Raw genomic sequence first — 72089 nt, forward strand, 5'->3', positions numbered from 1 at the left:
AATTTCATCATTACATAGATTAAATTTGAATTTCTTATTACCGTTACGTTTAGAAAAAATTACAATTTTTGTCTTTGAGACATTGACCTTAAGTTTCCAAGTATTACAATATTGTTCAAATATATTTAAAGTATTTTGTAAATCTTCAGCAGTATCTGCAAAGATAACTGTATCATCTGCATATAGTAAAATGAACATTTTCAAATAAATACCTATGCTATGTATACATTCTGAATCTAGGTATTCTAAACCATGGCCCAAATGTTGACTTAAAAAGTCTTCTAAATCATTCAAGTATAAGGCAAAAAGAAATGGAGATAATTTTTCTCCTTGTCTAACACCCGTTTCACATGGAAAAAATGCAGTTTTCAAATTATCAAGTTTAACACAAGACTTAATATCTGTGTACATATTCTGTATCAACGTAAACATTTTCCCTCTGATGTTATTTTTTATAAGTTTTTGGAAAAGTCCGGCCCTCCAAACGGTATCAAACGCCCGTTTAAAATCCACAAATGCACAGAACAATTTCTTTCCGGCAGATAAATATAATGTAATAATAGAATGTAAAACAAACATGTTATCTTGGACAGAGTATCCCTTGCGGAATCCACCTTGTGAGTCCGAAATGATCCCTATTTCATCAGACAATTTATTAAGTCTTGTGTTTAAAATAGATGTAAACACCTTGCCCAAATTTGAAGTCAAGCAAAGCGCTCGATAATTATCGAGATCATTTTTATCTCCTTTATTTTTAAATACAGGTTTTATAATACCAATTAACCATGCATCAGGAATAATCCCAGTATCTAATACAGTATTAAATATTTTCATATATATAGGCAAAAATTTGTCAACAGTACTTTTCAAAAATTCATTTACAATTTCATCATCACCTGGTGCTTTATCATTATTTAAACTTTGTATAGCTTTACATATTTCTTCACCAGTTATCTCACAATCTAATATATCAATAATAACCTGATTATCTAAGTTATGAACACTTTCATTAAGATGATCTGAATCATCATCTTCACAATCATTTTTATTTAGAGACCTGAAATATTCATACAACTGTTCTATAGTTATATCAACATTTTCCAGAATTTCTTGCTGTCTCGTTTTGATGTATTTCTCAAATCTTGTTCACAGTTATGTGTCTTTATATTTAATGCCGAATTCGATTAATGATTTCATCAACTTACAAAATCAATTATTCATTTATCCAAAATTAATTGCTATAGATAGATAGATAGATAAATTTTTATTTCCAATAGAGGACCCATTATAGGCATAATCAGTACATTGATTTTTTTTATCACACAATTGCAATAGTCAATACACAAGAAAATAAAAAATAGAAATACAACTGACAAAAAACATGAAATATAAATTGAGTTAATAATACATGTAGTCACATAAACCAGTACGTTTAGTGCACCAGAAGCAGCATCACATCCATTATAGAAAAAGCTTTTGAGTTAAGTCCTTCCTCGTGGCTGATGCATATAAACAAATAGTATTGTTGTTCATATGCAGGAGTCACCAAGGGCAGGTGCTTAAAGGACACTCAAGCCAATACACAGAAATATGAAAACTTAAACACTTTACAACACAAGCATAAACTAATACTCAAAAAGAATTACTATATTATAGTCCTCCTTGTGGCTAATTCACATAAATAAGATTAATATGTAGTTATCCAAATGCAGGAGCCACCAAGGGCAGGTGCTTAAAGGACATAGTAATATATTGTGTAAAATTTCTGTATAAAAATATTTGGATTTGGACGCAGCCTCTAGCACAACTTGTCCCAATGCTCTGAGAGAAAAAAAGAAAATACACAAAAAACACAAACAATGGTATGAATTATGAGTATTTTTCATTCTGTTTTATGAAAGCACACATTTCATACAAGATATCCTTGTTTTCATTACTCATTAACCAAATAAACTGATCTTTAATTGTCAACATATCAAAATTAGCACAATATTTACTAGCACAAAGTATTAATTTACTTCTCTCATTATTTAATGAGGTACAATTAAGAAGAACTTCATAACTTGAGCATCTGGGACAAGTTCTATCGTGTCGAGGAATACCCTGATACCTTCCCTTTTCAATCTTTATGGAGTGTGCTGAAACACGCAGCCTTGTCAGATTTTTTCTAATATCAACATTGTGGATTACAGATAAATATTTTTCACAGACAAAATTATTTTTATAAAGTACATAAGAGAATAGTTTACTACCAGCGTGTATTTGTAATGTCTGCTCCCATTCTTGTAAAAAACAGTTCTTAATAAACTTACTATTTACATTTAGTAAGTTTTGATTGTTCATTAGGTTAGCAGACTTAATAATTTTTAATATCACATTTAAACTACCATACCATGAAGGTTTTTTTGCATCAGATAAAAATATTGATTCATGAAAAGCACTATCTAGCAGTGGAGATATGAACTGATTTCTTATTAACCTGTTATAGTATTTAACCATAGCTTTTACAATATTGTAATATAAAGGAAGTCTGTCCAATTCAGATAAAACAGCTATATTTGTTGCTTTTGAGTGAACACCAAGAATATTTACAGAATTTTAAATGCAGTTTTTCTGCATGACATTTATCATAAATTTGATGAAAGGTTAACAAGCCATTCCTAAATTTAGATGTGAACGGATTAAACATTCCCCACAACTCACAACCATATAATAGAATTGGTTTAATTGTATGATCAAAAACATGCACACTAGTTTTAACAGAAGGATTCAGTGACAATAAATCTTTTGATAATTTGAAGTATGCTTTTAAGGCTTTTTATAGAGTTCTTCTTATGCAAAGGAAAATGATCCTGATGCACAGAAGTGAATACCAAGATATTTGTATCTATTTACACATTCAAGCAACACATTTTTAATCTTAATTATATGATGGATATGTTTGCCTGCCTTGTTGAATATCAATACTTTTGTTTTTTTGGTATTTACAGTAACACACCAATCATTACAATATTGATCAAGTAAATCAAGTTTCTTTTGAAGACCTTCCGGAGAACTAGATAGTAAAATAATGTCGTCTGCATACATTAAACAATGAACCGAACGGTTGTTCAAGGTTATAGTATCATCAATAGTCTGCAGGTATTTTGGTAAATCATTAATAAAAATATTAAAAAGATTAGGACTTAGGTTATCGCCTTGTTTAACACCAAGCTTGACACCATAACTTTCTGTTAAGTTATTATTTATCTTTATGCATGATTTACTCAATGCATACATATTCTTTACAATGTTATAGAATAGAGATCCGACACCTATTTCCAAGAGTTTCAATTTAATACCAGTGTGAATAACAGTATCATATGCTTTTTGAAAATCAACAAAGCAGGCATACAGTCTTCCATTACCTGAACTACAATACTTATCAATAATGGTTTTCAAAACAAACATATGGTCAGAAGTTCTTGCTTTCTTTTTAAAACCAATTTGACACTCATCTATGATATTAAATTTAATTAAAAATTTGTCAAGACGTGAATTTAAAACACAATTAAATAATTTGTCTATCGAGCTTGTAATTGTCAATCCACGATAGTTGTTCGGATCATGAATATCATGTGCTTTATGTAATGGTGTTATGTAACCCTCTGCCCAGCTTGCTGGGTATATTCCTGAGCTTAAACAGGCATTAAATAGCTTCTTAAAACATTTTAAGAGAGCTGACTGACTACATTTTATCATGTTATTTGTGATTTTATCCAAACCTGGAGATTTGTTATAATAAAAAAGTGTTAACAGTGGAAAAAGGGACGAAATTTGATTTTGAGATTTTTTTCGGACATTTTATAAAAGAATATAAAACATGTGCTAATTTTTCTATAATCCGTTAATTGTATTTGTCACTCTCTTAGAGAAATATTTGTCAAGTCTATTCAATTAAAATACACCGTTGACGTAAATCTATTGTTCAAACTCTCCATTATTTTTTTTACGAATGGAGAGTTATTTTCTACGTATAGGTAAGATAATACTTGGTCATATTTTATGAATATTTAAAGCCCGAGGCGTAATTGATGATTTTGAAAACTAAGTAAAACGGCTGATACTCTTGAGTTTTTTTTAGGTGGGATCGTAGATATACAATGAACACCAAAAATCTCATTATTAACAAATACCTTTAACTTGCGAGTCGTAATTGCATCGTATGAAATGTAGTATCGCATTCAATAAGATAAGATTCATCAATAATATCCGCAGTTTGTTTTCCGATGCACATCTTGACTGAATTTCTGTCACAGATATTATCCATTGCGTGCCATTCCTCTTCTGTGCATCTGTAAAATATTAACTCTGTTTACTCAGTTGAATTATTTTGTAATATTGAAAACATTAACATTATTCAACAAAGAAAATTAGAGAAAAAATATATTTCACTTTAAGATTTGCTTTTAATTTTGTCGTTTGAAATTTAAAATGTTGTATTTTGATTTTGTACGGCAAAAATCGTTTGTTGCATTTTAATATATACATTAAAAACAGAAGAGTTGCGCGGAGAGTTTTTACAATAATATTGTAGTTTAATAGAATAAATAGTTCAAGAAACTAAAATGGTTAAAATGGCGTAAAAAAAATGTTCGGTTTATTATTTAAATGTTCGTTGTTATAATTTGAATATATAGCATTAATGAATAGAAATTGAGGAGGTATGAATAAAATTTGAATAAGGCTTATGTTTAGTATTGGGCGTGGTTTATATTCAATTTTCGACAGAAACGCGTGACATTATCAAATTCATTCACTGTTCTTGTTATATGTCCAATGGCAAATATTACAGTTACGGCAGTGCAAATGACGGACTTAACCTTGAAATGTCTAGTTGTACCGTTTCATTTTTCGAAGATCACATCAAATTTCATTTGTTGCAAGAGTTATTCCACAGAGTCAGAGTCGGTGCAGACTCGTCGTATAGTTCATAATGTGTGTGTGTGGTTGCAGGCCAACACGCATAACCCAGTCACAAGATACATGCACCCAGTTTCTATTTGTGACATTTGGTGTTTGGATAATTGTTACTAAGCCAGTCTTATCCTATATTTCAAACTGTAAACTTGTGTAACTAAATCTGCAGTGTATATTAAAACAGTCTTGCGTGTAAAGAGTCAAAGTGCTAATTACAGACCAAACAGACTTTAATGTAGCCCAAAAATTTACGGGGTTAATTATAAAATTGTCAAAAAAGCGAAATATTAGATCGAAGGGCAATAACTGATGTTAGATTTGATAACTGACTAATGAATTTAAAAAAAACTTCATCAAATATACCAGGCTTATTGTGACTTTGAGATGAAGGACAGCAATAAAATCGCTGTTCCTTGCTTATTGTGTGTTTTTTTTTCTGTGCATGTACTGATTTTGTGTCATGGATGGATACTCCATATCCTTGTTTTTCTATTATATATTTTACGCCAGACGCGCGTTTCGTCTACAAAAGACTCATCAGGGATGATCGAATAAAAAAAAAAAACGCAAAAGGCTAAATAAAGAACGTAGTAAAAGACCCAAAATTCCGAAAGGTTATGGCAAATACAGCTAAGAGGTAGAAACTCCTTAGTATTACGAACAATTGAAAGTTGTTTACAGAGTTACTCAGTAATTTAGAAATAAGTTTACACAGTCTGTTTATGTGTTTTCCAATTCTTTTCTAAACATGTAATTGTCTTGCTTAAATCCGCTTCATTTGGACACCGTTTGGATAGTTTTCTTATTGGCAACCATACCCGTGTCATCTCCTTTTTTAAGATTGTAGCCTTTAATATACAAATATTCAAAACATGTGAGTTGAAGTTTTATCTAAAATCAATATTGTAGCTCCTAGTACTTTGATATTATCTTCACATGCATGATATAGAATAACCATTTAAATCAAAAACAATATTTTTATCATGTGTTTGGGGTTTTTTTGACAACAGAGATAGTTCGAAATTTCTCTGAGTTGGTCTGAATCTTATTTACAGAAAACCAATGTATTAAAAAATTGCGATCTTCTTCAAGAGCAGAAATCTTGTGAGGAATTGCCAGACTTTGGTCATTTGATCTCTGGTGGAGAGTGGTCTCATTGACAATCATATCACATCTTCTTGTTTTTAATTTTGATATACTTATAAGTCAGTCAATCCTGCAGCACATACAACTACATGGTATGACTCCACACCGCCAATGTTTTGAATAGGCAATATTATATTCATCGTTCGTATTTTGCTAAACCAACTCCGAGATTTCCGCTAAAATTTGAATTGATTGAAGCCATTATCTTTAGAGGGCAAAATGTGTTCGACTGTAATTGGTACAATTTGGTTAAATAGCAACTAAAATATTCGACCAAAGAGACGATTTCAACTATGCAATTACACATTTACCTTTTCTCAATGGGGATGTATATCTTTTCGCATCCTATAGGAGTGTACGTTTCACAACTGTTTTCTAGAATATGTACTAATGAGTTTCTTTAATGAGTGCATGTAACCTTGCATGCATTAACAAAACATATAATTTAACAGGATTAGAAATACTAAAAACTTTAGAAAACAGTCGGTATCAACCTGTTATAAGATGGTGTTTCTCATTTCATTTTATATAAAAATGCCATAAATAGAACTTAAAAGTTGAGAAAAAAAACATATTTTTACCCGAACAATGATTTCTTTCATCTTTCAACAATGGACACTATCCAATACTGAGTACTAGAAACGAATTCATGACAAAAATCTCTTTTTTGTTTATCTTGTATTGCTGATATTTTTTCTGTTTACAGTTTCTCTCTAGCTTCCTTAGTTTTATCCAAAACCCCATTGAAAAGTGTAAACTTTTTCTCATTTAAGGGCAATCACTTTTATAAAGAGTCTATAAACAATCTCGGCAAAATTTGAATCATTTGAAAATCTTGTCTTCCTGGTAAATTTTACTGTTTAAAGTGTCTATTTATTTTTTATAGTTTCCAAGATAATTGACAAAAACGTAAATTGGTAAAAATCGTCAATATTAAAGGGTCGACTAACGATTTCGGCTTTGTTGACTTATTTGTAGATCTAGTCTTGCTGATCATTTCTTGCTATTTAAAGTGGCTATCTATCACTAATAACTTTCAAGATAAGAGACAGAACACTAAAAAATTAAAGAACAGTATCTCCAATAAGGAGTGACCTTGACTATTTCAGCCAGTAGATTTATTTGTATGTCTTGCTGCTAATTTTTGCTTATTTAAGTTTCTATCTATCTAGCTATCTATTATAGTTTTTTTTCAAATATATGACAAAAACGCAAAATATTAAAAAGGATAAATCTACATTACTACTTTGGGGTGTTTCACGACCTTGACTACTCATGAGGGTCTCGCACGGTCGGTAATCTGCATTTAAGGGCAATAACTTCAATAAGGAGCCATCAGACGATTTCAACAATGAAAATTATTTGTAGATCTTATCTTGCTGTTCATTTTTGTTCATGTATGTTTTTATCTATCTATTATAGTTTTTCAGGTATAAGGCAAAATCGCCAAAAACGGATGAACATCGTCATTAAAGGGCAATAACTCCAATAAAGAGTCCTCGAGCGATTTTGATCATTTGACTTACTAGTATTTATTGATCTTGTCTTCTGGTAATTTTTGCTATGTAAAGTTTTCTCTTTATCATTGACCTATTATGATTTTCAAGATCATAGGCAAAAATTTTAAAAAATCTAAATTTCGTCATTCAAAGGCAATAACTCCTAGTAGAAGTGTACCGTCCGACAAAGCAGCCAGCAATGTGGTGGTGGTATGACGTAAATACTACACGGAAGTCCTAAAGAATGAAATTATACATTCAACTACATTCAAGGCCGTATGCTCCATAGAGAGTCAAAACGTAAATATCATGTCACTTCCACAGCTCAGCAAAAGGCCTCCTCTGAACATTATAAGGCTCCCCTATGTATTGGTTACATAAACTACACAAAAGAAACCGTAAAATGTCGTTTCAACTCGGCCTCTAAAAGTGTTATACTACTAATCTTTCAGTGCTTTTAACTAATTCCGTACCTACTATCAAATAACTTATCTTTAACTTTTGTAATAAAACATATGCAAATAGTGGAATTAACCGTTATTTTGGAGTGTAAAAAATCTTTGGATGTTTAAGATAACGCACGTACTTTAAATGGTCCTTTTGATTCGGTTGACAGTTTTGACATTTTCACTCTTTATACTACACTTCCACACGATCGTATCAAAGAAAATTTAACCTATTTGATTAAATGGTCGTTTGGCAAACCTGATAGAAAATTTATTTGCTGCAACTTATATAAATATAAAAATAAGAAGATGTGGTATGGTTGCCAATGAGACAAAGCCACACGAGACCAAATGACACAGAAATTAACAATTGTAGGTCACCGTACGGCCTTCAACAATGAGTAAAACCCAAACCGCATAGTCAGCTATAAAAGGCCCCGAAATGACAAATGTAAAACAATTCAAACGAGAAGACTAACGGCCTTTTTCTCTAATGACAAAAGCAAATATGCTAGATATACTTACTGGGGGTGCGATGAGACCAATCGCGCCCCTTCAAAGGCTTTAATAGCAGACTTGTTCCTGTACTGTTATGTGGCCAAACTCAGTAAAGACCCGTCTAAATTCCACTCAATTGATAAATTCGCAACACTTACCGTTATCTTGATGATATTTTTTCGTTAAATAATCAAGAATTCTCTAAATATACTGCCGAAATTTACCCAAAAGGAACTCACTTTAGACAAATCAAATATTAACAGCAAAAACTGTCCTTTCCTAGATTTAGATATTTTAGTTTTACACGAAAACTCTACACAAAAAATCACGACGAAAGGGACGATTTTTCTTTCCCTATTTTTAATTTTCTTTTTTTTGACGGTTGTTTTCCTCTGGCACCGCGTCTTACGGTGTTTATATATCCCAATTCGTTCGCTATGCATGTGTCTGTGGTGGCGTTCTAGATTTCAATGGTCTTACACCCCAGTTCTATTGATATACTTCATAGTTTCTATTTCTGAAACAAGTGTAAATTGAATAGATCTATTGTTACGAATAACAATGGATTTTGACCACAGGGTGTGACGAGCGGGGATTCTGGAAACCCCTGCTTCTACATCCCGACAACACAGTCCATTGTTATTCATAACAATAGAAATTGATTATTTAATTTTTTTAAATAGCATGAACATAAAAAATTACTTCTTCTACTTCTACCATATAGTGACCGCCTTCAACAAATTGAAGATTATGTCACAGGAGGAAACTTACAACAAGACATAGATTTATATATACAGAAAAATAAAAAATACAGGAAAAAATGAAAATTTTTATGTATAATGAGTTTGATGTAATGGTTAATATTGATGCTTTGAAATTGAGGATTTGAAAGAGTCTACTGATGTGGAATTTATAATGGTATCATATAGTTTGTTCCAATCGGTTATAGTTCTTGGGAAAAAAGATTCTTTTCTGTATTGTGTTTTGCATGATGGAATTTGGAAAATACTAATAGTGTTCACTACAACTTGTTTCAAGATATCAAAAAAACACATTTTAGGAAATTCCAATAGCGAAAAAAATATTAAGCATCTATTTTGAATAAAAAATAAATCCTTTAAATACTTCTTTGCTTGAACGTAAAACTTTTGATCCCCAGAGGCGGATCCAGCCATTTTTAAAAGGGGGGTTCCCAACCCAGGATAAAGGGGTGGGAGGTTCCAACCATATGTCCCCGTTCAAATGCATTGATCGTCCCACAAAAAGGGGGGGGGGGGGGGTTCCAACCCCCGGAACCTCTCCCCCCCCCCCTTCCTGGATCCGACACTAATCCTAGTCATATGTCTCTATTCTAAAGCATTGATCTTTAAAAAACGGGGATTCTAACTCCCGGACCTCCCACCACTGGATTGCCCCCAGAAAAGGAGTTCCTAAATATTCAATCTGTATTTTTGTATGTTGAGCGTGTCCGGTCGTCGGGTTTCTAATCCAGACACAACTATCCTCAGGCTCAGTATGTCCGAATATGATTGTTTGTTTATATTTGAGAAGAAAAGGGGGTTATAAAACCGTAACATATAAAATACATTTATGATTACCTTCATTAAACTGATACAGGTAAGTACTTTGGGTAATAATATTGCCTTTATCTTTAGTCTCTTCTACCAAATCCATGTGCAACGCTTGACTCAAAATGTCGTCCGTCTTATACCCGTCCATATTGACATTTGCATACAAGGAGTTTGATGTATTTTTATTTAAATAAGAATGCACGAAACGGTCAACCTTGACCTGCTGATCCATATTAGCACATGGATTTAACGGGAATATGCAAAACAGCAACTTTGACATTTGTTAAATCTACTCACTTGTCAAAGTTTGAACGAAGATAGCCAAATTAAGGTTACTAATGGGGTTTCATGTAAAAAAAATTCTTATAAATTATGGTTTGATATTGTAAATAAATATGCTATCCATTTTTTTTCATTTAGTAATTAATGTTAAGAAATATAGGGTTTAGCATGGGGTGTAAGTTAGTTATACACCTCGGGATACGGTGTGTCTGGATTAGAAACCACTCCGGCCTCCGGCCGTCGGGGTTTCTTCTCCAGACACACCTATCCCTCGATGTATAACTATTACATAATCTATGTATTACTGGTAAGTCAGGGATTTCGTTTCCACAAATTACTTCAAACCTTTACTAAATTCTTCCATAGATACAAATATTTCAAACGGAATAGTACATCCTAATTTTTACGGTGATGTTGTTTACCGAGTTCGGGAATTTAGATACGATCCGGGTAAACCTATCAATCCTTTTAAATAATATTATTCTACAAGGTTATCAGTTCAACACTGTAATAAGAACTTTGAATATTGTTTTATTGGTTATAGGTATTGATTTTGTTATCAGTAAATCAAAACCATACTAAATATTATTGTTATATACAGATGCTCATTCACGGTACTACAATCTGTCGATACCCGTAGTTTGGCATACCATAGTTAGGTCGTGTTTTCTTTGATTGTAAGTGTTAATGACGTCTTTACACTAAATCCATTGGATGTTGGATGTGTACTGATTGATATTTTAGTCTTAGATACACGATTTATTTAATGGTTGTTATTGGCTTTGAACTAACTGTAAGTAACTGAGGGTACTCTTAGATCTCTGCATGGTGTCTTCTTTTTTTGCTTTTAAGGATGCATAAATACCCTGTGTTGTGTAAGATATTTTTCTGCTTTGTATCGATACAGGGGCGGATCCAGCCATTTTTAAAAGGGGGGGGGTTCCCAACCCAGGATAAAGGGGGGGTTCCAACTATATGTCCCCATTCAAATGCATTAATCGTCCAAAAAAAAGGGGGGTTCCAACCCCCGGAAACCCCCTCCTGATCCTCCACTGCGATCTGATGAGTTAAGCCCTTTTCAACTGATTGTTATAGATTGTTCTCATGTTGTACTGTTACACTACAGTCCCGGGTTATGGGAGGGTTGAGCTCTCACAAACATGTTTAACCCCGTCACATTATATATGTGCCTGTTCCAAGTCAGAAGCATGTAGTTCAGTGGTTGTCGTTGGTTCATGTCTGTCATATTTGTTTTTCGTAAATTGTTTTATTTATAAATTAGGCGTTAGATTTCTCAATTGAATTGTTTCACAACCATGGACCTCTGTTCTATAGACCAAAGGTGGTTCTAAATTTCTAAATACATGTCCTTTTATGATTACTCACTGGGACTATTATACTAATTGCATACCAATTACTTAGTAGTTTTTTTTATATTTTATCATAAAAAATGTAATTTGAAGCACTGATATGCATTTCCACATTTTCTATTCCTTTTTGAGAACTACAGTACTAGTTTGCTTGCAATGCATATCGATGAATAATCAAGTTATAAATATGTACGTTCAGTCTATCTAAAATTTTAGTAATCGCGCGCGCCATATATATTTTAGGTTTATCTCCCCTTGTTTACATATCAACTTCCTTTTTAAAACCCGTCAAAATGGTGAGCGTGTAAAGTTCTAATAAGTCAAACGAATCTAGACCCATCCAATGCACATGATAACTAATTCTCCTTTTTTGTGACATATACATTAAACTTGACTCTTATTTTTATTTTAGGGTATCGACATTACCCATAGGTTTGACAGAAAAACTGGAAGAAAGGAGCCCAAAAGTCAGGATATCTATCTTCGACTCCTTGTAAAAGTATGTATCAAGAAACGACCGTGTTAACCATATACATTGTCATGGCTTTTGCATGATACGTTTACAAATGCATTGAAAATTATTGCAATATTAACGTATTTGGATAGTGCGATCTCGATATCGGATTTATCTGTTCAGTGTTCACATGTGAAAAGAGCTTAACACCTTTCAATCTCCATTAATACTTGTGTACTGTACGAAGCCATTGGATTTAATCAAAGACTAGTATATCACACACAAGTAAAAAATAAATTTGAAGGTTGTGAAATGGGATATTTTAGCATAGACTTGAGACTTGGCCGCGTCTAGGTTCATGTCATGATCATCACCTTTTCAAGGCTTTTGGCAAATAGATGTATGCCATGTTGACACCTCAAAATTTTATCTTGATTGAAGACCAAGTTTAGTCAAATAATTACGATGTCTTGAAAGACTCTTTTATTTATTGCTGTGACTTTCCAACGCAGCCTTGTAGCCTTTACAGATTTCATAATTATTTGGACTAGTCCAACCTGTGCACCTATTTGTATTACTGCTAAAAAGTTTTAAACATGATCAGACAAAGATGTATAAAAAGTGGAATGCATTTTGATTGTATGTATGTACGTAGATCCTTCTGTTATTCGGAGAAATAAATTCAGAAAATTATCCCCCCTAAAACACCCAAAACAACAATTAATCTTGGATCAGTGTTTTAACTGGGTATACCAATATATTAACAATTTTCTCCCACTCTGTAGTAAGATATACATGCTGTTTATAATTAGTTGTGCAAGATTTTTATAAAGCCTTCCCTCTCTGGTTTACCTGATTCAGGTGTTTAAGTCTGTTCTCATCATGCTTGGTTTGCAGTCTGAGGTGAAAGACATCTGATCCACTACAACTGTTTGTAAATGGATATCAACATGTCATGAAGACGACATTCTAAACTGAAAATGCCATAATTGTTTATTAACTATGAAATTAATTTAGGAATCATGACATAAAATTTCAAGATTATCAAATGATAGATAATATTGATGTATTTACTTTTACACAATTTGATTGATTATTATTGTACTGTTTTTATTTGGCATGGAATTCTGTACATGTTATGTTTTATGATTAAGAGTCAAATCTTGTACTCATTTGAAGAGAGCAATAAGGTAATGCAGTTAATCATCTGAACTTTGAACTTTGTGTCTCCTGTCAGGTTTGTGTACCTGTACAGCAATCATAAGTCTAATATCCTTCTGGCCCTAGGGCCCAGGGCATTAAAACAGAATTTAGGAGGACAATTTAGATTTTTATACAAGGGGGGTCCCGGTTGTGCAATTAGTCTTGATTCTAACTGCTAACAAAAATGCAGTGGCTAGCAAAAAAATTTTGACCAGCTTTCAACCATGGAGGAGTTTATTTGAAGATGGCAGAGCACCATTATAAAACAGGTAAAGAAGAATCCTTCAGATATTCAGGTCCTTTCCTGGTATAGATCACAGTTTTAGTATGTCCTAGAACATTCAGGGTTTCTTCCAAGTTAAGAAAAAAAAAACACACAAGTTCTGGTTTGTTAGTCAATGGATAATGCCCTTTGCTATTGGCTTAAAGTAGAATCATTGATATAACTGCAGACTCTATTTAATACACTGTAAAATTTTTGTTCACTTGAGTTAAGTCAGAATATGCTAACATTATCATTTTTATTATAGCTTTACAGATTTCTGGCAAGACGTACAAATGCCAAGTTCAACAAGATAGTTTTAAAACGTTTGTTCATGAGCAAGACAAACAGGCCTCCTTTGTCATTGGCCAGATTGGTTAGTATATGTACATAAGAATGAGATGTGAATTTTGGGTTTCATGACTATTCATCTAATGACAATATTTTTCGACTGCAGGTGTGCAGTAGTCTGCTGCTGTAGGAAAGGTCTATGGAGTTAATGCACGTCAAGTTTCGCACATTTTTTAGGTGGTCTGTTCCCCAAAATTGTTCAGGCAATCTTATTCAGTAATTTGAAACTACATGTACATGTAGTATAACCTAAATTTACATAATAAAATCAGGTGGATAAAAGTTCTTTGTTCTGTCACATTTGTGACTGGTCAGATAAAACTGAAAACAGTAGTTTTATTTATACTTTTAAGATTAAGTTGTTAAATATAATTTCTGCATACATGTACCGGTCTTTCTGTGAATATTTTGATTAAAAGATGCAGTCTGTGAAGTGATCAATGTTGTTTGATAAGTTCACATTTTAGTATTATTTATAATGCTGTAGGTTCGTCTTATGAAGAAGAAAGGACGTGACAACAAGACAGCTGTAGTTGTAGGAACTATTACTGATGATGTTCGTATAATGGAGATACCCAAAATAAAGGTATATTATTCTTTCTCCCTTATATATATTTTGTCAGGACATGTGGTATCCCTTTGTATACTAGAATGTGCATCAAACATGTTCGTCAATGCAAATTATACATTACACATACAAGTTGAAGTGGAAAGTAGCTGAACTAATTGCTTCATGCCATTTGTAGGTGCACCGGTTATTCATCTTTTCCATATAAAAATGTTATGTTTTTGTTATACTTGTAGTAAAACTTTTATCTTGAAGACTTGCAACATAAAATCAATGGTCAATAATGCAGGCGACACATTTCAGTGTGTGCACTTGTGTTAATTTTCGGCCCTGTTTTCAATTTGGTCCACATGAAGGTTCAAAGGGTCCAAAATGAACCTTTGTTTGATTTCATCAAAAATTAAATTCTTGGGGTTCTTTGATATGCTGAATCTAAACATGTCTTTAAATTTTTGATTTTAGGACCCGTTTCAAGTTGGCACCAATTGGGGTCCAAAATTAAAGTTTGTTTGATTTCAACAAAAATTGAATATATGGGGTTCTTTGATATGCTGAATCTAACCATGCACATTTATTTAGATTTTGGAAATTGGACCATAATAGGTAAATGTCCATTTTCATATTTTTATACGGCGGTTTACAGGACGTATTATGGTATACCATTGACCGTCTGTCGTCCGTCGTCAACATGTCGGACATTAATTCAAAAACGCTTTAACCAATATGCATGAAACTTTGGTGAATTGTTTATATCTATTGACGTGAGCTCCCTTTCGTTTTTTATAAATTTCAGATTTATCATTCCCGAGTTTTGGGGTTTTATTCATTAAAAAAGGGGGGATTTTCCAGTTTTCGGACAATACATGTAACTCAAAAAAAATTTCACCAATTTGCAAGAAACTTTTGTGAATTGTTCATATCTATTTCGGATTTACCGTTTCCGAGTTTTGGGGTTTTATTCATTAAAAAAGGGGTGATTTTCCAGTTTTCAGACAATAACTCAAAAACAATTTCACAAATTTGCAAGAAACTTTGGTGAATTGTTTATTTCTATGGACCCGAGCTCCCTTTTGATTTTTATAAATTTCAGACAATACTTTTCTGATTTATGGGATTTTATTCATTACAAAAAGGGGGATTTTCCAGTTTTCGGACAATAACTCAAAAATGCTTTCAAAAATGCTTTCAGCATTTTTTATGAAACTTTGGTAAATTGTCTATATCTATTTTTGTAAGCTCCCATTTGATTTTTAAAATTAGATTTTATGTTTCGGAGTTTTAAGATTTTATTTGATTATAGTCTGACAACAGATTTACTAAGTATTAAGCTACAGCACAGTGTATTGCACAACAGCAAGAAATCTTTCATATAACCAATTTCAAGTTCTTTAACTATATTTATTCAGAAACCTATAATATATCAATTATTTAATTACAATCCAAATTCAGATCTGTATCAAGCTTGAATATTGTGTCCATTTTTGCCCCAACTGTTCAGGGTTGGACCTCTGCGGGCGTATCCAGCTGCGCTCAGCGAAGCAGTTTATTAAGTTCTTACAACACGTTCTTTCTGTGTAAGAAACCTATGCTGTGTCAAATATTTCATCACGATCAAAATTCAGAGCTGTATTAAGCTTGAATGTTGTGTCCATACTTGCCCCAACTGTGCAGGGTTTCGGCCTCTGCGGTCGTATTAAACTGCACCCTGTGGAACATTTTATTACCATGATGTATGACCAAGAAATTTATATACAACATTCACTGCGTTCTTTTTGTACACATTTTTGTTCCTTTTTTCGATAACCAACATGCAATTCCAAAAGTTAAAAGATGTGTATTTATGGGTTCTGAAAAAAGATCTAGGAATGCACATCTTTATTTTCTTCACATACCGGAATTCCTGAAAATTTCGTGTCCTCGCCAAATCTGGAACTGATATTATACTTCCTGTCAACTTCTGGGAGTTTATTGAGAGAAAAAAATGCCTGCATTCTTCATCTTTTTCTGCCATTAGAATATTTAGAATAATGCTTCTGTCCTTCATCTGATTCTAATGAAAAAATTGCATGAGAACTTGAGAATTGATATTGCATACTGTAAATTCAGAAATTAATACTCCTTAGTATTGCAATAATAAGAACTCGTATTTTGATATATAATACATATTATGATACATATGTATATATGAAGCTTTTCCTAAAATTGCAATCATTAAACTCCCATTTTTGTTAATTCCTCAAAAATCGCAATGATAAATGCACGCAATAATTTCTGAATTTACAGTAGATTGAACAAGCCTTCAAATATGTATTTTTTTATGCTGAGTCTTTTACTTTTACATGCATGTACCATGCATATACCAGTTTGTTCTCTAACAATTGCTCATATAATAATGAACTGCCAAAGGTCTTGTATTCAGTACCAATTTTTGTCATTAAATATTTTAGGGATATTTGTAAAATTGTATTGTGTGCATATTTATGGTCCCAAACACATTATTGAAATAGAGGTTTTTGGATTTCAGGTATGTGCCCTTAGAGTAACAGAGAGAGCAAGAGCAAGAATTCTGAAGGCTGGTGGAGAAATCATCACATTTGATCAGCTGGCCCTCAGGTCACCTAGAGGAAAGAATACTGTTATTGTTCAAGGTAAGATCTATATCAATGGCAGTTTTATACACTTCTAAACATAGAAAAATGCACAACAGTATAAGACCTTGGAAATTAAAATTAATTGAAAACTTTAGATTTGATACAAAAACATTTTTTGATTATTTTTGTATGAGCCTTTGCATTCATTTATGATGGAGGATGATTGAATAATGAAGTTTTTTAAAAATAATTTTAGGTAGAAGGAAAGCCAGGGAATCTTACCGTTACTTTGGTGCTGCTACAGGTGTTCCACACAGTCATACAGCGTAAGCTCTTTAATTCAAATACATTTCACAATTTTAATTGAATTAACCAAGAGAAGCAATTTCCACAAAATTACTGTCCGATTTCTTTTGGTTAGAACAGTAATTTCTTTGTTTCTATTTAGCATTTCACTTCAGTCCTAATTTTGTGTCATTAGAAGTTGAAAGTTGACCCTAGGTTAAAAAAAAACGATCATTTTGGTGTACATATAATTACACTACCTTTAGTCCTTTAGATGATGAACAGGTTTTAGATCAGTAAAAAATAAAATTTGCAGTTTTTTTAAGCCCCCGCCGTAGCGAAGGGGGCATTTAGTTTTACCCTTGTCTGTCCGTGGGTCCCAAAATTGGTTTCCGTTCTCTAACTTTAGTTTGCTGTAACCAAATGTTATGAAACTTTAATATACACAATGTTCATTACCACAAAACACAGATCAAGTTTGAATTTGGTTGAGTCACTTTTACTTTTCTAGAGTTATGCCCCTTTGCAAATGGAAAAATTGCTGAATTTTTCATTTCCGTTCTCTGACTTAAGTTTGCCTCAACCAAACATTATGAATCTTATACACAATGCTTATTACCACAAAACACAGATCAAGTTTGAATTAAGGTGTTACTTTTACCATTCTAGAGTTATGCCCCTTTACAAATGGAAAAATTGCTGAATTTTTTGTTTCCGTTGTCCGACTTAAGTTTGCCTCTATCAAATGTTATGAAACTCATACACAATGCTTATAACAGCAAAACTCAAATCAAGTACGAAGCTGGGTAGGGTCACTTTTATCTTTCTTGAGTTATAATCCTTTATAACGTTATATGCAAGCGTGGTATCATCCTTGGACACATTCCCCATTTATTTTTTCTTGTTTTCACATTTGTTATATGTTATAGTGATAAATATTTTTTCTACTTTTTAGACCATTGGTTCGCTCAAAGGGAAGGAAATTTGAGAGAGCTAGAGGACGTAGGAAGAGCAGAGGATACAAGGCCTAAGCAGAAATTAATGTGTATAGACATTAAAAGAGATGATGAAGAATTATTTATTTTTATCTTTTGCCTGTTATATTTGTGTTGGAGAATGAAGTAGGAAAAATTCATTAGTCAAGTTTTTTTACTTCTACATATCTTCTGATACATGATGGAATTGTGTTCAGAAGGATTTGCCTGGTAAAAACCAGGCTTTGCCATCTCTTTAATATCATCAGTTAATATGTTATTAAGAGCAAGCCAAGCAGTGACATACAAAAATTTGGGGGTGACAAAATTTTACACTTACACTGGTAAATACCGGGGGTGGTAAATACCGCCCAACCTTGCTTAAGTCAAGATTGATTGCTTCTGTTTCATATATGTACAGTTAATAAATACATCTCCTTTTTAGCTCACCTGGCCCAAAAGGGCCAAGTGAGCTTTTCTCATCACTTGGCATCTGTCGTCTTCCTTTAACTTTTACAAAAATCTTCTCTGAAACTACTGGGCCAAATTAAACCAAACTTGGCCTAAATCATCCTTAAGGTATCTAGTTTAAAAAAATGTATCCTATGATCCTGCCCATCAACCAAAATAGCCGACATGGCTATAAATAGAACATGGGGGTCAAATGCAGTATTTGGCTTGTATCTCTGAAACTAAAGCATTTAGAGCAAATCTGACGGGGAAAAATGTTAATAAGGTCAAGATCTATCTGCCCTGAAATTTTCAGATGCATCAGACAACCTGTTGTTGGGTTGCTGCCCCTGAATTGGTAAATGTTAAGGAAATTTTGCAGTTTTTGGTTATCATGAATATTATAAAAGATAGAGATAAACTGTAAACAGCAAAATTGTTCAGCAAAGTAAGATCTACAAATAAGTCAACATGACCAACATTGTCAATTGACCCCATAAGGAGTTATTGCCCTTTAAAGTAAATTTTTCACAATTTTTCGTAAATTTTTGTAATCTTTTACAAAAATCTTCTCTGAAACTACTGGGCCAAATTAAACCAAACTTAGCCTTCATCATCCTTAGGGTATCTTGTTTAAAAAAAATGTATCCGATGAGCCCGCCCATCACCCAAGATGGCTGCCATGGCTAAAAATAAAACATAGGGGTTTACTATAGAAGTCTGTGGGAAAATTTCAAATGGTCACAACTTGAAAACTAATTTAAATAATAAGGGGTCTTCAGTAACTATTGTAAAACTACAATGGGATGACCTGCTTTTAATTTAACTACTTGGCCAAATTAAACCAAACTTGGTCTCAATCATTATTGGAGTATCTAATACTATTTATTATGATTTAAACCTTATTTTACATGATTTCCAAAACCACAGTAGATACAGGTGAGTGACACAGGCTCTTGAGAGCCTCTAGTATTAATTTCCATTATATGAAAAGATCCAAACACCTGTATCAGTTTTAAACCAAACTTTTTCCTCCTTTTGAAATTATGCCAGATGACCTAACAGAATGACCATCATAATTGTCATTTTGTCAAAGACACAGAAATGCAAATTCCCCTACAGTGTTTTGGTTTGTGAATCGTTGGAAGAATCTGATCATCTGAGCTTGACATTCTTTTAATGGTTTGTTTATTATCATTGTTTTTTGTCAAGCCTTCGTCTTTTGTCGAAAAAGCGAGACATAGCGATCCTACATTCCGTCGGCGGCGTCCACAAATATTCACTCTGTGGTTAAAGTTTTTGAAATTTTTATAACTTTCTTAAACTATCCTGGATTTCTACCAAACTTGGACAGAAGCTTGTTCATGATCATAAGATAGTATCCAGAGGTAAACTTGGACAGAAGCTTCTTACAATAAAAAAATTGTATCGAGAGGAATATTTTTATTAAATTTTTTCCTTCTCTCATTTTTGTTGAGCCTGCGATTAATAGCAAAAGTAGGCGAGACACTGAGTTCCGCGGAACCCTTACGAATTTTTTGTTAAGTGTGATCTTTTCAGTTGCTATGAGTAATGGCGTAACTATTTGGTTTATAAAATCCTTGGCTAGGTGGGCATGTCCCTAGATGATGGTTCAATGGTCAACATTGAGTCTTTGACACCTGTATTATTAGTACATGTATGGTTTGTCAAAGTTTGGTCACTGCTCTCAATTGACAACACTAATTTCAAACAATTTTTGTAGATATATGCAAATGTAAAGATGTTTTGATTACTGAAGATATGCTCGCAACCTTCTAGATAGATAAATGGGATACATAGGTGTAAATGTCCTAAAACCTAAAATGTCATGATTTAAAGTCGAGCGAGTTTCTTGTAATTTTAATGTTATCGAAATTATTGAACTCATGCATTTAGATATACTTACTGGAGGTGTGATGAGATGATTAAAGCCATACATTATCTCTTTTACAACATCAATGTACGTTTCAGCAATAAAGTTTATTGACATGTAGGTATTCCTATTGGCACCAATTGTGCCCCTATAATAGCAGACTTGTTCCTTTACTGTTATGAATCAGTTTATTGCCAAACTCGGTAAAGAACTGTCTAAATTCCTTTTAATTGATAAATTCAACAACACTAAGTTATCTTGATGATATTTTTTCGTTAAGTTATCAAGAATTCTCTAAATATACTGCTGAAATTTCCCCAAAGGAACTTACTTTAAACAAATCAAATATTAACAGCAATAACTGGCCTTTCCAAGATTTAGATATTTCAGTGTTACAGCAGAAATTCTAAAAAATATAAGAAGAAAGGGATGATTTTTGTCAAGCCTATATTATTGCACAAGGAATTCGACACCTAAAACCTAATTACTTGTTTCCCTAACCACTGATGGAAAGAAAGGAAAATTAACACGGCAGAAATTCTAAAAAATATAAGACGAAAGGGATGATTTTTGTCGAGCCTATATTATTGCACAAGGAATTCGACACCTAAAACCTAATTACTTGTTTCCCTAACCACTCTGATGGAAAGAAAGGAAAATTAGTCGCAAAAGCAAGACATAGCGATCCTACATTCCGTCATCGTGGGCGGCGTCCACAAATATTCACTCTGTGGTTAAAGTTTTTATACGACCGCAAAAAAAATTTTGCAGTCGTATATTGGTATGACGTCATCGTCCAAAAACACGTTGGTTTTGGCACTTTGACTTTAGTTTAAGTGAATGGATCTCTATGAAATTTTACCATAAGGTTCAATACCACAAAAGGAAGGTTGGGATTGATTTTGGGGGTTATGGTACCAACAGTTAAGGAATTAGGGGCCAAAAATAAGCATTTTTATACGACCGCAAAAAAAATTTTTGTGGTCGTATATTGGTATGACGTTGGCGTCGTCGCCGGCATCGTCCGAAGACACATTGGTTTTCACACTCTAACTTTAGTTTAAGTGAATGGATCTCTATGAAATTTTACCACAAGGTTCAATACCACAAAAGGAAGGTTGGGATTGATTTTGGGGGTTATGGTACCAACAGTAAAGGAATTAGGGGCCCAAAAGGGGCCAAAAATAAGCATTTTTGTAACTTCCAGACATAACTTGTGTGTTAGTGTATGGATCTCTCTGACATTGTACCACAAGGTTCCATATCACAAAAGGAATGCTGGGATTGATTTTGGGGGTAATTGCCTCAAAATTTTAGGAATTAGGGGCCAAAAAAGGGGCAAAAAACAAGCATTTTTCTAGTTTCATGACAATAACTTGTGTGTTAGTGTATGGATCTTTCTGAAATTGTACTACAAGGTTCCATATCACAAAGGGAAAGCTGGAATTGAGTTTGGGGGTAATTGCCCTAAACGTTTAGGAATTGGGGGCCAAAAATAAGCATTTTTCTAGTTTCCACACAATAACTTGTGTTCAAGTGTATGGATCTCTCTGAAATTGTACTGCAAGGTACCATACCACAAAGGGAAGGCTGGGATTGATGATGGGGGTAATTGCCTCAATATTTTAGGAATAAGGGGCCAAAAAGGGGCAAAAAACAAGCATTTTTCTAGTTTCAGGACAATAACTTGTGTGTAAGTGTATGGATCTTTCTGAAATTGTACTACAAGGTTCCATATCACAAAGGGAAAGCTGGGTTTGAGTTTGGGGATAATTGCCCTAAACGTTTAGGAATTTGGGGCCAAAAAGGGGCCAAAAAACACATTTTTCTAGTTTCCAGACAATAACTTGTGTTCAAGTGTATGGATCTCTCTGAAATTGTACTGCAAGGTACCATACCACAAAGGGAAGGCTGGGATTGAGTTTGGGTGTGATGAATCATAAGGGGGTTCAAAAAATTTGAGGGGGGGGGGGGATTTTTTTTTTTTTTCCTTTTTTTTCTTTCTTTCCTATTTTTTCTTTTAAAATTTTCCATTTTAAGTTGGTTATTTCTGATTTATATTTAAAAGCAAATAATAATGATATGGTAGGAGATACACACCAAACAGGATGTGTAAATTATTATATAATAAGTATTGTGCAATAGCAAGAAATTTTCAATTGCACAGTATTGCACAATAGCAAGAAATCTTCAATTGCACAGTATTGCGCAATAGCAAGAAATCTTCAATTGCACAGTATTGCGCAACAGCAAGAAATATCCAATAGCACAATATTGCGCAATAGCAAGAAATTGTCAATTGTACAGTATTGCGCAATAGCAAGAAATATTTAATTGCACAGTATTGTGCAAATGAAGATACTTCGTATAAATTGCTTATTTCTTGACCAATTTCAATGGGGTTTTATTCTTGAATTCTTGGGGTTCTTTAATATGCTGAATCTAACCGTGTATTTAGTTTTTGGATTTTGGCCAAGTTTTTAAATTGGTCCACATTGAGGTCCAAAGGGTCCAAAATTAAACTTTGTTTGATTTCATCAAAAATTGAATTATTGGGGTTCTTTGATATGCCGAATCTAACCGTGTATTTAGATTCTTAATTTTTGGTTCCATTTTCAAATTGGTCTACATTAAGGTCCAAAGGGTCCAAAATTAAACTTAGTTTGATTTTAACAAAAATTGAATTCTTAGGATTCTTTGATATGCTGAATCTAAACATGTATTTAGATTTTTGATTATGGGCCCAGTTTTCAAGTTGGTCCAAATCAGGGTCCAAAATTAAACTTTGTTTGATTTCAACAAAAATTGAATATATGGGGTTCTTTGATATGCTGAATCTAACCATGTATTTAGACTTTTGATTTTTGGGCCCTGTTATCAACTTTGTCAACATTGAGGTCGAAAGGGTCCAAAATTAAACTTTGTTTGATTTCATCAAAAATTGAATTCTTGGGGTTCTTTGATATGCTGAATCTAACCATGTATTTAGATTTTGGATATTGGACCATATTAAATAGGTGAATGTCCAATTTAAAATTTTTAAGTTCTTAGACCACATTCATTCTGTGTCAGAAACCTATGCTGTGTCAAATATTTAATCACAATCCAAATGCAAAGCTGTATCAAGCTTGAATGTTGTGTCCATACTTGCTCCAACTGTTCAGGGTTCGACCTCTGCGGTCGTATCAAGCTGCGCCCTGCGGAGCATTTTATTGTAACTTCCAGACAATAACTTGTGTGTTAGTGTATGGATCTCTCTGACATTGTACCACAAGGTTCCATATCACAAAGGGAATGCTGGGATTGATTTTTGGGGTATTTGCCTCAATATTTTAGGAATTAGGGGCCAAAAAAGGGGCAAAAAACAAGCATTTTTCTAGTTTCATGACAATAACTTGTGTGTAAGTGTATGGATCTTTCTGAAATTTACTACAAGGTTCCATATCACAAAGGGAAAGCTGGAATTGAGTTTGGGGGTAATTGCCCAAAACGTTTAGGAATAAGGGGCCAAAAATAAGCATTTTTCTAGTTTCCAGACAATAACTTGTGTTCAAGTGTATGGATCTCTCTGAAATTGTACTGCAAGGTACCATACCACAAAGGGAAGGCTGGGATTGATTTTGGGGGTAATTGCATCAAAATTTTAGGAATTAGGAGCCAAACAAGGGACAAAAAACAAGCTTTTTCTAGTTTCAGGACAATAACTTGTGTGTAAGTGTATGGATCTTTATGAAATTGTACTACATGGTTCCATATCACAAAGGGAAAGCTGAATTTGAGTTTGGGGGTAATTGCCCTTAAAGTTTAGGAATTTGGGGCCTTACAACAAGCATTTTTCTAGTTTCCAGACAATAACTTGTGTTCAAGTGTATGGATCTCTCTGATATTGTACTGCAAGGTACCATACCACAAAGGGAAGGCTGGGATTGATTTTGGTGGTTATTGCCTCAAAATTTTAGGAATTAGGGGCCAAAAAAGGGGCAAAAAACAAGCATTTTTCTAGTTTCAGGACAATAACTTGTGTGTAAGTGTATGGATCTTTATAAAATTGTACTACAAGGTTCCATATCACAAAGGGAAATCAGGGTTTGAGTTTGGGGGTAATTGCCCTAAACGTTTAGGAATTTAGGGCCAAAAAACGAGCATTTTTCTAGTTTCCAGACAATAACTTGTGTTCAAGTGTATGGGGGCTCTGAAATTGTACTGCAAGGTACCATACCACAAAGGGAAGGCTGGGATTGAGTTTGGGGGTGATGAATCATAAGGGAGTTCAAAAAATTGGAGGGGGATTTTTTCCTTTTTTTTTCTTTAAAATTTTCCATTTTAAGTTGGTTATTTCTGATTTATATATAAAAGCAAATAATAATGATATGGATTGAATAGGTAAATTGAAAATTTTTAAGTTCTTAGACCACATTCATTCTGTGTCAGAAACGTATGCTGTGTCAAATATTTAATCACAATCCAAATTCAGAGCTGTATCAAGCTTGAATATTGTGTCCATACTTGCCCCAACTGTTCTGAGTTCGACCTCTGCGGTCGTATCAAGCTGCGCCCAGCGGAGCATTTTATTGAAATTATAATATCTTTCTTAAACTATCCTGAATTTCAACCAAACTTGGACAGAAGCTTGTTTATGATCATAAGATAGTATCCAGAAGTAAATTTTGTAAAAAAGAAAATCCTGTTTATCCGTATTTTACTCATAAATGGACTTAGTTTTTCTGCCAGTTAACATAATATTCACTCTGTGGTTAAAGTTTTTCAAATTTTAATAACTTTCTTAAACTATCCTAGATTTGTACCAAACTTGGACAGAAGCTTGTTTATAATCATAAGATAGTATCCAGAAGAAAATTTTGTAAAAAAAAAAATCCTGTTTATCCGTATTTTACTCATATATGGACTTAGTTTTTCTGCCAGTTAACATAACATTCACTGTGTTTAAAAGTTTTTCAAATTTTAATAACTTTCTTAAACTATCCTGGATTTGTACCACACTTGGACAAGCTTGTTTGTGATCATAAGATAGCATTCAATAGTAAATTTTGTTAAAAAAAATCCTGTTTATCCGTATTTTACTTATAAATGGACTTAGTTTTTCTGCCAGTTAACATTACATTCACTCGGTGGTTAAAGCTTTCAAAATTTTAAGAACTTTCTTAAACTATCCTGGATTTGTACTGAATTTGTACCACACTTGGACAGAAGCTTGTTTATGATCAAAAGCTAGTATCTAGAAGGAAATTTTGTAAAAATTTATTTCCTGTATTCCCGTATATTACTTATAAATGGACTTAGTTTTATTCCAGTTAACATTACGTACAGTCTGCAGTTAAAGTTTTTAAAACATTTATTAGATTCACAAACCTTCTTGGATTTTTACCAAACTTGAACAGAACTTCTTTCAATCAAAAGATAGTATCTAGAGGAAAATTTTTAATAATTTTTTCCCCATTTTTGTTGAGCCTGCAACAAACAGTAAAAGTAGGCGAGACACTGTGTTTAACGGAACCCTTACGAATTTTTCTTTCCCTATTGTTAATTTTCCTTTTTTGGATGGTGATGTTCCTTTGGCATCGTCTTATAGTGTTTATATATGCCAACTAGTTCACTATGCCCGTGTCTGTAGTGATGTTTCTGATTTCAATGAGCGTAATCTCTGTATTACTTGTAAATTATTAAGTCAGGGATTTTGTTACCACAAATTACTTAAAACCTTTACTAAATTTTTCCATAGATGCAAAGATTTGGTTTGCAAGTTTTCTGTACCTACTTTTTGTGTAGAAAAGTTTTTTTCAAATGGAATAGCACATCCTAAATTTTACGGTGATGTTGTTAAACAAGCCCGGAAATTTTGATACGATTCGGGTAAACTTATCAATCCTTTACATATACTTATTCTGAAAGGTTATCAATTCAACACTGTAATCAAATCTTTGAATACTGTTTTTATTGGTATACATATTGATTTTGTTATCAGTAAATTAAAACCATATTAAATATTAATGTACACGTGCTACATGTCTTTTTAGGATAGATACCCTGCCACGTCCAGTCTGTTTTTATACCAACTTTGCGGTCATATATTGCTTTCATGTCGTCGTCCAAAGACATTTGGTTTCCGGACAATAACTTTAGTTGACGTGTATGGATCTCTATGAAATTTAACCAAAAGTTCAATACCACAAAAGGAAGATTGGGATTGTTTTGGGGGGTGATGGTCACAACCATTTAGGAATTAGGGGCCCAAAACAAGCATTTTTCTAGTTGCAGGACAATAACTTGTGTATAAGTATTTTGATTGCTCTGAAATTGTACCACAAGGTTCAATACCACAAGTAGAAGGTTGGGATTCATTTTTCGGGATAATTGCCCAAACCGTTCAGGATTTAGGGGACAAAAGGGTCTAAAACAAGCATTTTTCTAGTTTTCAGACAATAACTTGTGTTTAAGTGTATGAATGTCTCTTAAATTGTGCCACATTTTACAAAAAGAAAATTTCTTCAAATATTTTTTTGAAGGGGGGATTTTTGTTTTGGGAAAAGGGGGAAGGGGGGGGGGCAATATTTTTTCCTCAAGATTTTAGAAATGGAAAAGAAAATTTCTTCAAATATTATTTTTTTTTTGGAGGGGAGGGTAAATTTTTTTTCCTCAAAATTTAAGAAATTGTCAATTTTCCAAAGAAAAATTGGGGGGTCACAATTAATTTTGCTAATTCTTTGAATATAGTCCGAAAGTAAACAGATTTACTAAGTATCGCGCAACAGCACTGTATTGCACAACAGCAAGAAATCTTCAATTGAATATAAATTCAAATCATATAACCAATTTCAAGTTCTTTGACAACATTTATTCTGTGTCAGAAACCTATAATGTGTCAAATATTTAATTACAATCCAAATTCAGACTTGTATCGAGCTTGAATATTGTGTCCATTTTTGCCCCAACTGTTCTGGGTTGGACCTCTACGGTCGTATCCAGCTTCGCTCGGCGAAGCAGTTTATTAATGTTTGTTCTTTTGTTGTGCTGTAACACCACTGTGCCAGGTTAGGGGAGGGTTGAGCGCTCACAAACATGTTGAACCCTGCCACATTATGTGCCTGTCCCATGTCAGGAGCCTGTAGATCAGTGGTTGTCTTTGGTTCACGTCTGTCATATTTGTTTTTCGTAAAGCTGTAGCGGAGGGGGCATTAAGTTTTACCCTTGTACGTCCGTACATCCGTATGTCCCAAAGTTGGTTTCCGTTCTCTAACTTTAGTTTGCCTCAACCAAATGTTATGAAATTTGTACACAATGCTTATTACCATAAAATACAGATCAAGTTTGAATGTTGGTGGCGTCACTTTTACTGTTCTAGAGTTATGCCCCTTTACAAATGGAAAAAATGCTGAATTTTTCGTTTCCGTTATGTAACTTAAGTTGGCCTCAACCAAATGTTATGAAACTTATACACAATACTTATTACTACAAAACTCAGATCAAGTACAAATTTGGGTAGCGTCACTTTAACCATTCTTCAGTTTTGTTCCTGTAACTTTATATGATATGCAAGCGGGGGCATCATCTGTGTCCAATGGACACATTCCCCATTTATTTTATTTTAAGGCTGTTAGTTTTCTTAATTGAAATGTTTCATATTTTTCATGTTGGTGCCTTTTATAGCCCTCTATACAGTATGGGTTTTTATACGCCCGTTTACGGGACGTATTATGATATACCGTTGTCCGTTCGTCTGTCCGTCTGTCGTCCACATGTCGAACAATAACTCAAAAACGCTTTAACCAATTGGCATGAAACTTTGGTGAATTGTTTTTATCTATTGACGTGAGCTCCCTTTCGTTTTTTATAAATTTTAGATTTTACGTTTCCGAGTTATGGGGGTTTTATTCATTAAAAAGGGGAATTTTTCCAGTTTTCGGACAATAACTCAAAAACACTTTCACGAATTTGCAAGAAACTTTGGTGAATTGTTTATAAATATTAACATGAGCTCCCTTTCGATTTTTATAAAAAATTTAGATTTTACATTACCGAGTTATGGGGTTTTATTCACTAAAAAAGGGGGATTTTCCAGTTTTTGGACAATAACTCAAAAACGCTTTCACCAATTTGCAAGAAACTTTGATGAATTGTTTATATCTATTGATATGAGCTCCCTTTCGATTTTTATAAATTTTAGATTTTACTTTTCCGAGTTGTGGGATTTTATTCATAAAAAGGGGTGATTTTCCAGTTTTCAGACAATATCTTTAAAGTGCTTTGAGTAGTTTTCGTGAAACTTTGGTGACTGGTTTATATCTATGAAGATAACCTCCCTTTTTTTTTTTAATTTCTGATATGACATTGAAAAATTATTGAACTTATTTGAAAAAGCGACGGGCGTATCATGCGCTCATGGCGGAGCTGTTTATTCTCATTGTTGAAGGCTGCCAGGTTTCCTATAATTGCTTGCATCCTCTTCATTTGAACGTTGGTGGATAGTTGTTTCATTGACAATCATACGAGAGGGCATGTTAAAATGTACATCTAGCAATCGCATCGCAATATGCTACGTCAGTAGTACGTCCTAAACATTTCTTACTGTGACTTGACTGTACAATGTATTTTAATTTCACATATACTTCACTGAATATAACATGGTTTAATTCAAACTGATGTCTTATTTGTGAATTTAGAACATTTTTTAAAAGAAAAAAATGTATGAAAGCTTAGTATGGACATTTTTATAGCAATTTGAAAATTACTAACTATTACATATGGAATGACAATTACAATAAAAGAATGTAAAGACATTCTTATAAACATTTCATAATCTCAATGAAGTGGAAGTAAAGTCTAGATAGCATTGTAAGTATGCTTTATTTTATCATCTTGCACTCTCACGACTTGACTGGTTTCCTACAGCAGTTTGTTCAAATTTCTGACCAGTTGAACAGTTTGGTTTGATAAAACAAATTGCAATTTGGTCAGTATTTTGATTTTGAATAAAGTTCAATAGGTGGAAAGCAACACTTAGTCAAGTCACAGTAAATGAATATAAAAATAAGAATGTGGGGTATGATTGTCAATGAGACAACTATCCACCAAAGTTCAAATGCAGCAGATGTAAACAATTATATGCAACCGTAAGGCCTTCAGCAATAAGAAAAACCCATACCGTATAGTAGGTTATAAAAGGCCCCGACATGAAAAATATAAATTAATTCATTATTGACGGGTATTTATACGGGTATTTATACATCACTAAAACACAAAGCACAGATCTGAGAGTATTCGCAGTTACTGACAGCCAGTTCAACGGCATGCAATAACAACTAATGTTAAAAAAAATCATGTTCACAGTAGGTATAGTGTCCGGCGGAGATCGTGTTTTTTCTAGTGAATCGGTCCACTTTTTTCGAGCGTAGATCAGGTTTTTTCGAGAGAAATTACATGCGATCAGAACCGGTGCGATCAGATCGATTTACTGCTATTTCGCCAGTATAATAGTTTTATTCTTGGCTGTTCATCTTATTTTGAATGCTTTACATATTTTTGAGCACAAACGACGCACAATTTCCTTGTAGTTCACTTACAATATAGTGCTTTAAATTGTCCGTGTTTTTTCGAGAGCAACATTCAAAACGTCCGGGTTTTTCAACAAATGGTCCGGGTTTTTTTTGAAGAAAATGTGAATAAGAAAGAAGACATTCTTTGGCTTAAAACTGACCTTTTCTAGTTTGTAACTGTAATTTACCGAAGGACAATATTATATATTCTTAATAAGTCACAAAAACATATTGCAATGTTGATCAAATTTAACCATTTTCAATCTAATGATAACTAAATCTGTTCTGAAAACATTTTACCATAACCTTGCAATATCACGCTATATAAGAAATCAATGAGTCCCTTTTTAAAATGCAACAAGGGGTTGTGGGTATGTATAAGTACCCTGCGTGTGTTTTTGTAAGATTATTTCTGCTTTGTATCCATCTGATAAGTTAAGCCCATTTCAACTGATTTGTATAGGTTGTTCTTATGTTGTACTGTTACATCACTGTCCCAGGTTAGGGGAGGGTTGGCGCTTTCAAACTAGTTAAACCCCGCCATATTCTGTATGTGCCTGTCCCAAGAGCCTGTTATTCAGTGGTTGTCGTTTGTTGCTGTATATCATATTTGTTTTTCGTTCATTGTTTTGTCAAGACGTTAGTTTTTCTCGTTTGAATTGTTCTACATTTGTCATTTCGGGGCCTTTTATAGCGGACTATGCGGTATGAGTTAAACTAATTGTTGAAATCCGTACGGTGACCTATAGTTGTTAATGTCTGTGTCATTTAGTCATTTTTAGCTCACCTTGGCGTCCGTCGTCGCCGACCGTCGTCGTCGTTAACTTTTTACATTTTGAACTTCTTCTAGAGAACCACTTAATGGAATGAACCAAACATGGCATGAATGTTCCTTATGAGGTGCTGACCAAGTGTTGTTACTTTGAAGCCGATCCATCATCCAAGATGGCTGCCAGCAGGGGACTTCGTTTAACATAGGACCCTATGGACAATACATACAAATGTCTTCTTTTATAGAACCACTGAATGAAATGAAACCAAACATGGCATGAATGTTCCTTATGAGGTGCTGACCAAGTGTTGTTACTTTGAAGCCGATCCATCATCCAAAATGGCCGCCAGCGGGGGACTTCGTTTAGCATAGGACCCTATTACTTTTAAATTTTCTTCTTTATTCATAAGATCCTGGCATCAGTTTGAATTGAGTTGAAATTGAATCCGGGAATTTGACATATTTTTAACGGGGTGTAGGGTACTACCTTTGGTAGAACCCTACAGGTAGACAAATATAAGACGTTTTTAAACTAGAGACAGAGAAACTGAAATGGGTCGAATTTGGCGCGCAATGTTGTGAGAGTTACATCATAAACAGTGTGACGTCAACGTGGGTCATTTGCATAGCTAGGTCAGTAGTACCATTCATTGACAATGTGGCTGCATAGTGATGCATTTACTAAAATGAGTGCAAATAATCGATGTAATAAGATAAAATCGTTAGTGGATTACGTATTTAATTATATAGACATCATGGAAAATCTACAGAATTCGATATTTCATAAGGAACAACCATGGAACTAAGGAAAACGCGCGTGAAATTCCCCGATGTAATGGGTAGCAACGTCCGGGGATATGGGTTAGCAACACCCAGGGGCTATGAGTTTTGTAACGACGTGCGTTAACCAATCAAACTCCTAGAAATATACTAAGCCGGGGATAAAGATGCATAACGTTACGAAGAAGTCTCCTTCTGTAAAATGTTCCTTTTCCTTTACCTCATTTTCATGGTTCAGCGATTGCTTGAAAAACTATTTTTTTGTAATGAAAATTTCTCAATTAACACGAGTAATAGAACTCTATTTGGTATATGGGATCCTTGCCAGGTTTACATATCCATCATGCACATGACCTTTACTTCTATAATGAATGAGTGGTCAAAGTAAAGTTTTCTTGATTAGGTCAACTATATTTGGTGTATGTAATATTTTTTAGGTGAACATGTCTTTCTGATGGGCTTCATTGGACCTTGACCTTAATAATTGTCATGGTTCATTGGTCAATGTTAAGTTTTAAAGGTTCGGTCTGTTTCTCAGATACAATTTGCAATGGTTCAGCTTTATTTGGTGTATAGAAAAGAAAAAATGTATGGTTTACAAATCTGTATAGCATGGTTCATTTCACCTTGACCTCATTTTCAGTGTTTGTTTGTGGTCAACGTTTAGTTTTCGAGGCTAAGTTTGTTTCTCCGATACTACAATCAAACTGTTAAATACATATGCTGTATGGAAATATTAGTTGTAAAGTTGTAAATGTCTGTCTGGCACTTTCTTTTGACATTGACTTCATTTGCGTGTTAGATCCAACATCGTTAACTTTTCGTGGTCAGGTCTATTTCACAGGTACTGTTTGCAATAGGTTTACTATATTTGATGTATGGAATGATTGTATAGTGTACATGTCTGTCTAGCAAAGTTCACCTGACCTTGACTTTATTTTCTTTGTTCTTTGGTCATTAGACATAGGCGGATCCAGGGGGGCCTGGGGGCCCGGGCCCCCCCCTTTTGTGGGAAAAATTTGGTTGATTATATAGGGAATCACTGAAGCATGACTGGAGCGGCCCCCCTTAGGTCAGTCAGTGGCCCCCCTTTCAAAAAGTTCTGGATTCGCCACTGTTAGAATTTCATGATGCAGTCCGTTTCTACGATACTGTTAATATTTGGTCAACGATATTTGGTGTACATTTCCGTCTGCCATGGTTCATCTAACCTTGACCTTATTGTGTTTTGGTCAATTTTTCAGAAATAATAAGCAATAGGTCAACTTTATAATTGTGTATGAACAATTGTGAGGTGCATATGTCTGTCTGACAGGTATCATCTTTCATTGACCGCATTTTCATGGTTCATTGGTCAAAGTTAAGTTTTCTTTGTTTGGTCCATTTCTCATATACTATAAGCAATAATCCGACTAGTGTGATTGTAAGGTGCATGTACATTATTGTCTGGCATGGCTTATCTGACCAAGACCTCATTTCATGGTTCTTTGGTCAATGTTTTCGTGGGTATAAGTATGTTTCTCGGATATTATAAGTAGTAGGGCAACTATATTTTTGGTGCATGGAATGATTATAAGGTGTCCATGTCTGTCTGACAGGCTTCACCTGACCTTGACTTTAAGACCAGTTGTGCATTTTACTCTCGTGTTTTAGAAAAGCGAAATTGTTATAAAAAATTACAAAACTTGTTGTAGTGCCCTTTTTGTTGTGGAAACATCGAGACAGGTGACAAGCATATTAATTTTTCTCATTAACTTATGTAAAAAAAAACATTTTCATAGTGCAAGCCTGTAGCCAAGATGTGTCCGAGGGAGGTATTTAGGAGTGATGACGCTTTGACTTTGATAGTCAAACTTAAATTGAATATCGTCTTTAATGGTATTATTTGTTTTTAGGGGGGTCGTCGGACCCCCTGGCTACGTACAGAATAGTATCCGACAAATTGTAACAGAAGAAAATGTGAATGTCCAGCAAAGTGGTCACAAACCTAACTTCTAATGACTGCAGATTAGCTGCTCATTATCCACTTGAAAACAGATATTGCACTTTTAGTTGTTGAAATTGTGAATTTGCCATGTAAGTTTTGAAATAAACAACCATCGTCCAAGCTCTTTTTTTTAAAGGAAAGGCAACTCACAATTCACATTTAAGAACTGGACATTCTTTCGAAAATGTCGCCATTAAAATGATTGAGGTCAACCAAAATTTTAATGACGGGTCTTAACTAACAAGTAACATATCCTTGTATAAGGTGGACTTGATGATGAAGATTAAAAATATTGCAAGCGTAAGAGACAATTCTTATGCAATTAGGCATGTAATGCCGTCTGCTGTCAATTGACGATCGGATTGGCTTCAACAATGGCAATCGCAGTCAACGCTTAAGGTGATAGATTAAATTTGAACTGTTATTGCATTAAAATAGGAATAGCAGTAATGTATTTGAAGAGTTGCCACTGTCAATTTTGGATTTGACGGTCGCAAATATCAATTTTACTGGCTCCGCTCGTCGCCAATTCCCAGGTGATGGATTACAAGTCTTCAAATACAGTACAGGTATTCAACAGTGTGGTATGTTTTGCCTCTTCCTGGAATTTTGAAATAACAAGACGTAAGCCAGTTTTTCAAGCCAAATCTTAGGCAGATGTTTATTGTTTTTTTTCAGTGTGTACATTATGGTGCTGTTTGGCATTCAGTGTGTCCCCCCAAAATCATACTACGTTTCAGGATCGTCTTGATGGGGGCAATTGTCAGAGGAGGAAGTGTCGGATCTTTGATAAAAGTACATTTCAGACCAGGTGCACACCCGCAATGGCCATTCATCGTAGCAATGCCGCTGCAATGTTGACCTTGAGTTCTATATTTTTCACACCATCCACCTGAAATAAAAAGAAAAGCAATATATACTGAATTTATTTATATTCCAAATTTGGTTGTTAAAGGAAAACAAATATATGCGCACAGCAAGTGTTTCTGGAATAACCGTCACCAAAAGTTTGGAATACCAAAATGTATAAAATATTTGAATAGAGTAGTCATACAGACAATTTATAAGATTATCAAACGTTCTGGTATAATTGAGACATCACGGGGTTATACCTAGGTGAAATTCCTTTTCGGAGCACCTGAGACATTAAGTTATATCCTCCCCTGTTTTTGAGTAGGTTCGTGAGTCTTGAGGTTTTATGTACAGTGTTTTGTAGACTGTTGTTTGTCTTTTCGTCGTTTTTCGGTTGTCGCGATTTTTTTCTTTGACCTTTTTTTATTCTTTTTAACTTCCACCTGTTTATTTTTGAAAATTACACGTTTCGTTCTTTTACAGTCGTTGATATTCATACCATATTCATGTTGCATATGGGCATTTGAATATACATATCCGTATTGAAGGCCTTACTTTGACCTATAATGGTTTACTTTTACAAATTTTGACTTGGATGGAGAGTTGTCTCATTGGCACTCATACCACACCATCTTATATCTATACATGAAACTTTATGCTGTTAAACTACTTGGTCTTTTTCAAACTTGACACACAGTCAGTATTTTAATGAATATTGATATTTGCAGGAATATTTACCTTGTACCATGCCAGCGAAAGGAAGAATGGCGGACTGTCTTTTTTTACTTGCTACCATAGGTCCTTCGTGATAGTAACAACACTCATCTGAGGCACACTCTGACGCATGCTTACATTGGACCTGAAACATCCAGCAAAATTCAGTTTTAGTTTCACTTAAACAAAATATTAACAATTCAAATTTTAATATTCACAGAATTATGAAGAAAATTGCAAAATTAAATTGAAAAACATCTTTAAATAAATCTTCCGATTACAGATCAATTTACGTCTGAAACAATAAAATGTCCAATCATCACAAAAATAAGACCATGTTTTAAGATTTATAATTGATTTGCTCTCTGATTTTACCTTTCCAAGCCTAGCATATAATGAATACTTTTTATCGGAGTTACCTCACAAGATATTCCAAGACGTAAAACAACGTGATAAAAGAACAGTCCGATGCAGTGCACGGCGTGTTTAAATATACACAATAAAGATTTTTGATTTTTGTGTTTTTAACGCCACTTTTAAGCACCGCTTTTTGGCTATTTCGTGGCGGCCAGTTTTTATTTGTGGAGGAAGCCCGGAGAAAACCACCGACCTTCGATAGGTAAACTGACAATCCTAGTCAATTAAGATTGGAGCCGAGTGCACCCGCACGAGCGGGGTTCGAACTCACAACCTCAATGTTGACTGGCTAGTGATTACAGTAGTAACTACTTAGACCACTCGGCCACCGAGGCCCCTACACAATAAAGAACTTGAGTATTGGATATAACTACCAAGTTAAAATAAACTCGCACAAACTTTTGTTGTCTTGAACTTACTTTTCTTTTCTTATTGTTCACTATTGGAGTACCCCGGCGCCTTTATCATTGTTCTCATGTGCGTTCACAAAAATTTCTAAGAAACTAATAACCATAAAGAAATATACTTTTATGTAGATGCATCTTGGAAAGACTGACTACAAGAAATCAGATGAAGGTCAAATAGTTCATCTTTCAATATATTTTCTTCACGAAATGTTACGTTTGAGTTCAGACCTTAGATACTAAGTCATTTACAGTCAAATAGAATAATAGGTTTGCATCTTTTTAAAGGACTAAGGGTATATTAGGCTGGAACAAAAAGTGATCAATCTTATCTACAATAAATGCTTCATTAACTTTGATTAGGTTTAAGGTCTGGGTTCAGATCTAAGATACTAAGTGACCTGTATTATTATTTAGAAACTTTTATCAAGTTAATATGTGGAAGAAGTGAACTTTGTTATCACAGATTTCCTATGTTGTAATGCCACCCACCCGCCACTCAACTACCGAGGCAAGTGGTTTCCTCTGTTATACCAGCCCTTCCTCATTCCAAAATCTAACAGGTGTTCGGACTTTTTTGTCGTTATGGCTGTAGATAACGGCTCGTTTTTGGTTTATAACTGTATAATGTTGAGTTATTTCGGATGAGTTATTTTTAACAGAGTTGTCCTTGTTCGAATATTTTCGTTACACTGTCCTTTGTGAGTAATATAGTACGTCTAACAAATTGGCAGCTATCCCACATGTATTTGGCTTTACTAAATGTCTGCATCGTTTACGGTCCTTATCCAGTAACCTTTGTCCTATTGTAGTACCTATTGTCTGATTAGTTTGAAAAATTGTCAATACAATTTGTCAATTTAAATTGTACAATAGGTATTGTCAGAGCTTAAACTAGTTAAAGTAAACAGTTTCAAAGTGAACGATTAAATTTGTTTACATGTATATATAGTTAGTTACACAACAATCGAAAAAAAGAAGATAAAACATTGGGATTGATAGCGAAATCAAGCTCACACTTATGCCTGTGTACTGTCAGCTGTACCTAGTGTCGCCTGTGGGAACATTCCCATTGTAAAGTTTATCAATGTATATTTTTAATTGTATATCTATACCAAATGTTATCTGCAGAGAAGAACGCTCCCTTTAAGGCTTTTTACTGTTCCAATTCTGAGGAAGCGACTGTTAACAAATCTCGGACATGATGACCGTCTTTCAAAAGTAACACGAAATATATCTGTAAGATCGTAGTTGAAACGTGTATAACGAAACAGTTGTGACTAAATACTCCCACTTTGTTCAGATTCTGAGATAAGACAGCATTGTCCAAATTCCATTACAGCCATGTTGCACTATTTCTGACTTACTTCACTTTCAAGTCAAGAATATCAAAGCCGTTGAAAATCACCACAAGACATAATGAACATACTGTATTTATTGCATGCTTTCACACTGAGCAGATTATACTAATGCCGTCGACGTTTTCCATACAAATATGTTGTTTTCAAATATAGAAAACAGAAAAAAATTTCCTAATGAATTTAATTTCAAAGGTTTTAGACTTTTCTCCGATTAAAGTCACAGTATATGAGACAAATCTAGTAGCGACAATGACATTGACTGTGCAAACTAAGTGTATTAAAACTTTATAGTTGTAGATAGTGAAAAAGGAAATCGTATATACTTGGCTTTCTGTCTGGCATATCCTACATTTTAATGATTGAAAGACCTGTTGTGACATTTTTTTTCTCGCGCATTTATTTGTTTCATAGTAACTATGAGTAATTTTCAAATATATCTGATCTTTGGCAAGCCGTTTTGCTATTTATTCTAACTTCAAGATACATGTATCTCATATAATCATGATAATATATAAGATATCTCATATAATATATAAAAGAGAAGCAAAAGATACCAAAGGAACATTCAAACTCATAAGTCGAAAATAAACTGACAACTATATAAGATATCTTATAAACAAGTCTAATTTGAAAACAACGTTCAAACCTATGATTGCGTTTATCTGACGAGAGTCACCCGAATTTGACTTGTTTTCAAGGTTCAGTTAGAAACGTGATTTTTTTTATGGTTAATAAGGTTTTTAGTAACCCTTGAGCAATACGTCATCAATGTTTGGTCTACACGGCATTTCCATCTGAACTTGACATTTTGTAATGGTTCAGATAGGTAAGTTTTTGCGTCTTGAACAGTCTCCAAGCTACACTGCGAAATAAATCAACTATATTCTCCAATATAATCAATGTAAAGTGTACATGTTTATGCCATCCAACCTTGACACATTTTCCATTGGTCAATGAGCCACGTTTAATTTTTAATTCCTGAATAGTATGCAGAATACGTCTCGGAATAGCAAGAAACGAAAAACAATCCAAACAACAAAAAACTAATTGGCAATGCCTGATTTATGTACAAAATAATAAACTAAAAATAAATATGATATACACCAACAAACGACAACAACTGAATTACAGTTTCTAGACTGTGGACAGGCACACACAGGATGTGGCGGGGTTCAACATGTCTGTGATCGCTCAACCCTCCCCTAACCAGGATCAACCAGGGACAGTGGTGTAACAGCACATCTTTGTTGAAAGCGAATTACATCTTATAAAGTAATCAAGTTCTCCAAGGCTAAAGTATCGACCAGTACACTTCAAATGGACCTAGCTTAAAGATGACATAAACACAGTCAGAGAAACGCATAATCTTGATCAAACGTCAAAATATAAGTAAACTGTTTCGACAGTGTGTAGGATGACGAGTACTCATACTGAATAATATATTTAGCAATCTATATTTCGTTATGTTTTATTTTTTCAAAAACTAAACAATGTTAGTACCGATGAAACAATATTTAAATTTAACTATATTGTTCAATTGATAACCACCAAGAATAAGTTTATTCAAAGGATCAATGTGTTTACAGAAGACATATCAAGATAACAAACAAAAAAGTATGGAATCGCACGAACTACAAAAGAAGCGAGTCCCGGATGCGTCGACAGGGTAAGAGTCTCCTTCAATGAATGCGAATCCGCACTCAAAATGTCACAATTGGGATTAGGACACAATAAATATTTTTTTACGGATTAGACGTCTTTTCTTGTATCTAAAGATCTAAGAATGCGAAAGCATGTCGCTAGTTAGTTGAGACACACACATATCGTATCCGTCAAGTAATTCGTGATGTGACCTTTACAATTAAATAATGTCGTTCTTGCTCATAAATCTGTTAGAGCAGTTTTTGTGTAAGGACCACATCCTTGCTAAAGAAGTCCTTATAGTTTTGACATGCACGAGCGTGACGTATTAATTGAGATATCTAAACGCATTTCGGAAAAAAATATACGTACATAGAAAAATATATCCATACCTTTAATGAAGAAACGATTGCAATAGAAATCCCGAAAAGTACAAATATTTCCTTCCACATTATGATTTTCTAAGTGTAACACCGACAGTACTAATTGAACCAAAAGTATGAAGTGACAATCTCACTATATTTCACTATTAAAGATTAGATACAGTAACAGATTCTTACATATCTGATTCTGATAAGCTTTTCTGTCATAACTAATTAGACCAGTTAAGGGTTAGGCACATTTGACGACGAATTCCTTGTAACAATCAAAACCATGATTTTTCTTCTAAAACTTAACATTTACATGTGGGATATTATGACAAAGCAAAGTTAAGATAATATAAATAGTTCTTGTCCATATACTTGCTTGATAAGTTTTTTGAGTAAAAATACACCGCTATTGTTAATTCATCATATAAATGAGAACATGCACTGACATATCGCTACAACTTATATACGTAGCTACCAAAGTCTGAAAACAAAGTGTGTGCGACTTCTCGAGAATGAAATGAATGAAAATATGGCAGATGGTAAGAAAATTGAAATTCTGTCATTTTTTTTGTAGATCCTTTTTCCAATTTACCTACTAATATTAGCGTGGATTCCAATATAAAAGATCATTATGTAAACACACTTTTTGGATTTCTAGTATCCATAGTTGCTGTTGTCTGTTCTATGGTCGGGTTGTTGTCTCTTTGACACATTCCCCATTTCCATTCTCAATTTTATTTCAAGTTCACTTTGATATATACTTCTATAATTTAATTTTGGATGTAACACGTCTTCTGATTGGCTGAAAGTGTTTTGTCTATCAGCTCATAGACATAATTCTGTCATCAACGTTTTTATCATGATTTACGCCTTTTTAGAATTAAATAATAAGAAATGACTGTAATATTTTTTCTGTCTATTCGAAATAACATAAAACATGTGGTGCACACTTTTAAGTAACCCGCTACGCGGGTTATTCAGTGTGCACCACATTTTTGATGTTATTTCTTCATAGACAGAAAAAATATTACAGTCATTCCTTAGATGTTACAGGAAATTTCTAAACTAAGGCAATTTGTAAAACCATGTCGTGCCAAGCACTATTTAAAAGGAAAACTTGAGAGTAATTTTGTAAAATGCATGAAAATTTTAAACAAAATTCAACAAATTGCTTGTTGAGTTTCAGGTAATTTGAAGAAAATGATACCACTGATTTACACGACCCCAAACACAATATCATGCGAAGAAAAAAGAAATGAATTAATGTTAAAACTTCTACGTCAGTTGGTCTTTTGTGGAGAGTTGTCATTGGCCATACCACATCCTCTAATTTTTATACAATGGTTCATCAAAATTAAGTTTATTCTTCAAATACCCACATGGAAAGTTTTAATTGGGTTTACAGTTTTAATGCATATATTAATAAGTACTTCACAGTATATGCTCACGCTGTATTCAGAGGGTCATTTTATGATCTTCTTCCCATAATGGTAAAAAAACAAATTATTCTTATGATAGAACACAGTTTTAAAAGTGCAGTCGTTGTGGCATTCGCTCTGCAAGAGCCATCATATTTGACCAGTTCAGACAGACTGCGCATTTATTCATATCTCACAGCCAAACTGATCCCACTCTCTAGCAAAGTATTCACTGCCTGTTGGGAGAAGTCCATTTTCCATAAACGTGTCAGCCCTTGGAATGGAAAATATTTTGAAAAAAATATATGACAGGTATTAACAGATCACCATTAAAAGCCAAGGTGGGTTGTGCTTCAAAGATAGGATTATATTCATCGTGACTGCCTCAGGAGATTCTTGGGTGTGGCAATGGTCTGGTACAACCTCTTGAATGCTACTACTAGGGTGGTTTTTAACGACCTTGACTGGCTGTTAAGCCCTCGAACGGTGGACTCGGTGTCCTGGGGCGTTTGGTGAGCATTGAAATATTTTTGTCGTCAAGTTGAACGGAAAGAAGGCGGCCATTTTGTTTTACGTATGTTGTTTCGGTTTCTTTACTATTTTTGTTTGAAGTAGTCTAGTCTTCCTACAGACGATTCTTTTCAGGGCCAGGTAGGTCAGCAGGGCAGCCCGCCAAACCACGATGATGAAGTACTGGTCGATGGGTCTAGGATGTAGTAATAATGATGACGCCCAGCGTTATCAGGACCACTGTCGTGAGACGGTGAAATGACAGTCCATTATCCAACACCACGGATACAGAGCCCTCGGACGTCACACGGCATAACACTCCCCAATCCACAATGTCCACAATGGGTTTTGGAGTGTATGCCGAAGCTGAAGTTTATACAGACTGCACAGCGTTGAATTGGTTTCTGTCATCAAAAGTAGTATGGCGTTGAGCAATCTATCAGCAGTCTAACATCGTAGTTTGCCGGTAATGTGAAGCTGACCAAGCACGTCCGTTCAGCTGTGGAAATGGCTAAAACGTGACTGTGTGATCTAATGAAAGAAATCCGTGCCCGTGTCAGCACTTATCATGAAAAATAATATGACAGGTATTAAAAGATCACCATAAAAGACTATGGTCGGTTGTGCTTCAAAGATAGGATTATCTTCATCTCGACTGCATCAGGGGATTCTTGAGTGTGACGATGGTCTGGTACAACCTCTTGAATGCTCTGAAACGCCAACAAGTAAACTTATCACACTAATGTAACTTTTAATATGTTAGGAACAACGAAAATATAAGTAAATTATCATTGGTGTGCTGTTTGTGAAAACCCGTGTTTTTCGAACGTGATAAAAAAAGTATTGACAGAGTTGAATGTGTGAAGGTTAGGTTTTCTTTACCGAATGTGGTTGTAGTGATAGTGGAGACCTGAGGTAATACCAATCATTGAATTTGCCGAGAAAAATCTATGCAAATATGCAACAGTTCCTTACATCCAAAACATGCAGGACATAACAAAGAATTGTCGAGTTCCTTGCTCGTGTCAATTTTAAATTTTACTTTTAAATATCAAAATTTTCAAGTTGCATGATGTTGAATTCAGTAATAATCTCAAAATATAATCTGCTTATCTTAATAATACTTTAATTGCTCAGTTTTTGTCAACATTTCATTCTGTGAAATGATTTCAGGCATTTTATAAACTGTCTTTCAATTTTTCCAGGCACGACGTAAAATGCCTGAACACAACTAGTCATTATATTTATTAAAAGCTTTAATCTCAGAGGCAGTTAGGAAAATGTCAAAACGTTCATGCATTTTACAAAATTACTAATTTAGAAAATGGGGGTAACATATATAAGATGCAATTATTGTCTGGAAAAAAGGAATATCAAATAATATCACATCATCAAGGACAGTGAAATTAAGAGGTCAGAATGTCGTATTTACTGTTCACCTGCACTTACCTTATCGCTTCTCATTTCTCAACAGTTACATAGCCTCTACCACATCGTATGACGTTTACATAACTCAATTGATACGTTACGTTTGTACATGTCAATCTATACTGACTTCGTTAATATGTGTATCTTTAAAATCTAAAGTCCGAATAGTCATATTATTTTTAATTTTACAGATTGCATCCTATTCCCGAATGCAACATTTTGACCGAGTTCGTTATTGCATGCATAACACGAAAAGTTTACCCTATCGAAGCAACCGGTCTCGCTCCTTTTGAAGTGCATGCGATTCTGTCAAGTTTTGTTTGTTGCCTTGATTTGTCTTAATCAATTGATGAGATGTGAATGCCGGTAAACTACTGTTGCCTTAATTCTGTTTATATCAATGCAATGTATGAAAATTCAATAATTTAATACATTCAAAATAGTTATGTCCAATGGGTTATTACGACGGTCATACCGATACGATGTGCCTATGCCTCAACTCCTTTAAGGGCATACGATACAGTTTCGATCCCACGGTGATTTTTCTTCAAAAATTTGCATACAGGCTATTTGTCACCTGGTCAATTCAAATATACAATAAAAAATATACCTTCATGTGCTAAATTTAAAGATAAATGGGGTCGAAATTTTAGACATTTACCTAAAACTTCAGATTCTTGGACATTTCTATCCTTTGGATAGACATCTTAACTTTCTTGTTTCAAAAGATAAACACATGCGGAATTTTGAAAAACGATTTGGAATATCTGCTTTACAAAAGTATCCTCTTAATTTGAATAACAATTATTTGGAAATAATTAATTTTTATTAAAATTTCAAGATTATAGAAAAAAACCAACATTTTTTTTGCTGTATATTTATCTAATTAAAAAAAAATCATCTATAATTTCTTTCTAAAATTGGAATAAATAATCTTCATATAGTATCAAGTCAAATGTCATTTTAAAGAAAAGGGGTTCATGTACTCGTTTTCAAGCTAATGATTAAAATCACTCGAAAAATGCATCTTTTCATGATATGTGGCAGTTTGATGTCGGTCCTTTGGAGTTCATACGATTCCTTTAGTTTATTGTTGTTTTGTTTTTATCTTCATTTGTATTTTCTTAGTGGACATGCAAAATTTGAATATCAATAAACTACTGATAGCTCTAACAAGTTCTTAAAAAGTTGAACAAAGCATGTATGGGTCGACATTATGAAATTCAGCATACTTACCAGGACTAACTGTAGTAGTGCATATTCAGCGAATGAAGTCAATCGTCAACAAAATGACACTGTCTTAGATTGCCAAGGTCAGTGGCAATTATTTCATAAATATGCAGCTCAAGAACACGTTAATGTGATATAAATATATGAAGTCTGCTTTAAATTACTATAGACCTACAAGTCGAGCTAGATTTTTAACTTGCTAGTTCACAGGGTAACAATACATAGGGAGCCTACTACATTTGAGACTTTAAACATAACATATTCAGATTCGTCCATTTCTGTATGAGGAATACGAGATTCCGAACGCATACCACAGCTTGTCAAACGTACTGACATATGGTTAAGTTAATGTTTGGCGGCAACTACTGCGCTGCAGGTAATGAACTATAACATTTGAAACTTCCATTGAAATTAAAACCATCTACCAGTATGTGTATTTAAAACTTTAACAAGCAATTAAGTCCAAATTTACCAACTTGTATAGGAAGCATACAAGGTTTTTATGAGATTTGTCAAACTCAAGAAAAAGTGTTAATATTTCGAATTGACAAGATAAATGAAAAAAACTCTTATGTTCATTGTTTTCTGTTCTTTCTTTTTTTGTGTACATGTGGTGTCAAGTTGGCAAAGCTTGGGTTTTCATTTCTAATATTCCTTCCTGAGCTCCTTTTAAAGCCTTCTAACAGCAATGCATCTTTCTTCCAGATATATTTTATTAGAAATATTGAATAACTTTGTGTTGATAAAATTTGAAATATCTAATATTTGTGTGATTTATAGAGAGAGGGTTTCTGCGTCTATTTAAAATAGTAACTTTATGATCAGACCACATATACGGAAACAACAAATAGAATGTGTGTGGGTAGGTTTATTATTGCAAAAGTTCGTGAATGTTTATCAGAAATTTGAACTTTGAGGTGCGTTTTGATCCGTATATTTGTTCACGTAATTGCATTCTGTCTACTATATATAGGAAACATTTCCATTTACTAGTAGTTGGATCCCATCCAAGTTGTTGAAGTATTCAATAATGTTGAAGGAAGCACTTTTACTGTTCGTAGTTTCATTTGCAATCGTTTCATCAGCAAAGGTATTGTTTTTAATTTATCTCAAAAAGAAATATCGACTATCATCAGTGGAACTTTAGAAATGATTAACCAAACATTTGTGTACTTGGATAAGTGAATTCGATGCAACCTATATGTTTTTCAAATAGTGTTTTTCTTTTCAATAATGCGCGAAACCAAAGTATCCTACCATGTAGAGATAAAACTCAAATAAGACCTAGTTTTTATTTTTGTTTTTATTATAAAATTTACTAGTACTTTTACACGAAATTCATTGTTTAATGATGATATTAACTTATATTAAAAATATTGCTTATGTAAAGGTAAAGTATAAAATGTTTTAATTATACAAAATTGTATAGATAAACTAATGGGACATTTGCAAATACCATACTAAATGTAAACGTACGAAGCCTTAGTCGTAAGCATGTAAATAACACGTAAACGGAATCTACTACATGTATGTTAAACTATACATAAACATTCGAAATGAATTCAGAAGATAAAACTCGAGAGAAATGAAACAAATGGAAAGCAATGACACACATGTAAAGACTTACAGGTACTGGAAGATACGAACAGCGAACACAAAATGAAGCTTTGGACAAAACTGAATATCATACCCGAATGTTCTTCAAGAGGATAGGTATTTTCTGCTTTGCATATGGCATCTGCAAATGAGTGCAAATATTGTTGACGTGTAACCTTTTTTTATAAAAAAATACAAAATTCAGTGGTAAAGGAATTCATTTGTTCAACAGTATGAAAATTAAAAAACAAATCGTCATCTTTGCACGAAAAAAATCGAGAAACCCAAAAAATTAAAAAAAAAGGAAGCATGAGGGAAAACAGCATTAGCAGATAAAACAGTGACGTCTTAACAGTTAGAATCTGACACTCTTATACGAAAACAAGTAGATGTGGAATGATTGCAAATAAGACCATATCCACCAGACATCAAGTAGTCTTATATAGCCTCCGATACTCTTATACGAAAACAAGTAGATGTAGAATGATTGCCAATGAGACCATATCCACCAGACACCAAGTAGTCTTATATAGCCTCCGATACTCTTATACGAAAACAAGTAGATGTGGAATGATTGCCAATGAGACCATATCCACCAGAAATTAAGTAGTCTTATATAGCCTCTATCTAACTGTTTGTGACAAACACATGGCTATCTGTTTTGTGGAATTATGTTTCATATATATGCTCTCTAAATAAAACTCATTAACTTATTCGTTTGATGTGTTTGAGCTTTTGATTTTGACATTTGATAAGGGACTTTCCGATTTGAATTTTCCTTGGAGTTCGATATTTGGTTATTTTACTGTTTATGAATTCTTTAACATCATTATACAATATTTTAAATGGTGACAAATACAGCAAAGACCGTTAATTTGATGTTTCAGTTCCAATGTAGACACGATTCGTGTCAGATGAATGTTGTTACTATCACGAAGGACCCATGGTAGTCAGTAAGAAAAGACAGGCCTTATTACCTTTCTTTGGTACGTTTCAAGGTAAGTTTGTATAAAATGTTATTAATTATATATTTTTTAAGAATATATTAATATATTGGTAAGCTATGAAGCGGCAATGTTGTTTCGAAAAATAACCGTGTGTATGTATTTGTGTAGTCATTATAGACGTTCTAAACTAGCATTTTAAAAGCGTATTACTAAACAGGGCTATCCAATATTTATCGGATTTCTTACTTTTTATGTCAGTGGATGTTTGAATAGTACATATACTGTGTACAGTTTTTATTCACACATCCATGATATTAACATGAATTACAAATATTCCTATGAATAATAATTTGATTTTGTTTGTCATTCAAAAAGTTTGTTCAATACTAAAAACTTAACGTACAGATTTATTGGAGCACTAGGATACTTCATAAACAATAAGAAACATAGGACACTATATGATCAATTTACTTTTAGTTAAATATCAATTAAAAATTTTGAATTATCTTCTTATATTTTCATATAGGTTTTTTTTTCGAAAAAAGATGCGATGTTATGTTCAGTGAGATAATGACAATGTCATAAAACACCAGACATTTTTAGAACATTCTATAGTGATCAATAAACAGGTGATCTTTGGACAGACACATACAGAATAAGGCAGGGTTAACTAATTTGAAGGCGCCAACTTTCCCTCTACCTAGGACAGTGGTGTAACAGTACAACATACGAACAAATTTTAAAAATTAGTTGAAAAGAGCTTAACTCATCAGATCGATACAAAGCAGAAATACATCTAACAGAAACACAGACCGGGTGTGGCAGGGTACTTATAAATCCCCACAACAACAAAAAAGACACTTAGTACAGCTCTGAGCCTACTTGAAGTTACTGACGGCTAGTCCAAAGCCAATAACAACTAAAAAGAATGCATGCATCTAAGAGTAAATTATCAATCAGTAAACACACAACATTCAATGGATTTCGTGTAAAGTCGTCATTAACTGTTAGAGAAAAACATGACCTTGTGCAATGCCAAGATACAGGTATCGACAGTTTGTAGAGCCATAGATGTACATATGTATATAAAAAAATAATATTTAGATTGATTTTAATTTACTGATAACAAAATCAATATAAATACCAATAAAAACAATATTCAAAGATCTAATAATAGTGTTGAATGTGTAACATTTTCGAATAAGTTTATTTAAAGGATCGATAGGTTTACCCGGATCGTATAGAAATTTCAGGGCTCTCTAAACAACATCGTGAAGTTCGTAAAAATTAGGATGAGCTATCCCGTTTAAAATAAGTTTTCTACAGGTACAACCAAAACTTCCAAACCAAATCTTTGTATCTATTGAAGAATTTGTTAAAGGCTTAAAGTAATTTGTGGTAACGAAATCCCTGAATTAATAATTTACCAGTAATACATATTTTACGTTCATTGAAATCCAAAACGTCACAACAAACACGGGCATAGCGAACGAGTTGTGATATATAAACACCGTGAGATTGTGCCAAAGGAACATCACCGTCCAAAAAAGGAAATCCCTGAATTAATAATTTACCAGTAATACATATATTACGTTCATTGAAATCCAAAACGTCACAACAAACACGGGCATAGCGAACGAGTTGTGATATGTAAACACCGTGAGATGGTTCCAAAGGAACATCACCGTCCAAAAAAGGAAAAATAACAATAGAGATAGAAAAAAATCGTCCCTTTTGTCGTTAAATGTAGGGAAGAGTTTCCCGTGTAAAACTGAAATATCTAAATCTAGGAAAGCGCAGTTATTACCGTTTATATTTGATTTATTCAAAGTAAGTTCCTTTGGGTAAATTTCGGCAGTATATTTAGAAAATATTTACTTTAAAAAGCGCATATACTATTAACAAGTCTCCTAAGAATTTTGAGTAGTATTTTGAGCATTAAATACCACACAAATTGGATATAAAGTACAGAAAATGTGCGTTTTGGAAGTATTTAGAAGATTTATTTACCCAGATCATCAAACTCACTAAATAATCATGCTAACCATGTTGTGTCCGTTTTATTTTACCATATAAGAACAAACAGACATTAATTCGCCTCAGAGTAAGTACAAAGATACTGTACAATAGTTATTTGATTATTGGCAGATACACTTATTCTCTTACAATATACCAACTCGTAGCTGCGTGAATAGATTTTCTTGATTAAATCGGAATATATTAGTCCAATGGTATATATCTTTAAGCAACCAAGCTGTAGAAATGAAATCTATCAAGGACACCATGTTATATCTGTTTGGAAATACAGATAACTAAACATATTGAATTATCATATATAACAACCAAAGAACGGTTATTGACAATTAAACTATTCTACAGATATCACAATAGGGGTGAACAAGGACTTACATTTTTTCTACATAAACTGTAAAATGGATGATAAAGCAATCGAAATATAAGGTAGCAGTGTGATTTTTGATATATTGTTTTATAATAAAGGCGTACTTACCTTGAATAATACCAGAGAAAGGTAAAATGGATCTTTTCTTACTAACAACAAATGGTCCTTCATGATAATAGCAACACTCGTCTGAACCACATTCAGTATCATGTCTACATTGAATCTAAAACATCGAAAGATTGAGACTTCTACCACATACTATCTTCTCAGCCTTTTCAAAAACATCAATTTGCATACTGGTATCTATGATGAGTTTATTTGCATACATTTTTGAAAATGTTGATCATATAGTTACCTTTTTATTTGACCTTCCAACAATTTTAATTCGAGAACTACTGATAAGTCTTATGTAGACGTAACGCGCATCTGGCGTACAGGATGATAAGCCTGATATATTTAATTTAATTTTTATAACCACTAGGTCGATGTCACTGCTGATGGATGTTTCGTCCCCCAGTGTATCACCAGTTAAGTATTTAGCACTTTTGTGTTGACATGAAATATCATTGATATGTTCATTTTCTGTAAATCAACTGTACATAAAATGTTGAACTATTCAAAATACTATGCTTTTCGACTCCAGTAATTGATTGACTCTAGCAGTATTTAGCATAATTTATCAAAAAAAACAGATTTTAAAGACCCTAAATTTTGTATTTGATTTAGTTTTCCGACTGTTTTAATTGCGAGCGCAACGAATGAGTCTTAAGTATACAAAACGCGAGTTAGACGTACATAAGTAATAATTAATTAGAAGCCTGATATATATGAGTTTAAATTGTGTTTTTGCTGTAAGAAACAAATTAATTAATTTTGATTGCAGATATCCTTCATTATAAATTAGAGTTTAAAACATGTCAAATGGCATTATAAACTTTGAACGATAATATATTTGGGGAAATATTCTTTCGTGGATATTTGAAAATGTATGCTGTAATTAATTAAAACTTACCCAAAAGATATGATCATTTCCGTCTAGATTATTTTAAGAGTGAAATCGTGAACCCTAGTTACATTGAGAACTACCATAAAGTATGTTATTCATGAATGATACATCTTCAATGTTATGACAATACCATTTAAGAAAAAGGACAATAAATGCACTAAACTTCAAAATTATTCTAAAAAATAAATTCCCGTATATATATTTGTATTTTTTTGGAGTAAAATTTCTAAAACAACATTCTTTGGAAACATCGAAACTAACATTTTTCGTAGTTCTTGTTTTCTTCCTATGATCTCTAATATTTTTAAGAAGAAAAAATATCTATACTTTTTGTGAATAAACGATTGAAATGGACACCACTAACATTACAAAAATGTGCTTCCACATGAGGATTTCTAGTGTTAAAACCGACGACAGAATATTACTGTGCCACAATTATGAATTGACAATCTCTCTGAAGTCCACTTTGAAAGATAAGATATAATTCCGTATACATAATAATGGATAATAGTCATTTTTTTTCTCACACATTGTTGTCAATATAATGGAATTCTTTGCGATAGTCATACAAGTGAAAGGTTTAGCTAGCTATAAAACCAGGTTTTATCCACCATTTTCAACATAAAGAAATGCCTGTACCAAGTCAGGAATATGACAGTTGTTTTCCATTCGTATGATGTGTTCGAGCTTTTGATTTTGTCAATTGATGAGGGACTTTTCGTCTTGAATTTTCCTTGGAGTTCGGTATTTTTATTATTTTATGGTTTTTCAAACCATTCAGATTCCGAAAGTATGTTGTTATTCACAAAATTTTGGCTAATGTTTGTATATTTAGACATATTTACTAGTGGATTCCGTTTAATTACAAATGTAAAGTTTAGAAGTATTTTTGTTTATCTCGGAACAACAATATTAACAACAACAAAAATAACGACAATCTTCAAACATGATACAAATGAATTGTTTGTGTTAAAAGAGGAAAAGTAAAAGGGCTCATTATTGTCTAACTTTAACGTGTTCATAATACTTGCATATATTCAGTATGAAACAATCGCTTTTACAATTGATATCGCCAACAAGTGAAAGAGAATTTTCTTCTGAATTTCACGTTTCAGGCTGAAAGTAAGGTACAAAAAGGACCTCTGTGTTAAAATTTGAATTTGTGTAAAGTTTTGATAATTATTTTGTGAAATCTTAAACTTTTTGAACTAATTGCTCAAATTTGAAGATACTTTAAAAAGATTTAAGAAAAGACAAAGCATTCATATCTATCTTAAATTTTTTGTTAATCCTTCATTGCTAAAACACTAATATAGAGCACATACAGTTTTCATGCAGTTTTTGCTAGGGATAAACGTAATGTGAATACTGTTGTGTGTATATACTCTAACGTGTTGTGTGCTGACGTGCGTTATGGCTAGAGTAGTAATTTTCTTTCTTTTGTGTCCGGTTGCTTGCAGGTTTTCTATGGTCAGAGAAGCAATTGTAAGGATGAAAAAAATTAAGAAATCATTTTGAAGACCTCGAAATGATCATTTTCAAGGACTCCGAGACAATAGAGTTTATATAAAAAAAATGTTTTAGTCAATTGTCTATAATTAAATATTTGTACAATGTATTTCGTGAAAATTGTAAAAATAATTTGTGTTAATGATTCGAATGGGACCCAACTGCACTTATAGAAAACAGGTATAAGCTTAAGCATCGATGTATTATAATACATCCATGGTAAAAGTAAAACAAAATTATAGAATACAAGATAATAATTGCGCTTATAAGATGCAAGCGCAAATTGCTTTTAGTTTGAATAAAAACTTATTCCCCCCCCCCCCCCAAAAAAAAAAAAAAAAAAAAAACAAAGCAAAAATCAATAACGAGATAAGACACACGTTAATCCAACTCGGATCGTCTTCTCCTTGTTTATAGCATTTTATTATATATATTTTGAAGCATGTAAAGATCAAAAACTATATAATACAAAGGCTTATATATTTAAGGTGTACCTCCCCACAAAGCCAAATCGGACGACTGTTGTTGCAAAGGTTTCTACTGGTGTTCGAAAGAAGACCAAGGTGACCATTTTCTATACCCCAGACACCCTTGTGATAGGAATCATCGTTCTAACACTTCTTGTATTCAACCTGATTACCACTATTTTTCTATTGAAAAAAAAAATAAAATAAAAAAAAATCTAAACCGGTACTGAAGAAACGATCGAAATAAAAATTGCCAACAGTAAAAATACTTCCTTCCACATTATGATTTTCCAAGTATAACACAAACAAATTTAAACTGAACCACAATGTTAAAGTGAATGACAGATTGAAACATATCTGATTCTGATAAGTATTCTGTCATTCACAAAGAAGAGCAGTTTACGGTGGTTTAGGCACATTTTATAGTAGATTCTGTGTAATCCTTAATGAACCGATTAAAACATGTTGTTTCTCTAAAAGTAAAGCTTATACAGTCAATATGATATAAAATAAGAAGTTCTTCTCCATAGCCTTGGTTATTTTTTTTCGTTAGTAAAAAGAGAACATGTAGTCTGGTAAATCACTACAACTGATTTTCTTTTCATATCAAAGGTGGTGTGCGAAAATGAAAACATGGAAAATTAAAATCCTTGCGTCATTCGTGGATCCTGTTTCTAGTTTGCCCATTAGCATATCGGTGCATTCTGACCGAATGACAAAAGAGATGAATTTAGGCGGCAATAATTTACCGATTGTGTTCAAATCTCGTAAAAAGTAAAATAACATAAATATCCAACTCAAAGAAAAATCGGAAAGTCCTTTATAAAATGGCAAAATCAAAAGCTCAAATACATCAAACGAATAGAAAACAACTGTCATATTCTTGTCTTGTTATAGGCATTTCCTTATGTAGAATTATATAAGGTTTTATAGCTAGTTAAACTTTTCACTTGTATGACAGTCGCATAAAATTCCATTATATTGTCAACAATGTGTGAACAAAACAAACAGACACAACAGGTAAAAATGTCAAAAATAAGGATACAGCAGGCATAATTGTGTTATAATCTTAATCACTATAAAACAAATATGTCAACAAAGAAAAACAAAAGGGCATATAGGCAAAACACATAAGCAAAAATGAAAGTCAAGAATACAAAAATTGACCACAACAACACATTGGCGGGATGCATAAGAACCGATCCACGCCAAAAGGACATATCCATGAAATGGACTAGACGTGTTTATTTGACCTGTTGATACAATTTGTAATGTTTTTTTTGTTATTTAATGTTTACTTATTCAGTGTTATATTTAGTCTCACTATTTTAAATTTATACCACCTTTGATAAGTGTTTAGTATGACGATACATTTTCACTTTTGTTCTCGTACCAGGAACAAAATTATTTATTTTGTAAAAATTATTTTCGTACTCCATGTATACCTTACAACACAATTGTTTTTATTTACCTGTGTACGTTATTCTATTTGGCGGCATTTTGTCCATGGTTATGGTTGTTTTTCTGATATTGTTACACATCTAACCACCTTGTTTTATTAATTTTGTATTTACATTGTGTCATAGATCAAATTTATTCGTTCAGTGTATGTTCACATGTTTTTGTTAATATGTCTTTTGATTGAGTTAAGCCATTTCAATTGATATTTTATAGTGTGTCTTTCTATGTTGCGATGTTACACTATTGTTTCATTTAGGGTGAATACGATATTCCCGGGCTTGTGTTTCCTATCATGATTTCCTTGATAGAGGATTGCTGCTCACAAGGAAGCTATTAAACCAAGAGTTCCAAATGGTGAAGTTGAAATCATCCCTTCGTAAATTTTACGGACGCCATCACGAGTTGGTTGACCGTTATGAAATAACCGTTTCACAGATGATATCGGATATGTTCCTTATGTCGTAACTACAATACCCTTCCCTTTTCACGAATGTGACTTACCGAATTAGACGATTTACCGGATTTGTAATAACATAAGCAACACGACGGGTGCCACATGTGGAGCAGGATCTGCTTACCCTTCCGGAGCACCTGAGATCACCCCCAGTTTTTGGTGGGGTTCGTGTTGCTTAGTCTTTACTTTTCTATGTTACGTCATCTGTACTATTATTTGTCTGTTTGTCTTTTTATTTTTGGCCATGGCGTTGTCAGTTTGTTTTCGATCTATGAGTTTGACTGTCCCTCTGGTATCTTTCGTCCCTCTTTTGGGGCCTATTAAGACGTTTAAACCCGCTGCATTTGTTTGCACCTGTCCTAAGTCAGAAATCTGATGTTCAGTGGTTGTCGTTTGTTTATGTGGTTCATAAGTGTTTCTCGTTTCTCGGTTTTTATATAGATTAGACCGTTGGTTTTCCTGTTTGAATGGTTTTACACTTGTCATTTTTGGGGCCCTTTATAGCTTGCTGTTCGATGTGAGTCAAGGCTCCGTGTTGAAGGCCGTACTTTGACCTATAGTGGTTTACTTTTACAAATTGTAAATTGGATGGAGAGTTGTCTCATAGGCACTCATACCACATCTTATTATATCTATAGACAGTTAAGGTTAATAATTTACAAAGACAAATAAAAGAACACTTAACACGTAATTAAGATTTTTTAGATAGAAAAAACGATCTAAGACATAAAGATCTAATACATACCCTAGCGAGTTAAGACACCATTTCGTAATGGTGACCGTAAAACGTATCGCTTTCAGTCGTACTTCCTATTACCTCTGTTTGACAGTTTTTGTATAATGGGCACATCTTATTGATGAAGTCCGTATATTGTGAACATGCCGAGCATAACGTATCAACGGAGATATGTTTATACTATATGATGGAGCAAAGGAGGTTGAGAAAACCGCGGGACCGGCTACGTCTCGAATTATCTTTATACCCAAGGTCGACGTCACATCAGAGACGTCGCCTTAGCATTGATTATATACAAGTAAAACGTCAAACTGATTAGTTTTTGTTTGTCAGATAATAAGAAGTCGTCTTCACAGGCGGTATGTCACTGATAAGAAATGAGAAGTTGATATCATCACGTTTGTCCTATATGTTATTTTGAAATTGTCTATCTGTGTCAATATAACCGAATAGATCAAGATGTCTACTTTCGACACTGTCTTGGATTTGCAACGACCAGTGTCAATTATTCTCTATATATCCATCCAGAACATATAAAAAAAGACGAATAATGCCAAAGGGATATGCAAACTCGAAAACAAACAACAAATGCCATGACAAAAACAAAAAAAACGACCAAAAGACAATCAACAGCACACAAAATACACCATAGATAACAAAAGACTGAGCAACACCAACCCCACCAATAACCGGAGGTGATCTCAGGTGCTCCAGAAGGGTTAATCCTGCTACATGTGGGTATAAATATAAACTCTGCTTAGACTATGCCGACAAACTAAGCCAAATGTTTAACGTGCTAATGTAAAGGACAACATGGCATAGAAGGCCTTGCACATTTTGAGACTTTAAACAGAATATATTCTGCTTCGTTAACTTCTGTATGTGGGAACAGAAGATTTCTAACTCATAATACCCGTTTGGTGGCAACTTACTGCGCTGCAGGTTATATACCATGACACTTGTATCTTTTATATAAATCAAAACTGTATACCAGTATGCGTATTAGCACCTCTAACAAGCAATTAAATTCAAACTTATTTATATTGAAAACATATAAAATTTTCCATGGGATTTGTCAAACCAAAAAACAGTGTTAATTCTCAAATTGACAGGTAAGAAATAAAGGCAACAGTAGTATACCGCTGTTCGAAATTCATAAATCGATTGAGAAAAAAACAAATCCGGGTTACAAACTAAAACTGAGGGAAACACATCAAATATAAGAGGAGAACTACGACACAACAGAAACACAACATTAAAATGTAATACACACAGAAACGAACTATAATATAACAAAGGCCATTTTCCTGACTTGGTACAGGACATTTTAAGAAAAAAATGGTGGGTTGAACCTGGTTTTGTGGCTAGCCAAACCTCCCGCTTTTATGGCAATGTTAAATATAACATTAAAATGACAACATTACATGACAGGACTACAATACAAATAAATGGGAGAACATATAGGACAGAGAAACATACGAATAATAGCTAACGAAAGGTACCAGGTTTAAAAATTTAATACGCAAGACGCGCGTTTCGTCAACACAAGACTAACCAGTGACGCTCAGATCAAAAAAGTTCGAAAGCCAAAACAAGTACAAAGTTGAAGAGCATTGAGGACCAAAAGTTCCAAAAAAGTAGTGCCAAATACGGCTAAGGTTATATGTCTGGGTTAAGAAAATCCTTAGTATTTAGAATAATTCATACTTTTGCAAACAGTAAATTTATAAAAATTACTATATAATAGATATACATGATAACACCGAAGTGGTGCCTAACTACAGAATAAAAACGGATACATAAAACAACATAAACCAGCACATAAAAATTCACAGCCGAGTTAACCAAAGAGATCAACGCAAAAAAGTGACGTCACATTTGAATTTCTGAAATTTCCCCAAAATAGGATAGAATTAGGATAGAATTCAAGATTTGGTTTATAATACTCATATAACATTTATTAATAACAATAAAAATTACAATACTAATTAATATAAAATGTGGTAGTAAGTAGATAATTAATAGTATTATTAGAAACACGTTTATGATTTTCTGTTATATTATTTTTATTGTGTATATTTAGTTTGAATACAAACCGAATTCAAAAGGTGAAGTGGAGGGTGTAAAAAACCAATGTCGTGTAAAGTTGAGTAAGCTTGAATTTCAATACTAATATTTCTCCTTTATTTTTATTTTCAAGCTTTTTTTTAAACAACAATGCATTTTTGTCTTCCAGACTTATATTTGAATTACAATTATTGAACTCATGTTGATCCAAAAATTAGATATATTTAATAGTTGTGATGTGCTCCTAATTTGAACGTTTTGGTCTCACAGATTCTAATACGACATATGCGGAAAACAGATATATTGTGTAGGTTTATCATTGCAACATTTTATGAAAGTTTATCAAGAATATGAACTTTGAGGTGCGTTTAGATCCGTATATGTGTTCACAGCATTGCATTCTGTCTATTATATAGTGGAAACATTTCCATTTACTAGTAGTTGGATCCAATCCGAGTTGTTGCAATATTCAATAATGTTTAAGGAAGCACTTTTACTATTCGTGGTTTCATTTGCAATCGCTTCTTCAGTAAAGGTATTGTTATTAACTTTTTTCTCAAAAGGAAAAATCATTGGAACTTTAGAAATGATTAAATGTAATTAAGACCAAGCAACTATGTAATTGTTTAAATGAATTTGATGCAACCTTTGTGAATTTCAAATAGTGTTATTCTCTTCAATAATGCTCGAAACCGTAGAATTCAACATTGTAGGGACAAAACTCAAATAAAACCTAGTTTTTTGTTTTTATGATTAAAGTTACAAGTACTTTTAAACAAACTTCTGACTGCTACGTTATTTTGGTTGAAAGTTGACTCATTGGCAATAATACGACATCTGTTTATTTGTCCATTCATTGTCTTTTACTATTAACCTAAAACATATTTGTAATGTATAGGCCGTATAGTAGTTAATTCTGTAATTTTACAAAGTTGTCTGGTTAAATAATGAGACATTAACAAGTACCATACTTAATACAAATGCACTAAGAAATTAATGAAATCAGAGGAAAATACTCGAGAGAAATGAAACAAATGGTGAGCAATGAAACATGTGTAAAGACAAACAGATTCAAGAATATGAACAGCAAGCACAGAAGAGTGAGGCTTTGAAGAAGACAAATTCTTATACCCGAATGTGATCCGAGAGGATAGACATTTTCTGCCATTTGCGAAGGAATGCAACTATTGATGACGTGTAAGGTTTATTATATATGAAATACAAAACTAAGTGGTAACGCATAAAATTTATAAACAAATCGTCATCGTTGCAAGAAGCAAACTGAGAAACATATTAAAGTTAAGAAAATAGAAGCAACATATATAAGCAGATAAAGTGATGTCGAAAATGTGTTTTAAATGTGACACTCTTATATGAAAATAGGTAGATGTGCAATGTGCCAATGAAACCACTAGCCACCAGACATCTTTTAACCTTATCTACTCTACTTTTTAGACAAAATATTGCTATTTGTTTTGTGGAATTATGTTTCATTTATATCCACAAAATACAACCCCCTTAGTGATTCGTCAATATTATTATACAATATTTAAAATGGTGACACATACGACATAAACAATAAATTAAGGTCCAATGTAGGCACGATTCAGACTGCGTCTAAGGTGAATGTTGTCACTATCACGAAGGACGGATGGTAATAAGTAAGAAAAGACAGGCCGTATTACCTTTCTCTAGTACGTTTCAAGGTAAGTGTGCATATAATGTTACTAATTTAAACCAAATGTATCTATATTACGAATAATTATAAAAAAGAAGATGTGGTATGATTGCCAATGAGACAACTCCCCACAAGAGACCAAACGATTCAGAAATTAACAACTATAGGTCACCGTACGACCTTCAACAATGAGCAAAGCCCATACCTCAAAGTCACCTATAAATGGCCCCGAAATGAAAAATGTAAAACAATTCAAACGAGAAAACTAACGGCCTAATTTATGTACAAAATAATGAACGAAAAACAAATATGCAACACAGCAACAAACGACAGCAACTTAATTACAGGCTTCTGACTTGGGACAGGCCCAACCCTCCCTTAATCCTTGGACAGTGGTGCAACAGAACAATACAAGAACTGTTCAAAACAATGAACAAACAACGCATATGATCAACAGCAACAAACAAAAACCACTCAATTACAGGCTCCTGACTTGGGACAGGCACATATAGAATGTGGCGGGGTTAAAGATGTTAGCGAGCACCCAACCCCCCCTTACCTGGGACTGTGGTGTAACAGTACATCATTAGAACAAACTATACAAATCAGCTGAAAAAGGCTTAACTCATCAGATGTATACAAATAGATATACATCTAACAAAAACACAGAGTGGACGTGGCTAGGTACTTGTACATCACGACAACAAAAAGACACTAAGTACAGAACTGAGAGTACTCGCAGTAACTGACAGCTAGTTCAAAGCCAATTACAACTAATAAAAGAAAATCATCATGCATCTTAAACTAAATAATTAATCAGTACATATCCAGCATCCAATGGATTTAGTGTAAAGACGTCATGAACAGTCAGAGAAAAACATGACCTTGTACAATGCCAAGATACAGGTATCGACAGATTGTAGAGCAATGAATATGCATATGTATATAACAATACTATTTAGTTTGCTTTTGATTTACTGATGACAAAATCAATATTAATACCAATAAAATAATGTTGAAAGATCTTATTACAGTGTTGAACTGGTATCCTTTTCGAATAATATTATTTAAAGGATCGATAAGTTTACCACGATCGTTTCTGAATTTCCGGGCACGGTAAACAACATCTCCGTAAAAATGAGGATGTGCTATCCCGTTTGAAAAAAGTTTTCTGCAGGTACAATCAAATTTCAAAACCAAATCTTTATATCTATGGAAGAATTTAGTAAAGGTTTAAAATAATTTGTGGTAACGAAATCCCTGACTTACTAATTTACCAGTAATATATAGATTACGTTCATTAAAATCCAAAAAGTCACAACAGACACGGGCATAGTAAATGAGTTGGAATATATAAACACCGTAAGATGGTGCCAAAGGAACATCACCATCCAAAAAAGGAAAATTAACAATAGGGAACGAAAAATAGTCTCTTTTGTCGTAAATTTTAGTGTGGAGTTTCCCGTGTAAAACTGATATATCTAAATCTAGGAAAGGAAAGTTATTACCGTTTATATTTGATTTATGTAAAGTATGTTCCTTTGGGTAAATTTCGGCAGTATATTTAGAAAATTCTTGATTATTTAACGAAGAAATATCATCAAGATAAGGGTATGTGTTGTTGAATTTATCAATTAAATGCAATTTAGACGGGTCTTTACTGAGTTTGGTCATACACTGTCATTCATTACAGTACAAGAACAAATCTACTATTAAAGGGGCGCAATGTACATATTACGATAATTATATTAATATATATTAAAACTCCAAAACGTGTCCACCCCCGAAACGTGTCCGATACGCCCAACGTATCAATTTTGCCCAAACGTGTCCTTAAAATCCAAAATCACCCAAAACGTGTCCAATTTATAATAAGGTCATTTTTAAAAGCCATAACGTCTCAAAACTTTTATCGCTTATATGTCCTCAGTGACGTAAATAACGTTTACGGCAATTCAATGATGGGGACACGATTGAAGACGTCGGTTTTAATAGCAGGATTCTAAAAAAAAGCAGCTATCCAGGGACATCTACAGGAAAGGTGTAGTGATGCGTATAAACAAATGTCTGGATGTTTTACAATTTGGAATCGATTGAGCGTTTATAAAAGAGAGTCAAAAGACACCAGAGGGACATTCAAACTCATAAGTCGAAAATAAACTGACAACGCCATGGATAAAAAAGAAAAAGACCAACTGACAATCTATAGTACACAAAACGCAAAACAGAAAACCAAGAACTTAGCAACACGAACCCCACCAAATACTATGGGTGGTATCTGGTGCTCCGGAAAGGTAAGCAGATCCTACTCAATATGTGACACCCGTCTTGTGGCTCATGTTTGTACAAATCCGGTAATAAGTCTAATTCGGTAGGTCACATTCGAAAAGGGGACGGGATTGTAGTTACGAAATTATGAACATATCCGCTGTCATATGTGAAACGTATATTCCATAACGGTCAACCAACTCGTGATGGCGTCCGTAAAACTTAAAAAGGGATGATTTCAACTTTACCACTTGGAACTCAGTGAGACGTTCTGGCTGCATATGGACACGACCGGGGATTGGGCACGTTTAGGCGTTTAAACAAATACTAAACTCGATTTGGCATTCATAAAAAGGACATGCTTTAGTGTCCCTTAACAAGTAGTCATGATTTGCAGTTCATTAAAGTCATGTAGACATGTTTTGGGGAATCAGACACGTTTAGGGGGATGGACACGTTTTTGAGTGTTACGTATATATTTATATTGGTAAACCATGAAGCGGAAATGTTGTCACAAAAAATGACACGATTACAAGGTTTTTGTGACTCTCAAAGAACAGGATTAAAATTTCTTTCAACTTCGTACTTTATTTTGTTATTTTAACCTTTTTGATTCGAGCGTCAATGATGAGTCTTTAGTAAACGAAACGCGCGTCTGGGGTACAAAATTTAAATTTTGGTATCTATGATTAGTTTATTTCGCCCAAATTTCCCTTTCCCATATCTGATATTACTCATTAGGGCTTTCAAATATTTATTGGATTTCTTTCTTTTTGTGATCGATGTTTTGATGTAACATAGACTGTGCAAAGTCTTAATCCACACAGCCATGTCAATTATACATACCAAACCAAAGAAACGGATAACAAATATTCCTTTGATTGATAGATTGATTTCGTTCATCATTTTTAAAATTTTGTTAAATAGTAAAAACTGTATTGGAAAATACTTCATAAACCGTGGGAAACATAGTTATAAGATAGTCAATTTACTTTAAAGTAAATTAATTAAGAAACCCCCATTTTAATCATCTAGTTTAATTTTAACACATGATCGATAAACATCATTGATATATTGACTGTCCTACTTAGTTCTGTTCTGTACATACCACTTTTCTTTCTTCACCTAAATATATCGCACACTACCTTATATGATCACAACAAAAGAAAAAAAAAATAGACCAGAATCAGATTATGTATATGCGAACTGAAACCAATGCCTCTGTAAACTTTTAGACACTTGAAAGGTCAAATTTCGACTCGGAGTTAAACATTTGACATTAATCATTGACACTTTATAAAAAAAAAAATCAAAGGATTCTAAACCTTCATGAACAGATCTTGCAAACCAAACCCAAACGAAACCTCGAAGTTGTAATTACAATGCCAGATGAATACACAAATGGAACTTACTTAAATAACTCTTCGCCGCTTTAAGATATAGGCCCTCTACCATAAAAATCTAAACCTACCTAGAAAATTACAGACAAAAGTATAAACAAAAATACCGAACTGCAAAGTAAATTAAAAAAAGGTCATAAAACCTGACAAAATCAAATGCTTGACTATATCAACCAACGAATGAAAGAATTCCAAGCTCACGCCTTGCCATTACTATGTATGGTGTTAATCCAGAATTGTGTCATCCGTTGAACAGGTTCTATTTAAAGAATTTCGTCCAAATAGGTCACTGTCTAGTCAAAGTTCCCACTTGGCTGTCTGTAGCTACGTCAATAGTTTGAACCTTTAAATAACAAGTACAATTTCAACAAAGTCGTAAATTATTGATTAATCGTTTCGAAATAAAACACAAAATCTAAGACGCACAAGGGCGATTCCATGATTTTTGAAAAGGAAGGGGTCAGGGCGAAGGTGTGCGTAATTCTATAAAAGGGACATTATTTGGGACGATTTTATGCTAAAAAATCATATAAATCGTGAAAAACATGACAATTTTTATGTTTTGGCGATCAAATAGGTGAAGGTCTTATGCCCTTTACGCCCCTCTGGATCCGCCTATGGACGCACACATGAAAGCGCTCCTATTAGCTTCGCCAACAGCGTAGTCAGTGCTTTCATAGATTCCGTATTTTGCCAGACAATGTAGATGTCTTTATTTGTGGATACCATGAGCTGCGTTTGATAGAAATCGACCATATGCAAAACAATATCAATACATCTGTTAACTTATTTCTGGTTGAAAAATATCTATGCAAAGACTGCAATTGTTTGAAAATGGAGTTCATATAAGAACCCTGCAAAACAGACCATGTAAAACTTATTACAATGTATCAGAACTATGGCTATTTTTAGCTTGGAAAAAACTTTTGTCGGAGACCGCATGCTTTTGTGTGTTGTGTTATTGATTTGCAGCCTCATTAATGCATACCAACAACTTATATTCATATCATTTGTAGCATTCATAGTACATCTAACAAAGATTCTGTTAACAATCAATATCTATTAAACGAAAATACTAAATGGATCAGATATTTTTTATGATTCGGTTTTGAAAATAGATCTAAATTCCATTTCTGTACACTTTCTCAAACTTTTATACTTGTGTACTTCCATAATAATGTATAATTATCTGTAGTTTTTGCAATAAAAATGTATAAGTGATAGTATAAGTATTGTTATTTCAACTATCTAAGGATTGAATATTTTTCTTTTTCTTTCCGACGCAATTCTTAGTCAAGATACAAAAATTAACATTCGATGTTCCTAATACATCAAGCATTTTGTAAATATAAATTTTAGGTGGATTGTGTGAACAATACCGAACGAAAGGCCAGATGTGCGATGGGATAGGTTAGGCGAATAGTCACTGTGAGTGTGGACCGGGTCTGACTTGTAATTATACTGAACTCAACGTATTCAACTCAGTTCAAAAACGGTATAATTTATTGTGGATATGCATGTCACTCAATAAAACAATATCTCAAAAGATAACTAACTTTGTTTTTGCACTTAAATGGCAACACAATATCAAATTTCTAGGTTTGAAAAAACTGTTTTTATAAAATATAATTATAGATTTTTTCAACGGTGTTGTTCGTATTGATCATCTGATCTATTTAGTGTTTTGTTGTTTGTTTTTTGTTGCACTTCTGTGTTATTTTATTTCGTTGTTTTCCTCTTATAGTTGATGTGTTTCCCTCGTTTTTGGTTTGTAACCCGGATTTGATTTCTCTCAATCGATTTATGACTTTGGAACAGCGGTATACTACTATTGCCTTTATTTGTAGACTCTTGTATGTCTTTTCACCTATTTTCGTCTTCTGCAACAGTGGTATGGTGTCGATTTTGCTTAGACTTATGAATTACTTTGTCTATGTGATATATTTTGTCTCCTTCACTGAATAAGGATACTTGAAAACGTGAAGTCTATTCGTTCTGAGGTGAAAGGCACAGTAACGTCAACTAGAAACTTATTACACATGCAGTTGAACGGCGAACGCCTGAATCTGACAGATAAAGGTCAATCTGTCGACACAAAAAGTACCCGTATGTAAAATGTTTACGCCTACAAACAGCGCCATCTATAATTTTTTCTACGGCGTCTTTGAGAACGATGTTCCGTTCTGTAGTAAATTAAAACATTAAATTAACTAAAACATAGAAAAGCAAGTGTATAAAACTAATTAAAAGATATATTTGCACATGACTGGTTATGCATGATACGCTGGCAATGTGCGCAATGTCCTTTAATCCAAGATTCAAAATTAGTTTGTTTCCTATGTCAAAATGGCGGATTCCAATGTTTACATTTTTCCATCAATTTGAGAGGTGACACAAATGCGTATCCAATCATTAATTTGCATATTATGTATTGTGTAGAGTAGCTTATTCAATGGGATTTACTGTTATAAAGTGGCTATACGTTACCATCCATCGTTACAAAAGTGCCATGTGTTTTGTGTGTATAGCTCAGGAATGATGTGTATTCAATATTTACGGTAAATAATCAATGTTATCTTCATTATATTTCCAGGGGGAGGGTTGAGATCTCATAAACATGTTTAACCCCGCCGCATTTTTGCGCCTGTCCCAAGTCAGGAGCCTCTAGCCTTTGTTAGTCTTGTATTATTTTTAATTTTAGTTTCTTGTGTACAATTTGGAGTTTAGTATGGCGTTCATTATCACTGAACTAGTATATATATTTGTTTAGGGGCCAGCTGAAGGACGCCTCCGGGTGCGGGAATTTCTCGCTGCATTGAAGACCTGTTGGTGGCCTTCTGCAGTTGTCTGTTCTGTGGTCGGGTTGTTGTCTCTTTGACACATTCCCCATTTCCATTCTCAATTTTATACACAAGTCATAACAGCAAATGCATTTTTTATTGAAGTTATAAGGTAAACAGACATGTTTAACTGTCTGCTTTAGCAAAAATTCGTGTAAATAAACCTAATGGGTCGTTTTGAATATTCAAGCACAGCAGACAAACACGTGGTAGATTATTGATGTTTGTTTACCTAAATTGCACGTTGTTGTTACTAAATACTTAGAAATAACCATTATCGTGTTAATATTGTTTAACAGCAGATAAAATTAATTTTACAATTGCATTTTACTACTTTCAAGAGTTATATAATACACGTTGCCTAAAAAATAGGTCTAGCTAGGTCCAGGAATTTCCTTTACTAGGTCCTTAAAAAATGAGGCTGTAATTATGTACATGATGTAAATTACCATATTTACATTCCAGCATTTTTTGCATTTGATATATTTCATATACATGTACATGTATGTACATAGAGAACAATAGAGTAAATGAACATACATGGGTTTAATTCCCACCCTAGGTATTAATTTTAATACTCATTATAGGTTGGAGCAAATAGGGCAGATTGCAATTGACCATAATGACTTTAATGTAGTGTCTAAAAATGCTGATTGATGTGGCTCAAGATCCTTTTTTTCTAAGTATACAGCAGCTCCTCTAAGGATTAGTAAGGGAACACTTTACATATAGTCCAGTGGCTAAGTCCTGTCTTTTTTGTCTCTATTATTTCCTTATTTATATTATTATATTTCTTATATTCTCTTGTACATGTAGTAAGCTAAAAAGCTATCATTACTCTTTTTCCTCATCTGCCTGATAACAATGAAATGTATTCATTGTTGATGTCTGTAAAGTGACTTATAATTTAACTGCTAACAGACATTTGGACTCTGGTGGATAGTTTATATACTGTTATCTCATTGGCAATCATACCACATCTCTTTATTTTAGTACAGGTTAAGTATTTAAAGTAGGTGACTAACAAACATTAAATCATTAGAAAAAAAAATTCTGCAATGATTTCAGTTTACATATATCAACAATAAAATTTGGTTGTATAAATTGTGTCATTATGTTTATAATGACCACTGTAATTGTGAACTGCCATGACTGTCTTGTACAAAATATATTTGAATAAGTTCCCTAATGAATATTATATAGATGTTTAAAAAAAACAAATGTATGTACTAGTTCCAGATTAATATTTTGGGCTATCAATTCAAAAATGATTGATGTTTTTTTTAATTAATTGAATAATAACAACTTATTGCAATAATCATGATATTAATACAAACTAGCATTCATATATGTGATACATATATAACTTAATGCAGCTTTTTCTGAAATTGTAATGTATGTCATAAAAAAGAGATTTTTTGTGAAAGTTACCAAAATTGTCTGTATTTCAACCACATTTAGGAACCTTAAATTTTTAAGTGTAGAGGTTGACAAGCTAAGTCATGACTGTAAATTCAGATATTATCATGAGAAAATATGCGATTAAATTGATTTTCTCAATAAAAAGAACTCGCATTCTGATTTGATACAATGAGATTTTTTCTGATTTCAGAAAAATAAATATCTCATTGTTGTCCATTCTTCCATACTGTACATGTATTTAAGTCAACTTTGTTTTTGTCTGAGACTACTTTAACATGGGAAGTGACCAATCTCTATGTTATAGTAGTCTCAGGTTTTTGTTTTGTAGTTCAATTGACTATGCATTTTAGAGCAGTTAATAATGAATTTGGATTAAACTTGAAGTTGATTCAGTATATTTAATGACATAATAACACTCTTTTATTTAAACAAAGCATTTTCAGACTTTATTTACAGATCAGCTTAGCTAATCATTCATTATTCAATCAATAATTTAATTAAAGGACTCAACAGATGTTTGTAGGACTTTTGAATTCAAATATAAGAAAAAAAAAATCAAAACTTGAAGTAATACATGTAATAGGAGTTATGAGAACTGCATGCTATCAGATTGCAATACAGCTTTTTGTTCAGTTTTCTTTGTGTTGATTATAATGTTTTAAATCCTTTTCTGGCTTTTTGGATGTTCAGATTTTATCTCTTGATTAGAGCGAGCTAGGGAACTTGTACATCTTATATTGTTTCTTATCTCGGGGGCGGATCAAGCCAATTTTCAAAGAGAGAGAGAGGGGGGGGGGGGGGGGTTCCAACTATATATCTCCATTCAAATTCATTGGTTGTCGATAAAAAGAGGGGATTCCAATCGCCGGACCCCCGGGAGATCCGCCACTGTATCTTATAGCAGGTATAATATAAAAATAAAAAATGGTACTTCTGTCCACTGCAAATTAACTTTTTTTTCATTCAATGTCAATGTTCACAATTTTGAAGCATGTATTGTCTACATTTTCTTTTTTTCCATATTGTATTTTAATGTAATACAAAGTTAAATTATATTGTAACACAAATTCTGCTGACAAATGGCTGATAAACCCCTCTTGTATGTAATTATTTGGCATGAAATCAAATATGTTTTTTCTGTATATGGAAATTAGGAATAATCCACCCTCTCTTTATAAAAGACCTGGATCTGCTTAAAAGTTCTTGCTTTTCTCAGAATTTTCAATTGTTACATCAGGAATAAAGGCTACCAATAATCATGCTTGACGATCATTGAGGTCACACATAAAGAACCCATCTCTATGCAGATCATAGTAGAAAAACAAAGATACAATGTAGTTGGTAACATAAATGTATTGTTTAAAAATATCAAGAGAAACATTCCTATACAGAATCTCTGTCAATAAGTTATTTTTCCACTCTTAACAGTGAAATCTTAAATATGTAAATTGATCGGCAAGCCTCGCATCTTGAAAATGTCTGGAGGAGAGAACTATTGTTTCACAATTGATGCTGTGTTAGAATTTATAATAGCACTCTTTTTTCCCCATATGATCAGCATAAAAAGTGACAATCTATAAGTTCTTCAGTCTAAATAACTTTGTTAAATCTCATTTCTGATGGAACATTTTCAGTGCACCAGATTATCAACTTTCTATGTTAGATACTTATTTAAATATCAAAATTAAAGTATAATTTTAGAGTGAGATTTATATTTAAACAAACTTTTCTATAAACAACCAACATGTACAAACACTGAGTTTATTTTCATATCCTTTCTAAGAATATTGATACAAAGAAAGTAAAACAAAGACTTGTATCATTCCATCTACCAAAAGGGTGTTTGAGAATATACAAATAAGTCCAAGTTTCAGAGAAAAGTCAGTTATCTATAATTTTCTTCTTTGGAAGTTTTCAAAAACCTGTGTTAGGGTACTTGAAAAAATGCCATATTCAACCATTCCATGACTATTTTAATGTTACAAGAGTAGAGGAACATGAACTATTGAATAGAGATTCCAGGTAGTGTCGAAATATAACTACAATCATTAATTTTACTCGAATTTATTGTTGTGAACTTGCAATTTCCTACGACGCGTGTACGGAGTTATCTCCCTTTGATCTCCACTTCGCCACGATTAAGCTGACACAATTTCGTGTCCAGTGAATTTAGGATCGATTATCATCAAAATTCAACCTAAAAAATGGTTTTGCTTCATATTTTATACCCCTCAACATGTTACCATACCTATTTAAGGAATAATTAAGGATATTCCGTGGACCTACGCAAATTTTCAGACAAAAAGATTCACCTCACTCGTGAATTTATAATACTTTAACAACACTTTTTAATAATAATTATAAAGAATAATGAAGCTTATTCAATCTAGAATTGAACACTTTGATTTTTATTGATGTACGAGTACAAATAAGACGATACGAGTAAAAAAAAACCACGAGGCATGCACGTTTACTAAAAAACCGTAAACTCTGACCTTTTGTCACGTGACCAATGTCTTGACCTTAGAAGCCATTAAATCGTTTGCCGTCAAACTGCATGCTCATTTTTATGTGACTTTCCAAAACTATTTGCCACTTTAAGGTTCTGACCTTGAGCGAGGAACCGTGTCTTCTTCCTAAATAACCATTTCCTATTTTTGACGGTCAATTTGTCCAATGAGCATTTTTCCGTAATTAACATATTTTTTTGTTATATAACAATCATGCCCGTTTTGATTTTGTGAAATTTCAGGAATAATTGTGTGCCAAATTCAATGTAGAATCAAAATGTTTATGTCTATTGTTAATGGATGTTTATATAGTTCCTCGAATAACTAGGCGAATTGATTACAACTACAGTAAAAGTTATTACATGTATCAATTTGTATATTTAGGCAAAAACATTAGATAACAATTTGATTTCTCAATTTCGCACATCTTTGTACTAAAATCAAACAAGGATGTGGCTATTCTTCTTAAGTCGAAACACACATATAAAAATTTTTCGATAAAATTTAATTTATTTTTTAGGTTTTGATATTAGTTTAATAGAACGATTTTGTCGACGCAACCTACGTACCTCACTCTTGTATAAAAAAAGATTCCCCAAGTTTTTGTCACTTGATTTGTTAATTAAAATGGATATATAAGATTTGAACATCGACACATTATTGTTGCCTCTCAGTTGTATAAAGTTTAAGATCCTGGTAAAAAAAAACATGACCACATCGACCAAACAGTCAAAACGCTGAATATTATGATTTTTACATGTTGGTTAAATAAACTCTTAAACTTTTTATTTCCTGGGAGGATGAAAATATGATATTGTGTATAGGTGAAAAAGCACGTTGTGTCTTTCTCAAGTACCGATTACCACACATCACTTTTACACAGGCAATTATTTAAAAAGAATTGCAGTTTTTTTTTATCTAACGTTGTTTCGATGATAACGATTTTTTTCTTTCTGAAATTGTATTTAAGGTAAAGGCGACATAATTTTTTTCAATATAGCTACTTGAAATTTGTTTCCTTTTTCTTCTTTTGTTCTTTGATTATAGTTCATTTACCAAAAATATAATATTTTCAGAACAATTTAGTTTATGATGCGCGAGTTATTTTTGCAATAATTTAGCCCTTTTTCCTTACAAGTCAAGAAATCATTTTTTCCCCTCCTTTTTACGATAATGTTACACCAAGGAACATGTGCTGTTTGGGAAACAATTGGTGATATCAGATTAAACATATTGTCCATCAAGTTGTGAACATGAATAGGAAAGGTGAACAACACTAACTAAATTGACGGAGATAAGAGCATTTCATCACAAATATGCAAAAATGACAGAGCAGTCAAAAAATTAGAAGGAAACATATTATCTTAAAACCATAGATTTCAATCAAATATTAAAAAAGGGACAGTCAAGCAGAGGTTGCATCGACTCAGTAAAATTTAAAGATTCAATTTCTTTCAATAAAAAAAGGACATAACTGAAAACAGTTTTCATGATTGTAATTTATGAAACAGAACGACTGTGTTTTGTTTCCTTGTTTGAATTTTTAATTACGGGAAAATGGATGGAAGTAATGCTCGAGGGTTGCTTACTTAGGCGAATGAACAAACATATTTATATAAAATACCACTATAAAATATTTGTTACATTTAAGGTAAGAAGTAACTTCACCCAGCAAACACGCCATTTGAAGTTATTAAATGATAATATGGACACAGTATTTTCATTATGTCTCGTACTAATTATTCGAGAATTGTAAAATAACTTTTTACTATGAACAAGGTATATTTTATTCATCACGGTTTTCTCGTATAAAAAGAATCTTTCAATCTATACTAGCTATTACTGCTCATTAACCTTTTGTTTGAGTAAGCACGCATGTAGCAGGCAATTCCTTTCGTTTTTGAAATGGTTTATGTATGCTGACAACAGTATGCTGACAAGTCAGGCCAGGTCCGCACTCACAATGACCATTCATCTTAGCAATGCCGCTGCACGACTGGCCTTCAGTTTTGTACTTTTCACACCAACCACCTAAAGTACATAAACAGAATAATAAACATTAGCATTAACAATTTTTTATCCAAGGAAACTCTGTGATCAGTAGGTTGTGTCTTCTGTCTTTATGTTAGTCCATTTTTGTGTTCCGTTCCATTTTGATGAGTCAAACTATTTCATACTATTTTTTAACAGTGTATTCTTGTATTCGGATGTTGTACTATAAAGACTACACCGTAGGTTAAAGGGGTTGTCAAGCGCTAACAAACATGTTAAACCCCGCTACGTTCTTTATGTACCTGCCCAAAGTCAAAAGCCTATAAGTAGGGAATAGTCAATAGTTGCTGTCTACAATTTTTCTCGTTAATTGTTTTATCATAAAATCAAGCCGTTTGGTTTTCGTTTAAATTCTTTCATATTTTGTCATGACGGGGCTTTTATGGCTGCCTATCCGATATGTCTTTGCTTATCGTTAAAGGCGTACGGTGACCTAAAGTTGTTTACATTGGTTTCTGATCTATAGTTGTCTCATTGGCAATTATTCCAGATATCTTTATTTTCATATTGAAAACATAAGTATTCATTCACATGTTTACGTTAAAAAGCGCACTAGCGGCTACTTTAAACACGTATTTTACGAGAAGGATTTTGGGCATTAAATGGCACAGAAATTGGATATAAAATCATGAAAATGTGCGTTTATATGGAAATCGGTTATTTTAGCGTAATTATACTACCACGTAAATGTCTATATTTGTGATTTGTGAATTTATTTATGATATATGCATCTTTGGTTATTTAAGTGAAGAAAATAGTGTGTTCTTTGGAATCCGACATGCTGCTGCAAACACTCAATAAGAAAAAAAAGTAGTTTCTTAAAACAATTATGTGTACTTTTTATATCAACCCCTAAAAATCACAATGTCACATTTTAGGTTAAATTTAGTTAGGGATCAGATGGATAAATTTCACTAGTTTAATTAGAAAAGGAGTATGATATATTCACCATTACTGAATTTCACCTTCCAAATCTATTTAAGAATTGAATGCTTCTTTTTGTAAATTTATTTGGGTGTAAACGCGTTGACCGACG

General features: G+C 33.3%; 1 protein-coding gene across 1 annotated transcript; it reads left to right on the plus strand.

Moving 5' to 3' along the window:
- The first annotated feature begins 12159 nt into the window (after positions 1–12159).
- LOC127710312 (60S ribosomal protein L18-like) lies at positions 12160–18562 on the plus strand. The gene is made up of 6 exons (XM_052216112.1): positions 12160–12270; positions 13959–14066; positions 14529–14627; positions 17134–17257; positions 17457–17526; positions 18441–18562. The coding sequence occupies exons 2-6, from the start codon at positions 14025–14027 to the stop codon at positions 18514–18516; spliced, it is 411 nt and encodes a 136-aa protein (XP_052072072.1). The 5' UTR covers positions 12160–12270; positions 13959–14024; the 3' UTR covers positions 18517–18562.
- The last annotated feature ends 53527 nt before the right edge of the window (positions 18563–72089 follow it).

The sequence above is a fragment of the Mytilus californianus genome, unplaced genomic scaffold (genome assembly GCF_021869535.1).
Source record: "Mytilus californianus isolate M0D057914Y unplaced genomic scaffold, xbMytCali1.0.p SCAF_7, whole genome shotgun sequence".
NCBI lineage: Eukaryota > Metazoa > Mollusca > Bivalvia > Mytilida > Mytilidae > Mytilus > Mytilus californianus.

Coding starts and splice junctions, on each gene's coding strand:
- LOC127710312 (XM_052216112.1), top strand. CDS start 14,025: ATGAGCAAGACAAACAGGCCTCCTTTGTCATTGGCCAGATTG. Junction 14,067..14,528: donor CTTTGTCATTGGCCAGATTG/GTTAGTATATGT, acceptor ATAATGCTGTAG/GTTCGTCTTATGAAGAAGAA. Junction 17,258..17,456: donor GAATACTGTTATTGTTCAAG/GTAAGATCTATA, acceptor AAATAATTTTAG/GTAGAAGGAAAGCCAGGGAA.